This window comes from Scleropages formosus, chromosome 20 (genome assembly GCF_900964775.1).
Source record: "Scleropages formosus chromosome 20, fSclFor1.1, whole genome shotgun sequence".
Classification (NCBI taxonomy): Eukaryota; Metazoa; Chordata; class Actinopteri; order Osteoglossiformes; family Osteoglossidae; genus Scleropages; species Scleropages formosus.
This window is the reverse complement of record NC_041825.1, coordinates 2,552,058-2,608,161: the sequence shown is the minus strand read 5'-3', so window position 1 is coordinate 2,608,161 and position 56,104 is coordinate 2,552,058. Positions and strand designations below refer to the sequence as shown.

The 56,104-nt window shown below is 44.1% G+C and overlaps 2 protein-coding genes across 2 annotated transcripts; both read right to left on the bottom strand.

The window, feature by feature from the left end:
• Positions 1 to 16,980: 16,980 nt before the first annotated feature.
• On the bottom strand, positions 16,981 to 49,082 carry LOC108931920 (uromodulin-like; the record flags this gene model as incomplete). The annotated part of the gene is made up of 8 exons (XM_029246735.1): positions 16,981 to 17,247; positions 17,427 to 17,529; positions 40,907 to 41,072; positions 42,158 to 42,406; positions 43,121 to 43,281; positions 43,496 to 43,680; positions 44,164 to 44,283; positions 48,725 to 49,082. Coding segments are annotated over 8 exons (1,446 nt in total), but the record flags the coding sequence as incomplete, so codon positions are not given.
• A 36-nt stretch (positions 49,083 to 49,118) lies between these two features.
• Positions 49,119 to 55,748, bottom strand: LOC114909215 (mucin-2-like; the record flags this gene model as incomplete). Its single annotated transcript, XM_029246945.1, has 3 exons — positions 53,083 to 55,748; positions 52,415 to 52,509; positions 49,119 to 52,198 (listed from the first exon to the last, which is right to left on the bottom strand). Coding segments are annotated over exons 1-3 (5,841 nt in total), but the record flags the coding sequence as incomplete, so codon positions are not given.
• Positions 55,749 to 56,104: the final 356 nt, after the last annotated feature.

Genomic DNA, 56,104 nt, shown 5'->3' with positions numbered 1-56,104 from the left:
AGGGTGGGAATCCTTCTGTGGTCCTACAGAATGATGTGAGGATGGTGGCCTGACTTGGACAAAGGAGCCTCAAACAGGAAGGATTCCCTGATGTGGGACAGCTCCTTATGGGAGACACCCCCACTCCGCATCCATGCATGTCTTCTATTCATCTTTTCCCACAGCGAATGAGTGTGATATGAAACAGAAGTTGCGGGGACGGGGGCGGGGATAAACGAGAAGAAAGCTGCACCGTTCAGTCATAACATAAAAATAACAGTTTCGGCTCTCCCTTTTAGTTCCTGGGTTTCATTTGTCATCTTTTCGAGTGTCAGATTTCTGTTTTTTCTAATCGAACAGTGGGACTGCGCAAAAGTTATTCATTACAGTTGTAATACATCCAAACTAAGCAGAGATGACAAAGTCCTTATGTAAACCTGTGTTTCCTGTGAAAAACACTGTGTTGACAAGACAGGAACAAAAGGAAAAAAGGGCCAGATGCTTCTTTAAGGACATGCAGCAGACATGGTAAATACTTTAATCCACTGTACAGCACAAGAAACTGTGGCCCCATTATACACATGCACCTGACCTTATAAATGTTAAAGACACACAAAAGAATGAACAGTACCTTGTAAAAACACACACACACACACACTTTCTGAACCACTTGTCCCATACAAGGTGGCGGGGAACCAGAGCCTAACCCGGCAACTCAGGGCATAAGGCTGGAGGGGGAGGGAGACACACCCAGGACGGGACGGCAGTCCGTCACAAGGCACCCCAAGCGGGATTCAAACCCCAGACCTACCGGAGAGCAGGACCCGGTCCAACCCACTGTGCCACCGCACCCCCCCCACTTGTAAAAAAAAAAAAAAAAACAGTATTCCTTAATTCTCTTTTAAATGTAACCAAATAAAAATATTAATAAAAAAATTAGGTAAAAATAAATGTCACACCCTTGGGAACAAGTGGCTCACCAACACCTGCGACTAATCAATGAGACCTGGGATAAAAGGACGACAAGGATTCTTGCAATCGCCCCTGTGGGCTTGCAGTATCAGCATCTTTGTTCTGCTCTTTGCATCCTGCCTAGTGTTCCTGCTTTTCAACCCTCGCCTGTACTCTACGACCACCGAGTTTTGCATTGCCTGTGTATCGACGTCTGTGCCTTGTATGACCTTTGCTTGTCCCTGACCCTGATCGTGTCCTGCCCTTCGAACTTCGAGAAAAGGAATAAAACCAACCCGCAACCGGGTCCACTCTCACCTGTCTCCAGTCAGTTTGCGTGAAAATAAAATAAAATAAAACCTAATAAAATAAAACTGAGAATAATTGAAGTTGGTTGAAAAATGAGTTCATCTTTCACTTTCCCTCGCTTTCTTTGGGAGGTCTCAGCAACATTGGCCTCAGATGTTTTGGCAACAATTTTCTGCAATTAAAGTAGGGATGTGTGCACAGGATCCGTAACAATAAACAGAGGCTTTAATATGCCTCTCGTGTTCAGCCAGATTAAACAATAATGAAAGGTAACTTAACCTCAAACTTTCGAAAATGATTATTTTCAGAGGTTTCTTATTTAAGTCTTGAGTGAAAATTTAATAGTTCATTTCTCTGTCAAGATTATGCAGAGCTGTTTGTAAACCCGCTGGAATTATTTGGATTTCTGCATTACTGGCTACTAAAATGAGATATAATTTTCATCAAAGGCATAATATCAGATAAAGATCATTTGATTAAGCAATCCCTAGATATGAAAATTTGCATTGTCCTGTCTTTATAGAACATGAATTTTTGTATATAGGATAGTGGCCTAGAAATGCCAGCATAGGTGGTCATTGGTATTCCGAGGTTTACGTGGGGGGTGGGGGGGTTGGTGGGCATTTGGGAGAGGGACATGTCCACCAACATGTCTTAGTTATGTCTGATACAGGACATAAAGGAGTAATAAAACTGTTATTACTGAAGCTTTCAACACTATATTTTTATTATATAAGTATAAACAGATTTTTAAAAAGCCAGATTTGGAACCACAAAATTGCCAATATTTATATTTGGTCAGAAGTTTAATGTTTTGTCTTACTAACATGTGAATTGGACATTCAGAGAAATTGTTCCATTCTTCCAAAATCTCATTATCACTAATTTATATGAGGCAGACGGACTCATGAACAGGCAGAACACGCTCTGGCCACACAAGGAGTGTGTTAGACTTGGGGGAAAAAAACACCAGCCTGTGAGAACAAGGCTAGCATAATCTGTAATAACCTTTCTTCTAACATTTTTCATAATTAATAATAATAATACACTGGAAAAATACACTGGACTGCAGAACACTCTTCCTTAAGAGCAGGAAAGTGTAAGTGCGGCCTCCTTGTAAGTTTTTTCCTCCTAGTCCATCAGAGAGCCATGTCACCATGTCTGTGTTATTCTCTCATGGATGTGAAATGGACACCGTGGCCTGGGGCCCGGAGGAAGTGTGTCTTAGCCATATGGCCAAAGAAGGAGGGAACCAGAAGAGCTGTCAGCTCACCTTGTGGTGGTCCATAAAGTACTGCGGCAGGGCAGCACGGCCAGCGCACAGATAAATAAACCTTGGACGCGGAGTTCTGTGCCTTGATCTCTGGACAGGAGGACGACGAGGCGCTACACAATGAGCTGATTTACTGTGCAGCAGGAGAGGAACGAATGACCCCTGAGTAGGCAGCCTCATTCTTGCTCTTCCCCGCTCACCTGTCTCCTACTTATTAACGGCCCTCTCTGTTTAGGTTTATTTGTCCTCCTCACAGCCTTTAGGGGCTCTTATGCCCGGGAATATTTACAAAGTCTGCAAGTGTGAATAAGAGACGGATGCCAAGGTTGACCGAAGGGGAACGAGATGGTGTTGGCGGATGGTTACAGCACCGCTGGAGAATGTCTAGGTACGCTATGGGATTCGGTGCAGAAACGTGTTATTTACCCTTTTGCTACGACAAACATTGACCAGTACCGGTGTTCCCACCACCTAATGTAACCAAACGCTCTACTGCAAAGAAAATTTAGCAAAACACCAACATAAACCAGTAAAATATAAGTAAGAAAAAACGATCCTGAATAAACAGCATGAGAGAAACATCTGTTTAAAGAGAATCAGATGTTTAACTTGACACAATGCATGTGTGCAGTATTAATATGCATTGGGACAATATTAGTCCATGCATTGTTTCCTGCACCCAGTGGGTGGGGGTTAAGAGTCAGGGGTCAAGCAAGGGGGCCATGAACCTCCCGATCACTCATCAGTGGGGACCTGCTGTTGGGATTTGGTTCAGCTTGAAAATATCTCCACGTCTTGGAAAGTCAACAAGCTGTCAGTGTCTTTTCGAACCCCCTCCACCCGAGCCCCACCCTGGGCAACTCTACCGCAACCAGCAACAACAACACACCTCTCGCTGTCATGGAAGTCGTTCACAAGGCATGTCGAAAGGGCCGAGGTGGTCGAGAACAGCTTAATTTGAGTTAAGCGGATTAAAGACTATCAGTTAAAAAAAAACACATTAGTAAGGAAAATATGGATTGTAAAACACATTGCTATTGAACTTATCTCTAGGAAAAACAATGCTTGAAGTTTATAGCAGATAATAATGTGGTGTGCAGCGCTGTGGGTTTGGATGGGGCGAAGAAGGACGCAGAGGCAGCGTTCATCTCAAATGTTTTATTAAAACGCCGGCACAAGGGAAATAATGCTCTCGGTCCGAGGACCCTGTATCCTCCAGGACCCGCGCGTCTAGCCAGCCTTCCCAGCCTGCTTAGCGTCCCCAGGCTCTCTCCTCTTTCTCCCGGCAGACGCAAAAATTGTAAGGTGACGACTATAACCCATATGTCACCCACCACTTTAAAATCATATTTACCACATTCTTTCATGCAAATCATGTCAAGACCTTACACACACACACACACACACAGACAAACACGCGCATACACAAACTGTCTACAACCGCTTGTCCCAAGCCCTTATACACACGTAGCATAAGGCCTTCTTTGAATCTGTTCACTATTTGCCTCCTCTACACACACTCACAGACATACACAGTCAATTCTAATAAGGCTATTACTGCTATTCTAAAGTGGTGTTCAGTTATTTGCTGATGCTTGGTGCTATGGCTTTGTTATTACTGTAGCAAGAACATTTTTGAAAGTGTTTACTCAAGACCAGTTGCAGACCTCTGCAAGAAAATTAAAGCATTTTTATGACATTGGCGAGAAAACGGGTCTGCATTTAATACCAGGCACCACTAAATATTGTCTGAAATGCAGAATGCCAACCTTCCCTAACCCAATAAACTCTACTCTAGTCAACGGAAAAGAGCGTGAATTAACACTGTGTCTCTGGTTTGGTCGATTATATTTCAGATTATAATGGATTTAGACGGGTCTCTCGCCTCTTCAGTAGCATTTAGAGCAAGACACAAGATTACAAGATTATTACTGACCAATCATGTGGGATGTATGATGATCATCTCACCAAAAAAAAAAAAAAAAAAAACAACATGAATTGCAGTATTGTGACTCTGCAGCATTTAATTACCTGTTTCTTAAGCTTTTATGCAAAGCAACCAAGATGTTGACCTTCTTATTGTGATTTATACAGACAAGTTCTACTGGAGCAATTGAGGGTATGTGCCTTTCTCAGTGGTACTACAGTAGAAGGTGGGATTTGAACCATGGTCCATTGAGGGGGAAAAGCAGAAGCTCTGATCACTACACCACAAGCTGCCCCTTCATTGTCCTGTAATACTAGACACTTCAGGAAAACTGTCCCTTAAAGAAGTCCATGTGAAGCTACAATGGGACAGGGTGAGGTGAAGAAAAGAAAAATGCACTGGACAGAAAGACATGGAATTGGAAGCACGAGAGGGAATGTGAGCATCTGGAATGTGTATGTCAGTAAGTCCCACTTCCAAAACATGTGGAAACCCTCAGCTGACACCAGGGAGTAAAGGACTGGTGTTATCTTATCTCAGCTAAAATTGAAAGGTGACACCATCACTTAACAAGAATCTTTTACCGGCATCCTGTTAGCTCGCAATAGAAATAACTCACCTTGGCCGTCTAGGTCAGTGTCACAAACACAAGGAGATGTGAAGTGTGAACTCAAGTGCAGAGTTTATTTACAAATGCAAGCTGCTATCAGTACTGATTGAAGACACGGTGCTGTGGTGAGTTGTGAACATGGAGAACACACAGAGGCTTGATGAGGAACAGGCTGGAGACTTGAACAGTGAGATGGTGAAAGGAACAGGCTACAAGGAGGATGGAGACCAAGAAAGGTGAAGAACATAAAGATTGGGGAAAACACTGAAACACTGGAGCACACAGAAAGGCAGGTACTGGTAGCATCGTGGTAAGAGTTGCTACTTTTGGCCTCCAAGGTCACGTGTTTGAACCCTACCTCCCGTTACAATACCCCTGAGCAACATACTTACCCTAAATTGCTCCTGTAAGAATTACCAACCTGCATAAATGGGCAAATAACTTCAAGCAACTTAACATTACAAGTTCCTTTGGAGAAAGACCTCACCTGAATGAATAAATGTAACTTTGCCAGGATGGCAAGGCCATACTTTCAGGCACAGTCAAGAAAAGGCTAATTAAGACTCCTCAACGCCATCTCACTACACTACTCCTCTTATACCTGCTGGATTAAGGATTATTATATTGCAAATAGATGCATGGGTTTTGAGCAGAGGGATGCTTCCTGTGATCAGAGATAGTATCAGTCCCTTGGGCATGACAGGTCATTGGCATTTGTTCAGAATTGAAAATCTGAGAGTAAATTTGAGCCACTTGGAGCTAAATTGAAACGGTTAGTTGTTGTACAATCTAACAGCAAAGCTACCTTTTCTGCAGGGCTGAGGAGATGGCACACAAAACCTTCGGCTCCCACTCCAACAACCCAGTAATTGCTTCCGACTTCGACTCCATGACTCCGTCTCCGACGCCACAGCACTGCCCAAAAGTTGCACATTATTTTGGGGGTTGGCTTATTCAGCCTAAACCTATTTTACACCTCTAATTTTTGGGGGTCGACTTATACACTAGCATATACGATACATTTAGTTGGAGTCGGTACGTTTTTACCAACTCTGACTCCAGTAACCCAATAATTGCTTATGACTATGACTCCATGACGCCGACTCCACAGCACTGCCTAAAAGTTGCACATTATTTTGGGGGTTGACTTATCTGGTGAATATAGGCCTAAACCTACATTACACCTCTAATTTTCGGTTGTCGACTTATACGCGGGATCGACTTTCAGTATACACTGTCATATACAATATATCGAGTTGGAGTCGGTACATTTTTGTCGACTCCGACTCTGACTTCAGTAACCCAATAATTGCTTCCAACTTTAACTCCATTACTCTGACTCAACAGCACTGCTTCTCTGTGCCCCTTATTACAGTAGAGCGGAGAGGCACCAGCTAGTTCTGGGACCTCAGAAGAGCTGGGCTGTACTTTTGGATCCAGGGTTCAAATCCAGCTAGGTCTGTGTAGAGTTCACACCTTCTCCCCATGTTTGTGTGGGTTTTTTGTCAAAATCTAAATACATACACAGATGGAGGCAATTGTAAAACCCTCCCATACCTGGAGATTTTGGTGTAGGCCCTGGGCACTTTCACTGTGAAATGTGAATATAGAGGGATAAATGGCAATTGAATTGAATCAGCTGACATGAAGAACTTTGTACTATTCTAACCCTCAGCCATGTGAGTGATGGAAAAGCCAAAGAAAGTTTCGTAGGAAATGCCTAAAAATTATGTGCTTGAACTGTATTCAAACCTTTTAGCTGCATCAAATGTCTGACTTACATTTTTTTCCTTACTTTTCCTGCTTCTTAAATTTTACCTCATTTTAGTTCCTTTCTTAGGTGCCTACAGTGCTTAACAGAAAATCCAGCTCTGTCCGTACCTTGGAAACTATGCTAGGGGTCATGAGTCGACTTCAAACTGACAACACTTATCTTAATCCCACAGTTTAGTGGGTAATGCAGGGATTGGAGCTGATGCTGTGTAAGATGAACATTCCTCGTTTGAAACCCACTCCAGCTACAGTACAATGAAACAAGGTACAGACCCTGAATTTTTACAGTAATTTAATAACTTTAATAATGCATTGTATTAATCGGCTGATAATAGTAAATTGCTGTAGAAACCTAACACTGTAACTATGGAACCATCCAAAATAATGAATAATAACAGTATTATGTGTCATTATCTTTTGCGGTGTGCTATGGGACAGGTGGTTTCGTACATGAACATATGATGTATAATAATGCTGCACACTGGGACAGACCACTGACACCATGGGAAAAACAGGCTCCGCAGAACATTTTCGTTTCAGCTAAACCTTCATATCCAAAGTAATTTTTTTGGATAGAAAACACGATCTTGTCCCTGCTGTATGACACTTGTAATTTTAGGTAATGAGGCCACAAATATCACACATTTCATTCACGGGTAAATGGGTTCTTTCCCAGTTTGAACAAAAGTATAAAGGTAATAAAAATACTTCTTTATTTTAGTGATTAAATAAAATTGTTAAATGACACCATTTGCCAGAAAAAATCTGAGATAGGATAATACAATAATGAACATTCCATAGCTATAAGACTGATTTAAAAAAAAAAAAAAAACTTATTCTCTTTTATTATTATTTATATTGATTTAGAAAAGGAGAAAAAAACTCTGTTGTAACACTAGAAAAATTATTTCTGCAGACAGAAGTCTGGAAGACATTACCTGAATCAAACAAACTCGCTGCCGGGGCATGATTAGTGTATTAACAAGACAAATTGGGCCTTGAGTTACACCGACAGGAAGACCTGTCTTCTTAAATGTTTTTAATCTTACTTGATTTTCATCTCCCAGGGCCACCGAGTTGCAGTGATTTCATCTTGTTCTTGTTTTTCTACTCCTTGTGTTTGCAAATACTTTTCTAGCTCATGAGAACAACAGAGTATACAGCACGTTGATGGTCCATTTGAAAGTGTTTAGGTCAATGGGAAAACACCTTTTCATAATACATTTCAGAAACAGATTGGTAATTTAGTTTTTACTGGCCTGATATACTACATACTTTGCAGCTTTGCCCATCTTGAAGAGAAATAACAGCTTAAACTCTTATTTCATTTTACAGTTTAAGAGCACATCTGCAGCTATGTCTGTTTCTCCTAAGGTAATGCACAAATTGTAATTTCTACGAGATATACGTGGCTTGGAGAAAAGCGTCTGCTAAATGAATAAATGTAAGAATATTGCCCATGAAAGTAAGTTTAGACAAAGGTTATATGAACCTATCTCTCTATTTATGGAATTCCACTACTCTATGGAACTGAACACTGAAGTCAGAAGCTGGCAGTCTGTGGTGGTTCACATGGGAAATATCCGAACATTGACTGGACAGTCTTCCTGGGAGCTTCCTCTGCAGTCCCCATCTGTCACGCTTCGGCTGTCCGCTGTTTCTCATGTGGCTCTCGGTCTTGCTCTCCCACTGTGCCACTTGACTGACGCCCGTCTGTCGGAAAAGGAAATGGTATCTTCATCTGTGGTGAGCGTTTCCTCAGATTTATGAAAAATGCACTAGTAAATATGCACAGCTAAACACTTGCATATGTAATTCCAGTTGAACTGGAAGAAGAATGAATAAGACAGTTTGAGCCGTGGAGCACCAACTGATCGTGTCCATCCAGCCGTGTGATCAAATGACTTATTATCAATAGAGTCAAACTGCATTTTCCCCGAGTTTGTTTCTGATCCTATATTTTATAGAAAAGAGAAGTATCCTACATTAAAAAGCAAAGCAACATGATTTTCAGAGGCAGAATCGGTAGTTCCAGACCCCAGGTTTTTAGTCTCAAAGTCAAGGTGTAGGACTGTGCAATACCCTTGAGGGAGATGATAGTCTACATCCATATGGGTTTTATATGCAACGAAAAACCGGCCAGCTGTGGAAATCGTACATGGTAAGTTCCTTTAATTAAACATATAATCTTTTAATAAACCATCCACAGACACAGGTACCATCACCATTAATATCATCTGTATCTGTGCAGCAGTGTTTCCCAGGAGTCAAAGTCCAAGCACTCCAATTAAGTCCCTGCTTGACTTCCCGTCATAAAGTAAAACACATGTTGCCAACTGTCCTGTGGGACGAGATGATGGATGTCTCTTTGGATAACAGCTGGCAGGGACACAAGTGGGATGCAGAAATGTGTTGAGCTTAGAGCAAGCCCCATATGGAGAGCGCTGATATTAACACAAAGTGTCAGATCTCAGCAATTAAGCTGTGGGGGTGTTGCTGTTTGTCTTTTTTTGTCCATTGTGAAGCTCCTTGCAAAGGGCTAACATCTAGCACTCTATGAACTTTGCAAGATACAAACCTTATAAAGCTCCATCAGGAGCCTTTTAAAACAGGGTTTTGAGAAGGGTTGGTCTGTGGAATGAAAAAGTGTGGCTCTTATGACAGAGAGACCCCCAAGCATGAATACAACATGTATGAAGAACTGAACCAGGGACCAAATATGGATTCATATCAAGATGGAAGGATGTTTTCAAAAACAAGATTTCATGTACTATATTTTGTATGATATTAATATTTGTGTCCATGGACTGGCTGTAAATTAACATTATGTCTCCAGAACAGTGTTTCTTGCTTTGATGGTGACTCCTGGGGAAGGTGGCAATCCGTTACATCCTCTGTGAGCAACATTTTGACTGCCCATCCGAAGCTATTGCATGGTCCCACATAGAGGATTCCAGCACACATGTATTCACTTCATCAATCAATTAATCAGTTATTAAATTTACACAGGTTTTTAAAAGTGCAAAACTGCTTTCCAGAGCTTTGTAGAATGTCAACAAGTCAGTAATCTTATTGAGTTTGAAGTGCCCAGTGTTTCCTTCCTTCAGCTTTACCTCTTCCCTCTGTATTCGCTGAACCTCCTTGTCCAAGTCCTCTAGTCATCATACAGTATATTCAAGCTCCTGTGCCTCCTTGTTGTTGAACTATTCAAGTCTTTATGGCACTGAATAGTCACTTCTAACAAAAGGCATCTTTACACTTGTAAATAAAACTCCACGCTTAAGTCCACCAGCAGACTCTGTTTGATCGCGACACTTTGACACAAGCTAAAACAATGTCTGCTACAAGTTAGTAAGGAAATGTAAGGATCCATAATACTAAAAACAGGCTGCTGCTGCTGCGTATCTGATGGCTTGTAAGTTAAATTTTAATCAACAGAATCTTTGAAATTATATTTTGCAGCACTCAGTGACTTTAACAATGAGTGATTTTATTTGAAGTTGAAATGGTGGGTTTTACAGTTTCATGCAAACTGTGAAAAATACAATTCAATGTCGTGGAAAATTTGCAGGAAATGTACAAGAAAAACTCCCTGGAAAAAAATGTAGACATGGAGGAAAAAAATCAATCACTTCTGAAAAATTAAAGATGACAAATCATTCTGGGAGTATGTGTTACAAGTAGCAAAACAAGACATGGAGCCAGTTGTGCACATGAAAAGGTAACTCAGCATCTGACACAGCTGGTGGGCTGCCATTGTTATCGCGTTCACTCGTCTCTGTATTGTACCTGTGTCTGTGGTTGGCATGTACGTATGTGTGATTTTCTGAGTTTTGCAGCACACTGAATTTTTCACACCACATAAGAGTAATATGGCAAAAAAGATAACAACACTGTCATGGACACTGACTTGTACAGCATTCTCTCAATTTATGAAAATAATCCATTCCTGAAAATTGTGCACATACCAAAATTTTGATAATGAAAGCTATTTCCCATTATTTTTCATGGGAAAAATAATAATGCGTTCCCAGGCCACCTGAAAACCCCAAAACAATTTCCCTAAATATCAGTAAAACACTGTAAAACACCTATAGCACGATCAACCATCTTCACACTCCTCCAAAGTAACATACACCCCAGAAAACTCAGAGAAGTGTATTACACCAACAGATGGAAAGATTTGGATGCTGCCATTTCACTTCATGATTATCAAGCACTTTAATGAAGTAATTAAAGGGTATGTTTCTAGGTAGTACATTGCAGAAATTAATTGTGTTTTCCTTATTTCCAGCAGACAGCAAAAAACATTCAAGAAGGAAATTTATATTAAAAAAAAGCCTGACAACAATTTAAAAGACACAGACAAGGCAATTTACTGTAATGAACTGTTACTGTGCTCAGGAAGTAAAGAGAAGAGCAAATTATTGTGGGTTGTTGATTTTGTGAGTGAAGGAAGGTTAAACCAATATTAAAACAGCACAGGAAACCAACAGAAAACAGCTGATGGAACAATTCTGCCAACTACAGTATTTAAGTTGTAATGCACCTATGTTTCACTTGGCCAATGTGTGACATTCAAATTTTTTGGATGTCTTTTAGATAAATTTTGTGGCAGATTTTTTTTTTGTTCTGAAATCAAAGAATGAGCATCAAAAGCCAAGAAATTTGGATAATGAGAGCTCCTTAACCGCAAGATGCCTGTCTTGTATGCAAAGAAATTAATGATCACATACAACTGTCGTCGGCTTGAAGCTTTAAAAAGTTGGTAACTGGCATCTTGACACAAGCACTTACTCAAAGACACAGAAAAATATTACATTAAAAATGACTTTTTACATATTTACAGTCAGAAATTTACATTACCACAAATGCAATATACATTGGCATATGTTGCATCATTTACATTTATTCATTTAGCTGATTTACCCTTCCTGGAATGAGACCTTGTCATTACGGAAGGGCTTGCATGATCTAGGGCTCTCCAGAGCTATATTATCTAGAGCAGTATGCTCCTGGTAGGGTCTCCCATGGCGAGCAGGTCTGGAGTGAAGATCCAGACTGACACGATCCGAAAACCCCTATGGTGATTGTGAACAAGACAACTTTTACCCTGCCCAGAATAGGGTCACCTGGACCTACCCCTAGAACTAGGCCTGGGGGTAGTGTTCCTACGCAAGTGCCTGGTGCCCAGGCAGTCCAGGTTACCCAGCTGGACTCAGCCCGAGAAGGCAACACGGGAGGGGGCAATGTGGGCTCACCACCCGAGACCAGTTGGGTGCAATGCCTGTCAGGCAGCAGGAGGGGGCAGGGTGGTGTGTGGCGTCACGGACCCTCGCAGCAGAGACTGGCTCTTAGCATGTGGTAACCTTACTTGGGGGAAAGGAGCCAGAACCGGTGCGAGAGGTTGAGCGATACCAGCTACATGTAGTTGGGCTGACCTCCACTCACAGTGTTGGCTCTGGAACCAAAACTTATCTATGTTCTAATTCTTGCTCATTAACTTCTGTCCTTGAGTTTAGCAGATAGTTTCATATAAGCTGTTTCAGGGAAATGATCTAATGTTAGAATCACAGTCTGAAAAAGTAAACAACTTACTCTTGGCTTAGATTTGGCTCTGACTTCAGCCCCACATGATAAACTGTTCTTGCAGGGATTTTTTAATGAAAATTGGACCTTTGAAGCATCATGGGTTGCCAGTGTCACATGACTTGTGTCACATGATACACCGGAAACATAGATGTTTTCTGGCTTCTGTCATGGAGAGCACCTTTCTGCATATTGCTGTACACCTGCAGAGTGGCAAAAGCAAAGTGAACAGTGACCCCACTAAGTGTCATGTGCCACAATGAACATCACTGCATTTCACTATGTTCTTACACCCTTTAACACCCTTTAATTCCATAACCATTTCATAGTTACACACTTCTATGCCCTGAGTCAACAATAAAGTCAGTTTTGCTTCTACAGTGACTTGGCTTCAGTGGAAATTCAGAAACATTGAGGTTGTCATACCATGGGCACACCTTATAAAGACTGGATCAGTCTTAGAATAAGTAAATTCTGATATATGATCACCGAGAACTGACGTTGACTCAGTTACACTAAACAACATAATTCTCAATTAGACATCCTTATCTATTGGAATCATGACCGAAAGAATGAGATCGCGGATACAAGCGGCAGAAATGAGTTTCCTCCGCAGAGTGGCTGGGCGCACCCTTAGGGATAGGGTGAGGAGCTCAGTCACCCGGGAGGAGCTCGGAGTAGAGCCGCTGCTCCTCCGCATCGAGAGGAGCCAGTTGAGGTGGCTCGGGCATCTGTTCCGGATGCCTCCTGGACGCCTCCCTGGGGAGGTGCTCCGGGCTTGTCCCACTGGGAGGAGGCCTCGGGGCAGACCCAGGACACGTTGGAGAGACTATGTCTCCCGGCTGGCCTGGGAACGCCTTGGGGTTCCCCCAGAGGAACTGGAGGAGGTGTGCGGGGAGAGGGAGGTCTGGAGTACTCTGCTCGGACTGCTGCCCCCCGCGACCCGGCCCCGGATAAAAGCGGAGGAAGATGGATGGATGGATGGATATCTATTGGAAGACTTCAGGGAAGAACAACCAACGAACCAATGTCAACAACTGCTTGTCCCACGCGGGATCGCGGTAACCTGGAACCTACTCGGCAACACAGGGCACAAGGCCAAAGGGGGAGGGCATACACCCAGGATGGGACACCAGTCTGTCGCAAGGCACCCCAAGCAGGGCTCAAACCCCAGACCCACCACACAGCAGGCACCAGGCAAATCCACCGCAAGGGAAGAACAGAATTGGTTTAAAAAAAAAAAAAACTAAATTTTGAGATTATTTTGACAGTGTCCTGAAGTTGCTCATTTGGACATGTGGTAAATTGCTAACTTCCTTTCTCATTACAATCTAATTCAAAAACTTCTCCCAACACTACTCAGGTAAAGGTTTCCAAGAGAAGGTTGGAATGGACTTTAGAGAAACAAGCACAAGTAATTACTAACGTATGTGAATCCCAATGGACATGGAGACCTCAGTTCTGGAAACACATCAGCAGTGATCCACAGACTAGAGGTCCTTACACGTGGAGGAAGTGGAGAATTTAAATGTTAAGAATGGCGATTTATTAGGGATTAATGAAGCATGTCTTTCCCAGGAAGTAGCACTATAAAGTTGCCTCCAGCCCCTTCAGCTTCTTGCTACTTACTCCCCCCCACAGTTATCTCTGAATCCTGTGACCATCCTGATAGATTACACTCAACATCCAACATGACCCCATTAACCGCTCCCGTACCAGCCTCAAGACAACTGATACATCTGTACAAACAGCAATAACAGAGCCCACCCATCACAGTAACTGTGTTATAATTAAACAATTCAAATTCATCCTAATTTACATGTAATTTTATTTAATATGCCCTTTCAAGTGCTGGTACCCTTAATTAGTTGAGAATTGATCCAAGTTTCAAGTTTCAAGTTTATTGTCATAGATACAAGTACCATGTACATGTATCATGACAATCTTCCTGAATGCTTCTCCACAGACAATGGGCAAGGACAATAGAAATACTGCACAAACAAAACAACGACAAACAAAACAGTCTCAATGACAGTAAATAAGAATAGCAGCAATGACAGCAATAACAATAAATAATGGTGAGAACATGATTTCCCTTGAATTAAACCACGAGGAGTTATTTTTGGAAGTTGGAAAACTGAAGCGTGTTCTTCAAACCACAACAGTTGTGTTGACTTTACAGTGTTTTCACTTTACAGTGGTCACTCTTCTATCAGCATCCCATTCACGCATGAAGATGGACATTTGCAGTTGAAGCTGGGACACACTGTGAGAAGAAAGGTATAAACTACAGAATTTCTTTGGTTCATCCAGCACTTCTATAGATCTGTAGCTCAGCAAAAGCACATTTCTTTGGTAGAACGGTTACTGTAATTATAACTGCTACAGAGTCCAGACCAGGCCTCTTGAGATCCTAACCCAGACCAGTTCTGAATTCATTCTGAAAAGAACAAGATGAAGACAAGATAGAAATTTGGTGAGATGTGAATCTGAAGACCCAGATCAAAATAAAAATTGTGCACCTATCTAGCAGATGCCACACGTTGAGTTTTGGAGCAACGTCCCTGCTATGCAAAGATATTTAGTATGCAGAAGTGTTCACTGCCTCTCTAATGCTTGTTGCAAATTTAAAAATTTAATCAGGATAATTGTGGTGTATCTTTATTAATCGTTGCAAACTACATAAAATACTTGCTTTACAGGGTGCAGCATATAACTGAAGCCTATCATAAGCTACTATAAATATAAAAATAGTTTTGTATAGGCAGTCATATGTCATTTCTTCCACTAAAACAATTAAGTCTGTACACCAAAGATTACAGGACCTCTTTTACTTTTCTGTTTTACACACGTTCATAACGAAACAGTGACAAAGTCATGATAAAATTCTGCTTACTTCTTGTTTAAAAATGATAAAACTGAAATCATGTAAACAAGGTATGAGCACATTCAAAAGCATAGTTAAGGGTTTCATAACACAATTTATCTGAATGTCCAGAAGCATTGTGTTCTTGTAGAAAAATGTGGAATAAATTCTTTGCATATAGGCCATTACATCTAATTTAAAAGGGAGGACTCTTCCCAGACTATTTTACTTTTCATATGTAGTAACTCACCAATATGATAATTGTCAATTATAAAAGATTTTTTATTCTCAGTGGAATTAAAGTTTATCATCATTTCTTTACTTCAACATCTATTTTTTAAAAATTAATACCAGTATTTTTGTCTTTTTAATAGAAAATTGCAGTTTAGTCCAAAGAGTCTTTATCATGGGACATAACCAAAATAATCACTGCATGATTTAAAAGCATGTGTGATGAAGTTGTTAAACTTACTGTAAATATTTTGAGTTTGTGTATAAGTAGTCTCTAGTCTTTATGTCTGGATGTACTATGGATGTATTTAAGAATATGTCTATATTTTTACAACTGAATAATTCCTGGTATTCAGACAGAAAAGAATAGTAAGGAAAAATTGTAACGCAGCCATGAAAAAGATTCTAGTTATTATTCTAACAATACAGTTCTGCAGCATTAGCACCTCTGTGTGGTTGAGTTCTGCACATGCAAACCTTCAGCACTGAGGCTTTTTTTTTCTTTTGAAGAACAGAAAATTAGAAATATCTGATGTCACATCTAGGAAACATACAAAAGAAAACAGTGTTGCGGCGCTTTATGTGCAGATTCACGCATAGACAGCCGCATGGGCTCATAGTCCCTGGACCTTCATATTGTGGCTATAAACACTGCAAACGAATGCAACCAGAAATTCGGGAAATATTCCTAGGTTTATACATTGGCAATTTAGATTTGTGTGTCTGTAACACACAATCCGTAAAATAATCTGCATGATTTACTGATGAACATTGAATGGATAAAGGATTTCATTTTGAAATATATGTCCAACCTGACTTGGCAAATGCCATAATGTGACAACATCAGCTGGTATGTTGCAAACCCAAAGGAAAAATAAAGGAATATTTTATGAGTTTGAGAGTTCCTCAACCACTGCCTTACAGGTGTGTTATGTTCCAGTTTACAAATATCTACAAATGTTTCCTTACACATTCTCAGCCATGTGGATTATATCTAATCATTGTACATATGTGTCTAAATTTGCTAGTAAAGAGTTTCTGAGGTTTATTCAATATGCGGCTCTAGGGAGAGGTAAAACTCACTAAAGTTGGCTCTACCTCCAGTTCATTCTTGTTTGATTTTAGCAGATTAGGTATCTTTACTCTTGTTTAATTACTCATTGAAGTAAGTCTAAGACTGATATAAAAGCGCACTTTTTGCAGATATAATGTATTAAACTTTGAGAGCTCATTTTTGTGCATGTATTTATTGTCAATATTTCAAAATCTGGTTCCCATCTGATTTCTGATTTAAAAATTGTACTGAAAGCAATAAATCATTTTTTCTGGTTAATGGTTTTCCTTGGATTGTGATTACACTTATTTCCATTCTATTTTAAGTATGAGGAGCAAAATACTAACAAGAAATTCAGAAAATTTCAGAAAATCTGAATTTAAAAAATATCACACAACACACCTACCAAAGTACCACTGATTTACGATTGCCCGGTAAAATTAAAGCAGAGTAACAAAAATCTGTATGTTAACAATTCCAGAGTGGAGAAATGCCCTTCTGTAAAGAAGTGAGATGAGGATCTATGTAGGTTTTCCTTCAAAGTAAAGAGTGTGAGATGGAATGGTTGCTCCTGAGATGGTCTAATGCAGTACAACTGCAGCCACAACTGAGAGCATCAGGGGCAGCAGAGAACTGAGAGAAGCTGGAGCACCGGCTACAGAGATCCGCTCCAGGGCTCTCATGTCTGAAAGACAAAATGAAAGTGAAAGGCAAATCACTTCAAAGCCATGGCAACAACAACAACAACAAAAAATTACTTCCCTTGCTATTCTAGGGTAAATATATCTAAATAATTTTGACTGATCAAGCAAGAACAGACTAGATACCAAGCTGTAGAACATACTGGGAATAAAGGCAATTTACCTGTCTGTGTCTGTTGTAAGACAAAAGGGCCAATAGACATGGAAGAAGTGTCCCGGAATTTAACAGCCCTCCGAACTCTTTGCTGATTCCCAGGATAGCAGGACTGTAAATAACATATGAAAAATAAACCTTCTGTGATTTTCGTTTGGTCCACAAGTTATGGCTATGCTCATATTCCTTCATTGAAGTTAATGATTTTTGAATAACTCCGTCATACATACTTTAGAAAAATTATTTCAAATGATTTTTAACTTTTATGTTGTAGAATAGGGGTCACGGTGGTGCACTGGATTGGACCGGGTCCTGCTCTCCGGTGGGTCTGAGGTTCGAGTCCCGTTTGGAGTGCCTTGCGACGGACTGGCGTCCCGTCCTGGGTGTGTCCCCTACCCCTCCGGCCTTACGCCCTGTGTTACCGGGTAGGCTCCGGTTCCCGGTGACCCCGTATGGGACAAGCGGTTCAGAAAATGTGTGTGTTGTAGAATTTTCAAAAATAATTTTCAGTCTGAATTGCATTCTTGGTGAAAGGTCTAACAACAGACCTGTAAACTGGAATCTCAGTCAAGACTGTAGTTTCTCATCCACTGCACACCCACAAGGATCCTTCTGGCCAAATCTGACACCTACTATAATTCGAAAAGGACATGTTGATTTGGACTCACCGTAGAGCAGTTGTTCCTGCTGAGCACACACAAGTGAATCTGGCAATGCAGGAAGACGGTGGTGGTGGTGTTTGATGTGAATGTGAACATCTTGAATGAGAAACGGCTACTGGTGGACACGCCATTCTGCAGAATCTCCACAGTCCCGTCAGCAGGATTGGGGCACCTGTCAGTCAGAAAAACATTAGGGATTGTCTTCAAATTTGACAGCTTTTGGCCTCATTAATGAATCACAGCGACTATCTCTGCATGCAACATATTCATGGTAAACTGAACGGCCACTGAAGGCATATGGAAGGTTACTGAAGTTGTGATTAACATCTTAACTGCTTCTTACTTAAGACAATGCATCCCAAACTTGCGCAATTTGTGAGAGACGTGACAAAATTTTCTTTTAAACCTCAGACAACACCAAGGTTTATGTGGGTAGGACTGCGCAGATGGATGTGCTATTGAGTCAAGTCCAACTCATCACAAACATTCACTCCGTTTCTGAGACAAGGGAGGAACAGAAGCCGTACAACAGTGCCTTATACTGTCCATGTTGGCAGGTGCAAACACAGGGAGAAATACGCATACTCCACACAGCCTGAGCTGGACTTGAACCAATATCCATCGAGCAGCTGAGGAAATTTAGCTTCAAGCACAACGCTCATGTCTAACCCCTTGTGTGTGCTGGGATCTACCTGCACCTTTTTACATGATGTACATGACTTGAGGAGAGCTGTTTGCTGGATTCCACCCTCAGCCATATCGGCATTTTGTGATTGTAGGCGTTACTCTAAGAGTCAGAGAGTCCCTAATATTTCACACTCCCAGTGAGACAAAAGCCACTGAATTCTCCCTATCCTGTTTCTCAACAAACATTCAGTGATACTAAGAAGAAGATTTATAAGGAAATGTAAATAGAGGGGGGTGCGGTGGTGCAGTGGGTTGGACCAGGTCCTGCTCTCCAGTGGGTCTGCGGTTCGAGTCCCGCTTGGGGTGCCTTGCGACGGACTGGCATCCCGTCCTGGGTGTGTCCCCTCCCCCTCCGGCCTTACGCCCTGTGTTACCGGGTTAGGCTCCAGTTCCCCGTGACCCCGTATGGGACAAGCGGTTCTGAAAATGTGTGTGTGTGTGTGTGTGTGTGTGTGTGTGTGTGTGTGTGTGTGTGTGTGTGTGTGTAAATAGAGGGCCCATGCAATGACTTCATTGTGTAAATCCCTTACAAATCGACAATGTCATTTCCCTCAATAGCAAATGTAATAGCAGCAGTGATTTCAGGAAACAATATTCATTGTACATTTGGTAAACAACAAGAGTGGAAAGAATATTTCAATAATGAAAACTGTCCACTGGTCAGTCGATTGTTGCGGTAGTCTAGAGCCAAGGCCCAAGACAAATCACTGGATCCAAGGCTAAGGGTGGTGGGATGGGACACCACTTGATCATGGATTATTAATGAAAACATCAGCTTCTTTAAACAGAACATGAACATCAGCTAATATAGGACTGGTCAAGAGGTCTAGAACACTTACTCCTGCACAATAAGGTCCCAGCGTACACTGCATAGAGGGTCATTAATGGGTGTGGCCCAGCAGGAGTCAATCACTGTGGCGATTTGTCTGCCGTCCAGTCCCTCAACCTCTACAGCCACGTACACCTGCTGGTTGATAGGCACCTCCATTGTAGAACCTGTGAAGGGCTGCTGGAACTGTGCATCAAGATAAGGAATCATCCTCATTTGGTAGCGGTTAATGCCTGCTGGTAGATTCTTCCCCAGAATGCTGTCGAGGTCATTAAAAAATAAAAAGTAAATGATCTGTAGCCAACATGTCTAATTTCAATGCACATTTCAATATGTGTTTTTATTTGAATGTATATATAAATTTGTAATAATTTTAAAAAGTATATTTTAATCTGGCAGCACTTTCAAACTTAAATCTGTTACTATTTGCATTATGAAAACACTGGCATGAAGGTTTAAATCTGCATTCAGCTTTGAACGTTTGTATTATAAATATGAATTTTAATCTGTATTTGATCTTGAATTTGCATTTTGACTTGAGCTGAGGGGAAGGGGGTAATTTTTGTCCAATTCTATACCTCCCAATGCCCCTCCCTGCCTTATCAAAGTAATGACAAGCAGCTGCCGAGAATGAAAAGGTGATGACAAAAGGATTTTAAGCAGCTGGTCTGAGGACAAAGGGAAAGACTTTTTTTTGGGTGCAGATGGGGAGCCTGAAAAGTGCCATGGAGCTGCCTAGGGTTTGTGTGATTCTGCCCATTTGTTCTATTGCTTTTCTTTGCCTGTTTTGGGCTCCATTAAAAGGACCTTGTCCTCAGTTTTGTTGGTTTCCTGCTCCAAATAAAGCTGATTTTGTGTGTGACCCTGAATATGTGTTTGATTCTACATGTTCTTTTTCTGAATTCACACTAGTTTGTGTTGGTTTGCTTGAACCAGACATTTGTTACAATAAATGTATGACTGTCTTCACTGATCATGGACAAACTTCCTCTGTGCTAAACTCACCTCTCCAGTGGACGGATGCCATTGGACATAGACAGGGACTGAGACAGTAAATATACACAGTTGAAAGGGACACTGAGAATTTTCTCCCGTCTAATGGTAGCTTGCTGTGGGTAGGTCTCTCCATGGATGGTGTTCTGATAGATGAGGTGAGTGCCATTGCTCTGTAGAGGAGAAAATATGGAACAAAAGGAAAGTGTAACATTTTTGTTTGGACTAGTATTGGACAAATCTGTTCGTTATGACAGTTATGGATACTAAAAAGCTTCAGACATGAAATTACAACGACCTGTAAAATTTAATGTAGTACAGCAATGAGTAAGGAAGTTTTCAGTTTTTCTGGAATGCACATTCTTGTTATTCCTTCTCATGACATACCGTGAGCGTTGTCCCACAGATGTGATCATCACTGTCAAAGTGAAACTCCACCCGGCCATTGCGCACTGTTCCAGTGCAGTTGGGGTCATTTAGGTGTAATGAACTGGATGGGAAGCCACTTTGAAACAACTGACAGCGAGACAAGGAAATGGTGGCTGAACTGCCGTTACAAATTTCCTTGGAATCTGTGAATGACACCAGTAACCATGATGTCAAAGGCCAGTGGCAGAGAATATCAGACCAAGAACCATTGATCATTCTGAAATCACCATCATGGACACTTACATTTATTTGTTTAACTGACACTTTTCTGTAAAGCAGCTTACAGTGTTCATCTATACATAATCATTTACCCATTTACAGAGCTGGGTAATTTCACTGGAGCAACTGAGGGTAAGGACCTTGCTCAAGGGTCTGACAGCTGGAGGTGGGATTCAAACCTATGACCTTTAGCTCTAAAGGCAGCAGCTCTAAGCACTACACTACCAGGTGCTCCATGACATGAAGAATTTAATCTTGATGTATGACTGATATGCCCTTAAAACAATGACCAAAATCAAAGTTGGCAATATGCAATTATGAAGTTAATTTCATGATACTTACAATGATATTGTGAGAATGATATAGACCCACATATATAGATACATAATTCATTGGCATTTTGAGAACCATCATTTTCATACCAAAATATTCAGCACTAGTGTTGTCATGTTCCTCACTGCAGAGGCAGCCATAGACACCATTCCTCTCTCCACACCACTCACTAGCTGTGCACTCCAGCTCATCACAAGGGTCTGTCAGTGCTGGAGAAGAAAGAAGAAGAGCCAAATAAGGTGGCAGTACAGTAGCTCAGTCAAAGAAACATGGAAACTCTGCAAAGATTAACATCACAAGAAATGTCTTTGCAGGTCTCCCTATTGCCACTCCTACCATAGAAGGACAAGAGGGCAAGAAAATGAATGGATGAAAGGTCTTTGCATGATTCTAGACTGAATGTCGGCAGGGAGGGTAGTGCAAAAAAAAAATAATGCAAAAGTAGAAATTATGTTTCTTTAAAAAAACAGTTACTCAAGTAAAGTTATGTTTCTTTTAAAAAGTTACTCAGCTAAAAGCCTTTTTTCAAGATTTTACTCTGAGTAAAAAAGTAAAGTGTCAGATCAAAAAAATATTCACTCATTTTATCTTAATGAGTGATGGTAAAGACAATGCAAGAAGAATATCCTCTTGTGACATATGGTGCCACAAAAGGATGCTAAAAATTCCATGGATGGAACAAGTTAGAAATGCGGACGTAGTTAAAAGAATAGATTTACAAAGAATCAACCTCCTCATGAGACTAGCAGAGGGAAAAAACAAAGTCCTGCATCTGCATAATAGGATAAAGGTGATTTAGTTTTGCTCCAGGTCTTGCAAGACAAGCTGAAAGGAAAAAGGACAGGGGATAATTGTAAAGTACAAGTTTTGGACAGCATCTCACAGCATACGGACTATAGGGATCAAGCAAAACTTTTTCAATGTTTCAAAGAGACAGACAGACTAGGAAGAAGATGATTTACAGCCTCTGTATGAAATGAATGAATGAATGAATGTAAAACAGGATTGTGCTATTTTTAGAAGTGTAGATAACATAGTAAATGTAACACATGCTCCCTGCATCTGATGGTAGCACATAGCTATAACAGAGGTTCACCTACAAGCTCATACACCTTATAATATCTGACCAAGTAAAGGTCAAACACCGATGACGCAGAAAAACATTCACTGACCTCCCCAATTGACTGTACGTGTGGTCGTTGTTTGGGGCGCAGTAGTGGTCTCCCAAGTGGTTGTAGTTGTGGTGGCCATTTCGGGCTCAACACTGGTCTCCAAGGTGATTGTAGGCGTGGTGGTTGTTTCAGGCTCAGTAGTGGTCTCCGGAGTGATTGTAGGTGTGGTGGTCATTTCGGGCTCAGTAGTGGTCTCCAAAGTGGTTGTAGGTGTTGTGGTTGTTTCAGGCTCAATACTGGTCTCCAAAGTGGTTGTAGGAGTGGTAGGAGTGGTGGTCATTTCGGGCTCAGTAGTGGTCTCCAAAGTGATTGTAGTTGTGGTGGCCATTTCGGGCTCAATACTGGTCTCCAAGGTGATTGTAGGTGTGGTGGGTGTTTTGGGCTGAGTAGTGGTCTCTGGAGTGGTTGTAGGTGTGGTGGTCATTTCGGGCTCAGTAGTGGTCTCCGAAGTGGTTGAAGGTGTTGTGGTTGTTTCAGGCTCAATACTGGTCTCCGGAGTGGTAGGAGTGGTGGTCATTTCGGGCTCAATAGTGGTTGTAGGAGTGGTTGTAGGTGTGGTGGTCGTTTCGGGCTCAGTAGTGGTCTCCAAAGTGGTTGCAGGTGTGGTGGTTATTTCGGGCTCAGTAGTGGTCTCCAAAGTGATTGTAGTTGTGGTGGCCATTTCGGGCTCAGTACTGGTCTCCAAGGTGATTGTAGGTGTGGTGGGTGTTTTGGGCTGAGTAGTGGTCTCCAAAGTGGTTGCAGGTGTTGTGGTTGTTTCAGGCTCAATACTGGTCTCCGGAGTGGTAGGAGTGGTGGTCATTTCGGGCTCAATAGTGGTTGTAGGAGTGGTTGTAGGTGTGGTGGTCGTTTCGGGCTCAGTAGTGGTCTCCAAAGTGGTTGCAGGTGTGGTGGTTATTTCGGGCTCAGTAGTGGTCTCCAAGGTGATTGTAGGTGTGGTGGGTGTTTCGGGCTGAGTAGTAGGTGTTGTGGTTGTTTCAGGCTCAATACTGGTCTCCAAAGTGGTTGCAGGTGTGGTGGTTATTTCAGGCTCAATACTGGTCTCCAAAGTGGTTGCATGTGTGGTGGTTGTTTTGAACTCAATACTGGTCTCCAAAGTAGTTGCATGTGTGGTGGTTGTTTTGGACTCAATACTGGTCTCCAAAGTGGTTGTAGGTGTTGTGGTCATTTTGGGTTCAGTAGTGATTGTAGATGCGGTTGTCATTTGGGGCTCAGTAGTGATCTCCGAAGTGGTTGAAGGTATGGTGGTTGTTTGGGTGTTAGTAGTGGTCTCCAAAGGGGTTGTATGTCTGGTGATTGTTTCGGGTTCAGTAGTAGTTTCTGGAGTAGTTTTAGGTGTCGTTGTCGTTTGGGTCTCAGTAGTGGTCTCTGAAGTGGTTGTAGATCTGGTGGTAGTACAGGACGCAGTAGTGGTCCCCACAGTGGTTCTACATCTGGTGGTCGTGGGTGGCGTAGTAGTGGTCCTTGCAGTGGTTGTAGATCTGGTGGTCGTACAGGGTGCAGTAGTGGTTCTCGCAGTAGTTGTAGATCTAGTGGTTGTGCGGGGTGCAGTAGTTGTCCTCGCAGTGGTGATATATCTGAAGGTCGTCCAGGGCACAGTAGTGGTCATCACAGTGGTTGTAGGTGTGTTGGTCACTGCAGTGCATATTGAATTTTTCATTTGTAACTTGCTTTTGCATGTTTTCATTTACATTTATTCATTTAGCAGATGCTTTTGTCCAAAGCGATGTACACCTCAGCAGAAGTACAATTTATGTATTACATTGAGAGAAGGAGACATAGCTGCAGACATGAAAGTCTCAAGCAAACCTAGTTTCTACCCTACCACTTACTACACCGAGGTTCATCGTTCAAGTAGGTGCATAAGACACAGGCAAATCCCAATACCCAAACCAATTTTTTTTTTATTTTAATTTTTTTTTTTAATTAAATATAAGATACACAAATAAGCAGTACAATACCAGAGAAATGGCTGAATAAAGGTTGTATCTGGGGATACTTTTGGAGTGTGTGAACGGTTACGCCATAGATGATCTGATGAGATCTTGGCCAAAGTGGATCTGGAAAAGGTGGGTTTTCAGACCCTTCTTGAAAACAGACAGAGTTTCTGCAGTTCTGAGTGACAGGGAAGGGTCATTCCACCACAACGGACCCAGAACCGAGAACCTCTGAGCTTTGCCTTTCGTGCGTAGGACCACCAAGCGAGCAGAAGTAGATGAGCGAAGGGGCCTGGCTGGGGTGTACCGGTTGAGCAAGTCCTGTAATTAGTCGGGAACAGTTCTATTGATGCATTTGTATGCAGTAACTAGGGTTTTGAATTTGATTCGGGCAGCTATAGGAAGCCAGTGCAGAGAAATGAGTAGAGAAGATACATGGGAGCGCTTTGGCAAATCAAACACAACTCATGCAGCAGCATACTGTAGAAGCTGCAGAGGTTTGATGGCATGAGTCTGAAGGCCACACAGAAGAGAGTTACAGTAGTCCAGATGGGGAAATCACCATGGCCTGGACAAGTAGTTGGGCAGAGTCAGTAGTGAGGTAGGGGCGAATCCTACGAATATTATGCAAGATGTATCTGCAGGACCAGGTTGTGGCTTCAATATGTTGAGAGAATGACAGACTCGCATCAGTTGTAACTCCAAGACTCTTAGCAAAGGAGCTAGGCGAAATGAGTGAGTTGTCCAGTTTTATTGAGATTGTGACAGGAGGACTGTGGCGTCCGGACGGGAGTCCGACACGGACGCGCGTTGCTATTACGTCCAAACACAGACGAAATATAAAATGACTTCACGTGCAGTGTGATGTTAAAAGTGTACTGTGCGTATTGTAAGACACTCGGTGGAAGTGAAACAGGAAACACGAGACCAGGAAACACACACGGTGTTTGAACTACGGTGAACAGTGAAACACTAATCTGTGAGTATGACCGCAACCCCGAGACGTGACGAAATACCGGACAGGAACGATGGACCAGGACTGAAGAACAAGAGGCAGGAACTGACGGGACGGGCACTCGGGACTGGAACATGCACACCTAGGAAACAGATTGTGGGAACAAGAGACTACGAATCGCCAAGAGAGCACAATAGAACCGCTGATTAAGAATCCGCAAGTAGTTCTGCTCCGCTGGCTCCTTTTATACCTCCATGTCCTACGAGACTGTGAGGTGATAGGTAAGCGTTAACTAGCGGCACTGAGTGGCGCCGCCTCTGACCAGGAGGGGCAGTGACCCCGTGGGACGTGACAAGGACAGGCCAGCTGGGAGGTAAAGAATCTCTGTTTTGGAGAGGTTGAGTTGGAGGTGGTGATCATACATCCATGAAGAGATGTGCGATAGGCAGGCAGCAATGTGTACGGAGATATCTGACGTACCAGGTGGAAAGGGGTGGAAGAGCTGGGTATCATCAGTATAGCAGTGGTATTTGAAACCATAGGAGGCTATGACTGGACCGAGGGAGGAGGTGTAGATGGAGAAACAAGGGGGACCCAAACTAAGCCCTGCGGAACACTGGTTGAGAGAAGGAGAGGAGAAGAACAAGAGGTAGGACTCAAACCATCTGAGTGCCGCACCTTTGATCCCAAGCTGGTTAAGAGAGGAGAGTAGAATCCGGTGATTTACAGTGTCGAATGCTGCAGACAGATCAAAGAGGATGAGGACCGAGGAGGGGGAGGCAGCTCTAGCAGCTTGGAGAGCGTCAGATACCACCAGAAGGGCAGTCTCAGTGGAGTGACCAACTTTGAAACCAGACTGATAACCATCAAGGAGATGGTTCCAGGTGAAGAAATCGAACAGTTGATCACAGGCTGCCAGCTCAAGGGTTTTGGACAGGAAGGAGAGGAGAGAGACCGGTCTGTAATTTTCAACCAGACTGGGATCCAAGGAGGATTTCTTTAACAGAGGTGAACTTAGAGCAATTTTGAAGACAGCTGGGAAACAGCCAGAGGAGAGTGAGGAGTTGTTGATAGAAGAGACGAAGGAGGAGAGTTGCGGGGAAATGTTCTGAGGGAGTGATGAAGGGATCGGATTAAGTGAGCAGGTGGTGGCTCTGCGCAATATCAAGAGGTCAACGACTTCAGATTCGGAGAGCGGCTTGAATTTGGAGAGGATAGCTTTGCAGGGAGGTCCAGCGTGAACCAGGCAGGTTGATGGTGAGAATTTATCAGTGATCACCCTTGACTTTGTCTCTGAAAAACAAAGCAAAGTCTTCAGCAGTGAGAGAAGAGGGAGGAGGAGGTGTCAGGGGACACAGAAGGGATGAGAAGGTTGTCAAGAGACTGTGTGGTTTTTTTGGATGCAGACTGTATTTTATTGTGAAAGGAGGAGGTTTTCGCTGAAGAGACAGCAGACTGAAAAGCAGCTAAGAGTGACTGGTAAGCATCCAGGTCCGATGGAGTTTTGGATTTACGTCATCTTCGCTCTGCCGCCCGCAGTTTGGTCCTGTTAGCACGTAACGTATCAGTCAGCCATTGGGTAACAATGGGGCGTGCTGGTCTAGGAGACAGAGGGCTGAGAGAGTCAAGGGTGGAAGACGGGGCAGAAAAGAAGGTGTTAGTGGCATCACCTGTAGATAGATCTGAGAATTATGGAGCAGAAGGGAGAGCGGTCAGAGTAGCAGAGGCAAAGCAGGAAGGTGAGAGAGATTTTAAGTTGCAGCGAAAGGTGACAACGGCTGCATGAAGAGATGAAGAGTTAGCGGTGAGGGAGGGTTGAAAGGAAATGAAGAAGTGGCGTGACAGAGAGAACGGGACAGCCACAGTTGCAGGAAAATACAAGGTCAAGACAGTTGCCCGCTTTGTGAGTAGTAGGGGATTGGGACAGGGAGAGATCAAAGGACTGTAGGAGCAACAGAAGGCCGCTTGCATGAATGTCATCAACATGCAGGTTGAAGTCACCCAGGAGAATCAGCGGAGAGTTGTCCCCAGGCAGAGAGCTCAACAAGATGTCAAGGTTAGCCAAGAAGCAGCCAAGAGGGCGAGAAGAGCAATAAAGGACAACCACAACAAGAGTGATTAGGGCAGTGATAGAGACAGCATGCCATTCAAAGGAAGACAGATCATGCAGGTGAAGAGAGAGAAGAGAATATTCCCATCAGGGAGAGATGAGCAGGCCGGTGCCTCCACCTCTGCCAGAGGAATGAGAGGTGTGAGAGAAGGATTCGTTAGCAGAGGGTGCTGCAGGTGTGGCTGAGTTGTCTGGGGTGATCCAGGTTTCAATTAGGGCCAGGAGGTCCAGTGAGAGATGGGAGGTGTAGGCTGGTATGAAGTCAGCTTTTCTCAGCAGATTGGCAGTTCCAGAGTCCCATAGAGAAAGTAAATCAAGATGGAAGGTTTGACATGTGAGGATAAACCAGATTGCTGTAGCAGCGAGAGCTCCCAGGTCTCCGGCGGTGGCAAAATCGCACGGCTCCGCTTAACGTAGAAGACTTTGATGGTCGACATGTTGGACGCATGTTCTGAGGACAACTGTAACGGTGGCCTCCCTTGGTGGACTCCCATAGGTACATTCCCTTGTCTTTTCACCCCGAGTCTTTACACCAAGAGGCTGCTGCAACCGCTGCCACTATGGGTCACCAGCTACTATTTAAACTGGACTACTGCCTATCAGCTGACTTCCTAATCGAAACCGAAACTACACCAAAACAAACAACCAACCAGACGCGATTAATCGAACTCACTGAGTCACGCCACTGCCACTACAGGACACAGAAAAATGATCCGTTGAACAGTTGTCTTAACAAACCACTTCCCCAGAACTCAGTCACATGCATGTTATGGAATAGCTGATGTACAACTCTGTGTGAGGGACAGATGGAGTCTGTTCCACTGATGTATGGATGAGTGACCCAGTGTAAGCAGTGTATCTAGCAGTGTAAGTCACCTTGGTGCATAAGGTGTGTGGGCTGAGAACGCTACATGGAGTTCATTGGAAGTTGCTTTGCAGAAAAGCGTCTGCGAAATAAATGTAAATGTAACTGTCTATTAACATTAAGACTAAAAAACAAGAATCAATATACAGTAACCTAAACTGTCTTTTTAAAGCCATATCAGGTCGACGGAACAGGCTGCTGTGTACAGTGTATATAAAACACTCCTGTTTCTATGTGTTTATACAGGCAATTTACACAAAGTTTCATCTACATTTAGTTGAGCATAAATTAACATTTTTCTTTGAAATTTGTGCTTTTTTTCCTTAACCTAATATCTTAATATTCTTTACAGAGTTTATTAACAAAGGAAGAAGGTTCTAAAGGGAATGACAGCAGCCAATAAGCATTAAATGACAGTAGTGAGTGGAGTGCGGTGGCGGAGTGGGTTTGACCAGGTCCTGCTCACCGGTGGGTCTGGGGTTTGAGTCCCGCTTGGGGTACTTTGTAACGGACTGGCGTCTCATCCCGGGTGTGTCCCCTCCCCCTCTAGCCTTATGCCCTGTGTATTGCTGGGTTAGGCTCTGGTTTGCCACGCTCCCCCCTTGGGACAAGCAGTTTCAGCTGATGCGTGTGTGAAAGTATTGACATTTTTCCATGATTACCTGGTGCACTCTGTGGGTGTGTATGACTGTGTTAAACTCAACACCAGTCTCTCACCACTTATGTGGCCATCTCAAAATAAATGTAATAAGTTTAACCAGTTTTAAAAACGAATAAAACATAAGCATGTTTCTGAAAAATATATTGACATTCGTTATGAATCCAAAAAAAAGACACATTGTCTGCTAATATTGTCTGATAAGCTCACCTTAATTAGAAAAGAATATATAAACTGTGCTCTTGGCTTTATTTTCTTTAAAAAGTCTAGCACCAACTTTGACTTTTGTGCCCTATATTACTATTTCTTCCCACCCACGGTTCACATATTGCGTGATTTTCGGATGGCTTATTTTTGTTCTGAAGTATTAAATGTCGATTTATAGGATCCACTGTATTAATCCATACACACAACTGGATTTTTTTCTGGGCCCTGTCCAGGTGTGGTTCCTTATTATTATCATCACTACCATTCATGCCATTAATTAATGATGACCCTGATTGGCATTGACAAACAGGCAGACAGACAAATTTCTGAATTTTTTTTAGTTATAAATCGGAAAGACAACCCACTGCAGGAGGCAGGAGCTGTCTGAGAGCTGTCAAAGTTTAGTCCCTACCATAATTTAAAAATTGTATTACAGGCAGTTGATAATAATTAAAGGTCCGGTAGAAGGGCCATAAAGGCAGCTGGCCTGAACATCAGTGAGGATGTGTGTTTTGGAGAGACTGTAAAGACCTCAGTTTAGTGAAGTGTTTTGGTGTCGATTTGTCCTTTGAAAGGAGCCTGAGCTCAGGGCTTGTTTCCGTTAGTTTTGACCTTCTATGTTCTGAAATATAACTCTTTGTTGGCACAACCCTGCTGTCCTGGGTCCCAACCACACCCTGTGGCTGCTTCCACCCCATTGTAAAGGTGTTTGAATGTAAAAAAAAATACAAGGAAAAAAGATCATTGCTCTTCTGACAGAAATATGCAGCTGTGATCATTTCAGATGTTTAATATTACTGGCCCAGTTTTTACTGAAATTGTGTTAGGCATGGTGTACACTGCATTATTCTTACATTTTAACAATTCATAAAAAGACAGGATGGAGAAATAAGAAAAACATGCAATTAAAAGAAAAACATTTAATCTAAAATATTTCAAAATTAAGATCTTAAATCATGTAATTCACATTTAAAACATTTACCTGACAACCTGCATTTTAGGAGTATTTGACCTGATAGCCCCTTTCACTTTCTTTTTGTTGTTTGCTTTTGTGCAGATTATGGACATCAGTTCAGTGGTCTTGAGAGCAAATTAATGTAGTGGAATTCCAAAGGTAGGTTTGCTATAAATGCAGTTACCAAGAGTATAACAGAGCAGAAACACCCTTTAATCCATACCTTTAAGACCCCTCGTGATGGTTCACAGCCTACTTCTCTCCTTCGCGGGATTATTTCATAAATTACATATGGAAAAGTTTAATATAAATGTGCGAATCAACTATTTTGTAATAAGTAATCATGGTTAAATTACACTTTCTCTACAATATTCAACATCAGCTTTTCAACCCAAAATGTAATTTTATACTGTACATGTATTATCACAGTATGTTATTATTTATTAGACCCATGGTGGGTAAATGATTTAAATAAAATGGCTTACCTTTCTGGGCCTTGATTTCCATACCTAGTAAAACATGAAAATGAAAGAAAGGATATGATATATTTTATTAACTATTGTCCCTTTGTGCTTATAAGTATGTCAGATATCTGCTACTTAATTCAAACAGAAGTAAATTTCATAGATGTCGATGGACTTACAGAGGAGGAGCAGCTGCAGCACACACAGATTTACCAGGAAACCCATAGTGCCTCACAGGGGGGTCTAGTGTGGTTAAAGAAAACAACAGGTATCTTCAAATTAGTTAATTAATTAACATTTCTTCTTAAAAAAAGATTCTATTGAAGATTCTGCACTTAAACAATATTGCTACTTTTTAACCCTCCGAATAACAGAAATTATGCTCCTGCACAAACTCAGGCTGTTCAGTTAAAGACTTCTTGTGTCAACATTATTTCTTTAGTCTGAGCTTTTTCTGTAATTTTGTTTGCCTGACACTGTGAAAATGAAAAACAAATCTCATCAACTCATTCCATCTCTGCAACATGAAGCCCAAATTTTTGATTCCTATAAACCTGTTATACTACATGGTAATTAGTGTACATCATTTAACTGAACCTGTGACATACATATTAAATTTGTCACCATCAGTGCTTGACGCTTCTGTGAGGGAAATACAGTCCTACTATAAATCTTGCATTTACATTAAAAGGAAAAGTTGAATTATTCTGTACTGCAAACCATGTTTCTAAAAACTAATCATTTGCAGGTTAAATGAGATATTTTCTTTCTTTATGTAAGTTTACATGTAACGTGATATCATTACTTCTTTATGTAGTTTGTATTTTCTATCTGAAAAGGTAAGGTGCTATGGCCAGTTACGCTTATCCACATCTTTATTATACTCCATGCTGTACTAATACTCAAAATCATTAGATCTAATATGGACCTGGACAACATTAAATTTAAGCTCGTGCTATGAAAACTTTGGTTTCACATCTTAGCCTTTGTAGAGATGTTATGTTGCCATGACAATGCAAATTAAATGTTAGTAGTAAAGTATAATTTTAAATTTTTACAAATAAATGGACAGAATCATGATTTAAAATTTTGTTACAAATTAATTACACAATTCCAATTAAGCCAGAGATTTTTGTTTTTTACACTTGATGCTGACAGTCCCAGAAACACACACATAGGCTGAAACTGCTTTTCCCGGGCAGGGTCGCAGCGAACCAGAGCTCAGCCCAGCATTGCAGGGTGCAAGGCTAGACGGGGAGGGGGTCACACCAAGGACGGAGCACCAGTGCATCGTGGGACACCCCATGCGGGACTGAAACCCCAGACCCACCAGAGAGCACGACCCGGCCAAGCCCGCTGTATCACCCTTCCCCCCAGCCCCAAAAACATTTCAGTTAAACCATTACCATAGTCAATCAGTAAATATATAAGTAAAATCATCAGCACCTCATTTCAGAAGAAATCCATATATGATATGTTAAAAAATGAATACTTTTCATACCTGCAAGGACTGTGTGATTATGAAAAATAGGGGCTGGTAGTGCCATTTATAGTCTTCTATATGGGTGGGTTCTGGTGTGAAAAAAAACTATTTCCTAAAACAATTTATGTCTATTTATGTGAAGAGAAAGTAAAAGTCAATCCTTAGAAATCAGTCTGGAAAAAAATTACCTTAATTATCTACATTTAGTACAGTAGTTTATCACAATCGGACACTGAAAATATTTGTAATGAAAAACAATAATATATATAAAATTTATCACAATATGCAGTAAAACTAATTTGATCAATTTTACTTACATCTGGGGGGAAAAAAAACTGACTGACAACCTAAATAAGATATTTATCTTATATTTTTAGTTTTTGAATCATAGATCGGTGTATCTTGTAATTATCTTGTAAAATAGTTCTCTCCAGTTGGGGAAACATAAAAAAAAAAATTCCTTGCCGAACTGGTAAGACCTGATTGTAAGGATTCTTCCAGCTCTGTCAACACCACTTTATTTAGTCCTTAGATCAAGTTGCGGCAGTCAATTTTCTGAAAATTCCTCGCATTCTACGAAAAGTTTCCGAGTACTTGTAGAGGAACCAGTTTCCTACATGCCGGAAACCTTACATTTCTATTGTTATGTTCCTGTAAGGACGATTCGCTCTGGTGATGAAAGCTATCAGCACACCTGCACCTATGTGGTGCCCAACTCCACATTTGTCTCTGAATACACCTATGTACAATTACAGTCATCAAGGGTTACAGGGCACAAATTATAAAGCCAGCTTGGATCTTTAATTTTGGTTGTGGCGCCGATGTGGTGGAACCTCCCAACCTCACTCAGAGCTGCTGAATCTCTGTCCATGTTTAAAAAAGGGTGTTAAAACTTACCTTTTCCAGACTCACTTCTCCCATGATCTCATGTTCATGTAATGTGTAAATGTTCATGCACTATAACATTGAGATCATAATGTTTACATTACATTGAACAAGTAGCTGCATGAAGTTTTATCCGTTGTTCAAAAAAAATTATAATTATTAGAAATGTGATGAGGAATTGTCGATATTCTGATAGCTTTATGCAACTGCTGGTGTGATGAATATTGGATCATATGGTGTAAAGTAACAAACCTACTGTACTTAAGAATGACACGTTCAATGAACACATTGAATTTTCTGTGAGATATACGTCGCATTGAAGAAAAGTATCTGTTAAATGAATACATGTATAAATGTAAATGTAAACACCATGAAGCATCAATAGAATACATTGTTTCATGCAAGGATGATGAAAAGTAACCTGTCTGTGACAGTCGCTGTCAAATAATGTTGGTTATACTCAAACAAATGGTTGCATGTGAGCAATCCTTCTCAAACACATGACCCAGTGTTCAACTTTCAGAAAGCAAAAAGAAAGCAATACTGATGTACATAAAAAATCATAAACACCCCATTAAGCAAACAAAAAATTAAGATGATTTCATGAAATGGTTTAATCTTATGTGAGGAAAGGATATATTTGTATTAAAGGCTGTTTTCAGTTTGTTCTGACTTAAATTGTGAATTTATATACATTCTGTACATATGTACATGCTTTTTCTCACTTTTTTCTTTTTCCCAACTGGTCTGCATTGAATTTGCACCCTACTGTGCCCCACCTTATAATACCTGTGGGGATAAGCAGTTTACCAAAAAATGGAAATGTGCATATACTGTACAGTATATTTCAGTATATTTCATATGTAGATCACACACACTGCCTGAAACCGCTCGTCCCGAGGCGAGCCGGAGCCTAACCTGGCAACAGAGGGCGCAAGGCTGAAGGGAGAGGGGACACACCCAGGACAGGGCGCCAATCCATTGGAAGGCACCCCAAGCAGGACTTGAACCCCAGACCTGCCAGAGAGAAGGCACAGACCAAACCCGCTGCAGTACCGCACCCCCTATATGTGGATTTCCAACATCAAGTAGAAAAGGGACAGAGATAAGTAATAAATGCATGTACAGTGCTGATGTTTAATTCTCCCTTTGACTGTAAAAGTGTGGTGTGTTAACATGAAATGTTAACACAGGAAGTGTAGGAATGGAAGAAGTGATCATTTACAAATAGCTTAACATGTAACTTAAGTTGTGGTAGTTCTTTCATTTCCAGGTAATGAGCTCCCAACAGTAGAGTTTTTTCTTTTTTTTTTTTTTTTTTAAATGTGCAGACATGTTTATTTCAGTTTAGGAGCAATGAGAATTTTGAAGCTCCTGAGTGCCATCAAAGCAAAAATTCAGTCGAAGGTAAAGACGTCCTGTCAGTGTCCCTCTTATTTTGTAAATAACACACACAGCATTTACCTTTACACGTCTCCCATACAAAACATTCTTTTCACAACAGAGTTTTCTGTTGACGTGCAACATCGTCTGATCAACAGCGATCTCATAATACCTCAGGTTTAGATTATTTTTATGACTAATACATTTGGAATGTTGTGCTAAACTGCTCTCTTCTGTAAATGTATTTGCTGTGCCTGCAGGTTAAACGTGTCTTGTAGTCAGTCAGCTGGGCACAAAAACTAAAAAGGAACACAAAAATATATAATTACAGCATAATTTGTTCTTCATTATTTTCAGGAGGTTAACGGGAGGTTAAAGAGCTGGCTGTCTGGTGCAGTCACAACAACCTGGAGCTGAACACGCTCAAAACTGTTGAGATGACTGTGGACTCTATAAGTGCCTTGTTCTGCTCAGCTACAAAATTAAACCTCAGAAGATTACAGCGGATAGTTCGGACTGCTGGAAGAATCATTGGCACATCCATCCCCCCCCAGTTCTCCAAGAACTGTACTCGTCCAGGGTCAGTAAAAGGGCTAGCAAAATCATTCTGGACCCCTCACATCCAGGCCACTTCCTCTTTGAACCTTTGCCGTCTGGCCGGCACTACAGGGCACTGAGCACCAGGACAGCCAGGCAAAGGAAAAGTTTCTTTCAGGGAGTAAACTGGTGCAATAAACAACGCTATTTATATTTATTTTTCACATCATCTCTCATTTACTTTCCCTTGCAATTGTATATAACATACCTGTACAAACATATAATGTCTAGTGTCTATTTTGTATATTGTGTACTTTATACTCTATGCATTTTTTTTATCTTTTATTAGTCCACTCTACTTTTATTATAAGTGTCTTGTCACTGACATTCTGTCTGTGCTGTGGAAGTTTCTGTCACCAAGACAAATTCCTTGTATGTGTAAACATACTTGGCAATAAAGCTCATTCATTCATTCATCCATCATTATTAGGGTGTATTTACAGTTCATTAAAATGCAGCATATCATACCAAGAAAGAAAGAAAGTCAGTCTTATTAAGAGTGACTGTGGGAGACAGAGGGTGAGAAACAAAAAGAAAGGGAAAGAGGAAGAATGAGAGACAAAGAAGCGGACAGACAGACAGACAGACAAAGAGAGAGACATAGGAGGGGGTGTAAGTGTGTGTGTCAATAATGAAGGAAAGAGACTAACTATACTTAAGAGTCACATCTGCAACTATGTCTCTCTTTCTTCTAATGTAATGCACAAATTACTTCCTATGAGATGTATGTTGCTTTGGAGAAAATGTCTGCTAAATGAATACATGCAAATGTAAGCGAGGCAGTGTAGTATGGATATTATAGAGAGAGAAAGAAAGGGGAAAAGGGGAAGGGTGGTGGGAGGGCGCAAGAGAGAGAGAAAGAGAATAAGAAAGGTGGAAGAGAGAGATTTTGGGGGGGGTGGACACACACACACACACACACAGTTTAATCACTGATCCAGGACCAGTGTACCTCTCGAAGTCTTCACGAGATGAAACAAACCATCATGGCATTAAGAGGAAGTAGAGAAATTAAATGTATAGAATGGAGTGTCACATACTGAGCTGTGACAGGAATATTGGTGGTAAGGAATCAGTAAGATGCCAGCAAAATACCATCAATGAAGTGCTGAACCTTGTTGCTCTTGTTGCTTGTTCACATGCATTTCACTTGCTTGTGATGCTTGTTCACTGCTACATTGCTTGTTTTGGTCCAGTATTCCACTTAACATTTTCTGTCTCAACTAGATTGGGTGCCGGGAAAGGCCTACTCAGTACTGGTATCTGTTTGTTTGTCATTAACTATTAACATTTTTTCTTTTTATTAAAGTTTGACAAGTATATGCAATTGGTTGTTAAATACACTTACTGTTTTCAAAAATCATTTCTGTAAAACCTTTTGCTTATCATTCAGCTATCTGCCATTCTGTGGTGTTTTGTACCTTGTATTGCAAATCAGGTGAAGTGAACCATTAGGAGTATTTCTAGGTGGGAGTCCTTGGGCACAACCAACTTGACAGGGGTGTTTTACTGTGCAATGGGATAAATGTTTTTATAAGTTGTAACATAAGGATATTTATAGTAGAAGAATGTTTTGTATGGCTTGTATGTCTCTGTATTTATGTTGGATGCAATTTTTGGGGAAATGCACTTTGGAATAAGTTGAGGCTGTTATGGTGTCGCCAGAAGGGCAGAGTTACTGCTATATAAGCTTGTATTAGGTTACTAGTGGATGGTGGCCAATTGATGCAAACTTATGCAGACAGGCACTCACACAGCAAATGGGAGAGTTGTGTATGGCTGTTGGTGCAAGGGGTTAAGCCCATGGTTCATAGGCCTCATGTTCTTTTGTAATTTAATGTTTGTTCTTGTATTTGGTTCAGGTTAATGTGTTTTGAAGAACATCTTTTAAGTAAAGAAAAATAAACCTTTTTGGTCCAACTACTTCAATTCTCCACTGCTGCCTTCATCCGTCGTCCATATCGTCACATGGAGATTTATTAGGGGTTAATGAAACATGTCTTTCCCAGGAAGTAGCACTATAAAGTTGCCTCCAGCCACTTCAGCTTATTGCTGCCTCCTCCCCTCCCCAGTTATCACTGAATCTCATGACCATCCTGATAGATTACACTCAACATCTAACATGAGCCAATTAACAGCTCCTGTACCAGTTTCAAGACAACTGATACATCTGTACAAACAGCAATAACAGAACCCACCCATCATTGTTAACATGTGTTTTAATTCAACAATTAAAACTCATCCTAATGTTATTTAATAAGTCCATTAAAGTGCCAGAATACACTTGATTAGTCCATAATTAATACATTAGTGGAAAACATGGTTTCCCTTAAATTAAACTTGTTTTTGGATGTTGGAAAACTGAAGCGTGTTCTTCAAGCCAGTTGTTTTGATGTCACAGTATCTCTACTTTACAGAATTTTTGCGTTCATCCAGCATGTCTATAGATCTGTAGCTCAGCAAAGGCGCCTTTCTTTGGTAGAAGCACAGTTACTGTAATTACACCTGCAATAGAGCCCAGACCAGGTCTCTTGAGATCCAAACCCAGACCAATAGTAAACCACACATGACTCATTCTGATAAGAACAACATGAAGTCAAGACAGAAATCTGGTGAGATGTGACTCTGAAGATCCAGATCAAAATAAAAATTGTGCATCTATCAAGCGGATACCACACGTACCTGCTACAAAAAGATATTTATTATGCAGAAGTGTTCACTGCTTTTTAATGCTTGTTGCACATTGACAAATTTAATCAGAATTATTCTGGTCTAGCTTTGTTAATCATTGCAAACTACATAAAATACGTGCTTTACGGGGTGCAGCATATAACTTATATCATAAGTGACTATAAAAATGAAACGAGTGTTGTATAGGCAGTCGTGTGTCATTCCTTTTACTAAAACAATTAAATTTGTACAACACAGAGTACATTACCTCTTTTACTTTACAGTTTTACATAAGTTCATAATGAAACAGTGGCAAAATCATGATGATAAAATTCTGCTCACTTCTTATATTTAAAAATGACAAAACTGACATGATGTTAACAAGGTATGAGCAAATGTAAAAGCATAGTTAAGGGTTTCATATCACAATTTATCTGAATGTCCAGAAGCATTGTGTTCTTGTAGAAAAATATATAATAAATCCGTTGGCTTTTACATTTAATTTAAAAGGTAGGACTCTTCCCAGACTATTCTACTTTGCCTATGTTATTATTTACCAATATAATTGCCAATTGTAAAAGATTTTTTATTTTCAGTGGAATTAAAGATAATCATCATTGCTCCATCTCAACATCTATTTCTTTAAAATTAATGCCAATATTTGCCTGTTTTTAGTACAACATTGCAGTTCGATCCAAAGATTTTTTACTATGGGGCGTAACCACAATAAACATTGCATGGTTTAAGAGCTTGTATGAAAAAGTTTTTAAACTTTCTGCAAATATTTTGTTTGTGTATGATATGTCTGGATGCACTATGAATATATTCAGCACTATATATTCTCATGACAAAATAATCTCTGGTAATCAGGCAGTAAAGAATAGCAAGAGTTGTAAAGCAGCTATGGAAAGGATTTGAATTATTTGTCTCACAATATAGTTATGCAGCATTAGCACCTCTGTGTGGCTAAACAATAATTAATTATTTCTGATTAATGGTTTTCACTGGATTGTGACTCCACTTCTTATGTATTCTATTTAAAGTACGAGGAGCAAAATACTAAAAGTTATTCAAAAACTGGTTCTACCTGTAATGACAGCTCTGAATTTAAAGAATATCACACATTGCAGCTGCCAAAGTACCACTCATTTATAGATTTCCCTGTAAAATTAAAGCAGAATAACAAAAATCTGTATGTTAACAATCCCTGAGTGGAAAAATACCCATCTGAAAGGAAGTGACATAAGGATCTACAGAGGTTTTCGTTCAACGCAAGGAGTGTGAGATGGAATGGTTGCTCCTGAGATGCTCTAATGCAGTACAACTGCAGCCACAACTGAGAGTATCAGGGGCAGCAGAGAACTGACAGAAGCTGGAGCACCGGCCACAGAGATCCGCTCCAGGACTTGCGTGTCTGAAAGACAAAATTCAAGTGAACGGCAAATCACTTCAAAGCCATGGCCACAAAAAAAAAGAAACTTACTTCCCTTGTTGTTCTAAGCTAAATATCTCCAGATAATTTTAATTGGTCAAGCAAGAACAGACTAGATACCAAGCTGCAGCACATACTGGGAATAAAGGCAATTTACCTGTTTGTGTCTGTTGTAAGACAAAAGGGCCAATGGACATGGAAGAAGTGTCCTGGAATTCAACAGACCTCTGAACTCGTTGCTGATTCCCAGGATAGCAGGACTGTAAATGACATACGAAAAATAAACCTTCTGTGATTTTCGTTTGGTCCACAAGTTATGGGTATGCTCATATTCCTTCATTGAAGTTAATGATTTTTGAATAACTCTGTCATACATACCTTCTACACTTGAGAAAAAAAAATTTCAAATTATTTTTAACTTTTACGATGTAGATTTTTTAAAAGTAATTTTCAGCCTGAATTGCATTCTTGGTGAAAGGTCTAACAACAGGACCTGTAAACTGGAATCTGGGTGAAGTGCGTGACTGGAAGTTGGTAGCGGACGTGGGAAAACAGCTGCAGATGCCACAGTGCATTGTGATCATGGCGTTGAGACCCGATATTGTGCTGTACTTCGAGGGCGCACGGATAGTGTACTTCATTGAATTAACGATACATTTCGAAGACGCATTGGAAGATGCCTTTGAGAGGAAGAAATTAATGTACACTGAGTTGGCTGGTGAGGTGAGGGAGCGAGGCTGGCAGTGCGTTATTAGACCGGTGGAGATCGGTACAAGAGGGCTTGTTGCAAAATCAACCAAGTTGCTACTGTTGGAGTTTGGTTTTAGGGGTCAGTCGTTAAGAGCAGCGATTAAAAGCTTGTCAGAGGTAGCAGAAAGATCCAGTCAGTGGTTGCGGATGAGGAGGCATCAGGGTGTCTGGGGGAAGCACGCTTGAGTGGGGAGTACTTGCCTATGTGAAGATCAAATGGTTTGAGTTTTGTTGTCACCTCCATATACTGATGTGGTGTATTGGTTGGTTTGTTGGTGGTCGATGTATGGCTGGGGTGGGAGGTTTTTTGGTGCGTGGAGTCGTTGGGATGGCACTGCGGGCGTAGAGGGGGGTGGGTCTGGGATGCTAGATCTCGCCGTTGAGACTTCTGGAGGTGTCGTGGGCTCAATTCAATGAAACATCAACGAAGGAAGGTGCCCACTTGACAACCCCAGCGAAGTGCTTGCGGTGGCTCCCGGCGAGGAGGATGGTGCTTGCCCTTGATGTGGGCTGATTTTTAGTGTTTTTTATGTGAAGGAAACTGTTTGGTGGGGGTGACGGGTGTGTGGGGTTTTGGGAGGGATGGAGTACTGTGGCATGGTTGGTTTGTGTCCAGCCCCCCTTGATTTTGGCATGAGGGGTTGAACATCTTTCCCTGTGTATTATTGTATGCATTCTTGGTGAAAGGTCTAACGACAGGACCTGTAAACTGGGATCTCAGTCAAGGCTGCAGTTTCTCATCCACTGCCCACCTACTGCGAGCCAAATCTGACACCTGCTATAATTCTAAAAGGACGTGTCGATTTGGCCTCACCGTAGAGCAGTTGTTCCCGCTGAGCACACACAAGTGAATCTGGCAATGCAGGAAGACGGTGGTGGTGGTGTTTGATGTGAATGTCAGCATCTTGAATGAGAAACGGCTACTGGTGGACACACCATTCTGCAGAATCTCTACAGTCCCGTCAGCAGGATTGGGGCACCTGTCAGTCAGAAAAACATTAGGGATTGTCTTCAAATTTGACAGCTTTTGGCCTCATTAATGAATCACAGTGACTATCTCTGCATGCAACATATTCATGGTAAACTGAACGGCTACTGAAGGCATATGGAAGGTTACTGAAGTTGTGATTAACATCTTAACTGCTTCTTACTTAAGACAATGCGCCCGGAACTTCTTCATTTTGTGTGTGACGTGACAAATTTGTATTGTATTCCTTAGACCAAACCATTGTTTATGTGGATACGAATGGGCAGATGTTCCATTGAGTCAAGTCCAACTCATAGCAAATATTTACTGTGTTTCTAAGATGAGGGAGGAACAGAGACCATACACCAGTGCCTTATTCTGTCCTTGTTGGTGGGTCCAAACAGAGAGAGAAATACGCATACTCCACACAGCCTGAGCTGGACTTGAACCCATATCCATTGAGCAGCTGAGGAAATTTAGCTTCAAGCACCATGCTCATGTCTAACCTCTTGTGTGTGCTGTGATCTACCTGCACCTTTTTACATGATGTACATGACTTGACGAGAGCTGTTTGCTGGATTCCACCCTCAGCCATATCAGCATTTTGTGATTGTAGGCGTTACTCTAAGAGTCAGAGAGTCCCTCATATTTCACACTCCCAGTCAGACAAAAGCCACTCAACTCTCCCTATCCTGTTTCTCAACAAGACATCCAGTGATCCTAAGAAGAAGATTTTTAAGAAAACGTAAATAGAGGGCTCATGCAATGATTTCATTGTGTAAATCCCTAACAAATCAAGTGTCATTTCCCTCAATAGCAAATGTAATAGCAGCAGTGATTTCAGGAAACAATATTCATTGTACATTCAGTAAACAAGAAGAGTGGAAAGAATATTTCAATAATGAAAACTGTCCACTGGTCAGTCGATTGTTGCGGTAGTCTAGAGCTAAGGCCCAAGACAAATCACTGGATCCAAGGCTAAGGGTGGTGGGATGGGACACCACTTGATCATAGATTATTAATGAAAACATCAGCTTCTTCAAACAGAACATGCACATCAGATAATATAGAATTGGTCAAGAGGTCTAGAACACTTACTCCTGCACAATAAGGTCCCAGCGTACACTGCTTAGAGGGTCATTAATGGGTGTGGCCCAGCAGGAGTCAATCACTGTGGCGATTTGCCTGTCGTCCAGTCCCTCAACCTCTACAGCCACGTACACCTGCTGGTTAATAGGCACCTCCATTGTAGAACCTGTGAAGGGCTGCTGGAACTGTGCATCAAGATAAGGAATCATCCTCATTTGGTAGCGGTTAATGCCTGCTGGTAGATTCTTCCCCAGAATGCTGTTGAGGTCATTAAAAAATAAAAAGTAAATGATCTATAGCCAACATGTCTAATTTCAATACACATTTCAATATGTGTTTATATTTGAATATATATATAAATTTGTAATAATTTTAAAAAGTATATTTTAATCTGGCAGCACTTTCAAACATAAATCTGTTACAATTTTCATTATGAAAACACTGGCATTGAGCTTTAAAGCTGCATTCAGCCTTGAATGTTTGTATTGGAAATTTGAATTTTCATTTGTATTTGACCCTAAGCTTGCATTGTGACTTGAGTTGGTATTAAAGGGCTGGCATTTGCCCTGTTCGATTGCTCCCAATGCCCCTCCCTGCCTTATCAAAGTAATGACAAGCAGCTGCCGAGAATGGAAAGGTGATGACTAAAGGATTTTAAGCAGCTGGTCTGAGGACTGAGGCAGAGACTTTATGGGGGGTGTTGATGAGGTGCCTGAAAAGTGCCCTGGATCTGCTGCTCTTCTTTGCCTGTTTTTGGTTTCCTTTAGAAGGTCCTTGTCCTCAGTTTTGCTGGTTTCCTGCTCCAAATAAAGCTGATTTTCTGTGTGACCCTGGATATGTGCTTAATTCTACATGTTCTTTTCTCTAAATTCACAATACTTTGTGTTGATTTGCTTGAACCAGACAGTTGTTACAATATGTGTATGACTGTCTTCATTGATCATGGACAAACTTCCCCTGGGCTAAACTCACCTCTGCAGTGGATATATGTCCTCGGACATAGACGAGGACTGAGACAGTAAATATACACAGTAGAAAGTGACACTGAGAATTTTCTCCCGTCTAATGGTAGCTTGCTGTGGGTAGGTCTCTCCATGGATGGTGTTCTGATAGATGAGGTGAGTGCCATTGCTCTGTAGAGGAGAAAATATGGAACAAAAGGAAAGTGTAACATTTTTGTTTGGACTAGTATTGGACAAATCTGTTCATTATGACAGTTATGGATAGTAAAAAGCTTCGCACATGAAACTACAGCCACCTGTAAAATTTAATGTAGTACAGCAATGAGTAAGGAAGTTTTCAGATTTTCTGGAATGCACATTCTTGTTATTCCTTCTCATGACATACCGTGAGCGTTGTCCCACAGATGTGATCATCACTGTCGAAGTGAAACTCCACCCTGCCATCGCGCACTGTTCCAGTGCAATTGGGGTCATTTAGGTGTAATGAATTGGATGGGAAGCCACTTTGAAACAACTGACAGCGAGACAAGGAAATGGTGGCTGAACTGCCGTTACAAATTTCCTTGGAATCTGTGAATGACACCAGTAACTGTGAGGTCAAAGGCCAGTGGCAGAGAATATAGGACCAAGAACCACTGATCATTCTGAAATCATCATGGACATTTACATTTGTTTAACTGACACTTTTCTGTAAAGCAGCTTACAGTGTTCATCTATACATAACCATTTACAGAGCTGGGTAATTTCACTGGAGCAACTGAGGGTAAGGACCTTGCTCAAGGGTCTGACAGCTGGAGGTGGGATTCAAACCTGTGACCTTGAGATTTAAAGCCAGCAGCTCTAACCACTACACTACCAGGTGCCCCATGACATGAAGAATTTAATCTTGATGTATGACTGATATGCCCTTAAAACAATGACCAAAATCAAAGTCAGCAGTATGCAATTATGAAGTTAATTTCATGATACTTACAATGATATTGTGAGAATGACATAGACCCACATATATAGAAACATAATTCATTGGCATTTTGAGAACCATTATTTTCATACCAAAATATTCAGCACTAGTGTTGTCATGTTCCTCACTGCAGAGGCAGCCATAGACACCATTCCTTTCTCCACACCACTCACTAGCTGTGCATTCCAACTCATCACAAGGGTCTGTCAGCGCTGGAGAAGAAAGAAGAAGAGCCAAATAAGGTGGCAGTACAGTAGCTCAGTCAAAGAAACATGGAAACTCTGCAAAGATTAACGTCACAAGAAAGGTCTTTGCAGGCCTCTCTATTTCCACCCCGACCACAGAAGAACAAGCGGGCAATAAAAGGGATGGATGAAAGGTCTTTGCATGATTGTAGACTGAAGGTCGGCATGGAGGGTAGTGGAAGATAAAAATGATAATAATACAAAGTAGAAGTTAAAGTTAATTTAAAAAAAACGGTTACTCAAGTACCCCTCTGCGAACCGCCACCTTAACGTGGTAGAGGGGTTTGAGTGCCTGAATGACCTCAGGATCTATGTTGCCTGGGGCTATATGCCCCTGGTAGGGTCTCCCATGGCTAACAGGTCCTTGGTGACAGACGAGACAAAGCGCGGATCAAAACCCCTTTATGACTATAAAATCAAAGCTCTCGTTCACCCCGCCCGGTATGAGGTCACCAGGGCCCAACCCTGGAGCCAAGGCTGGGGGAGGGGCTCGCATGCTAGCGCCTGGTAGCCAGGTCTATGCTCACGGGGCCTGGCCGGGCTCAGCCCGAAGCCAAGACGTGGAGCCACTCTTCGGTGGGCTCACCACCTGCTGGAGAGGCCGTAAGGGGCCGGTGCGTTGTGATTTGGGCGGTTGTCGGGGCCGAGTGCCCAGCCGACCCAAACCTTGGGCGCCAACTCTGGCTTTTGGGACTTGGAATGTCACTTCACTGGCGGGGAAGGAGCCTGAGCTAGTGCGGGAGGTTGAGAGATACCGTCTAGATATAGTCGGACTCACTTCCACTCACAGCTTGGGTTCTGGAACCACTCTTCTCGACCAGGGGTGGACTCTCCACTATTCTGGCATTGCCCAGGGTGAGAGGCGGTGGGCGGGTGTGAGCTTATTAATAGCCCCCCAGTTCAGCCGCCATGTGTTGGAGTCTACCCCGGTGAACGAGAGGGTCGTCTCCTTGCACCTTCGGGTCAGGGAACGGTCTCTCACTGTCGTTTGTGCTTATGTGCCTAGTGGCAGTGTAGAGTACCCGGCCTTCTTGGAGTCCCTGGAGGGCGTGCTGGAAAGCACTCCCACTGGGGACTTTGTCGTTCTACTGGGGGACTTTAACGCCCACGTGGGCAGCGACAGTGACACCTGGAGGGGCGTGATTGGGAGGAACGGCCTCCCTGATCTGAACCCGAGCGGTGAGTTGTTTTTGGATTTCTGTGCTAGTCACGGTTTATCCATAACGAACACCATGTTCATGCACTTGGCACCAGGACACCCTAGGTCGGAGGTCGATGATCGACTTTGTAGTCGTTTCTTCTGACCTTCGGCCATATGTCTTGGACATTCGGGTGAAGAGAGGGGCTGAGCTGTCAACTGGTCACCACCTGGTGGTGAGTTGGATTCGATGGTGGGGAAAAAGCTAGACAGACCTGGCAGGCCCAAACGCATAGTGAGGGTCCGTTGGGAACGTTTGGCGGAGGCCCCTGTCAGAGAGGTCTTCAACTTCCACCTCCGACAGAGCTTCAACCAGGTGCCGAGGGAGGCTGGGGACATTGAGTCTGAATGGACTATGTTCCACATCTCCATTGTCGGGGCGGCGGTTCGGAGCTGCGGCCATAAAGTCTCCGGCGCCTGTTGCGGCGGCAATCCCCAAACACGGTGGTGGACACTGGAGGTAAGGGATGCCGACAAGCTGAAGAAGGAGTTCTATCGGGCCTGGCTGGCTCATGGGACTCCTGAAGCAGCTGACGGGTACCGGCGGGCCAGACGGAACGCGGCTCTGGCAGTCGCCGCGGCAAAAACTCGGGCCTGGGAGGAGTTCGGTGAGGCCATGGAGGAAGACTTTCGGTCGGCCTCAAAGAGATTCTGGTAAACTGTCCGGCGACTCAGAAGGGGGAAGCGGTGTTCCGCCAACACTGTTTACAGTGGAAGTGGTGTGCTGCTGACCTCAACTGAGGATGTCCTCAGGCGGTGGAAGGAGTACTTTGAGGATCTCCTCAATCCCTCCGACACGCCTTCCGTAGAGGAAGCTGAGGCCGGAGACTCGGAGGGGGACTCGTCCATTACCGTGGCTGAAGTTGCTGAGGTAGTCAAAAAGCTCCTTTGCGGCAAGGCTCCGGGGGTGGATGAGATCCGCCCCGAGTTTCTCAAGTCTTTGGATGTTGTGGGGCTGTCTTGGCTGACACGCCTCTGCAACATTGTGTGGAGCTCGGGAACAGTGCCTCTGGACTGGCAGACTGGGGTGGTGGTCCCTCTTTTTAAGAAGGGGGACCGGAGATTGTGTTCTAACTATAGGGGGATCACACTCCTTAGCCTCCCTGGGAAAGTCTATGCCGGAGTATTGGAGAGAAGAATCCGACCGATAGTCGAACCTCGGATCCAGGAGGAGCAATGCGGTTTTCTCCCTGGCCGTGGAACACTGGACCAGCTCTATACCCTCACTAGGGTGTTGGAGGGTTCATGGGAGTTTGCCTAACCAGTCCATATGTGTTTTGTGGACCTGGAGAAGGCATTCGACCGTGTCCCTCGTGGCATCCTGTGGGAGGTACTTTGGGATTATGGGGTTCAGGGCTCGCTGCTACGGGCTGTTCGTTCCCTGTATGACCAGAGCAGGAGCTTGGTTCGCATTGCCGGCAGTAAGTCAGACCTGTTCCCGGTGCATGTTGGACTTTGCCAGGGCTGCCCTTTGTCACCGATTCTGTTCATTATCTTCATGGACAGAATTTCTAGGCGCAGCCAGGGAACGGAGGGTGTCTGTTTTGGTGGCTGCAGGATCTCGTCTCTGCTTTTTGCGGACGATGTGGCCCTGTTGGGTTCATCGAATCAAGACTTAAGGCGCGCACTGGAGAGGTTTGCAGCCGAGTGAGAAGCAGCGGGGATGAGAATCAGCACCTCCAAATCCGAGGCCATGGTTCTCAGTCGGAGAAAGGTGGATTGCCCGCTCCGGGTTAGGGGGGAGTTGCTCCCTCAAGTGGAGGAGTTTAAGTATCTCGGGGTCTTGTTCACGAGTGAGGGAAAAATGGAGCGGCAGGTTGACAGACGGATCGGTGCGGCGTCCGCAGTAATGCGGTCATTGTACCGGTCTGTTGTGGTGAAGAGGGAGCTGAGTCGTAAGGCGAAGCTCTCAATTTACCGGTCGATCTACGTTCCTACCCTCACCTATGGTCATGAACTTTGGATCATGACCGAAAGAATGAGATCGCGGATACAAGCGGCAGAAATGAGCTTTCTCCGCAGAGTGGTTGGGCGCACCCTTAGGGATAGGGTGAGGAGCTCAGTCACCCGGGAGGAGCTCGGAGTAGAGCCGCTGCTCCTCTGCATCGAGAGGAGCCAGTTGAGGTGGCTCGGGCATCTGTTCCGGATGCCTCCTGGACGCCTCCCTGGGGAGGTGTTCCGAGCTTGTCCCACTGGGAGGAGGCCTCAGGGCAGACCCAGGACACGTTGGAGAGACTACGTCTCCCGGCTGGCCTGGGAACGCCTTGGGGTTCCCCCAGAGGAACTGGAGGAGGTGTGCGGGGAGAGGGAAGTCTGGGGGGTTCTGCTCGGACTACTGCCCCCGCGACCCGGTCCCGGATAAGCGGAGGAAGATGGATGGATGGACAGTTACTCAAGTAAAGTTATGTTTTTTAAAAAAGTTATTCAGTTAAAATCAAGAATTTACTCTGAGTAGAAAAGTAAAGTGTCAGATCAAAAAAAAAATATTCACTCATTTTACTGTAATGAGTGATGGTAAAGACAATGCAAAAAGACTATCGTCTCGTGACATGTGGTGCTGAAAAAGCATGCTAAAAATTCCATGGATGGAACAAGTTAGAATAGATTTACTGAAAATCAACCTTCTCATGAGACTAGCAGAGAGAAATAACAAAGTCCTGTGTCTACATAACGAGGGTAAAGGATTGTGATGTAGTTTTGCTCTAGGTCTTCCAAGACAAGTTGAAAGGAAAATGGACAGGGGATAAATGGAAAGTACAATATTTGGACAACATCTCACAGCAGACAGACTACAGAGAATAAGCAAAACTTTTTCAATTTTTCAAAGAGACGGCGAGACTAGGAAGAAGACAATTTTCAGCCTCCGTATGGAATGAATGGAAAAAACAGGGTTGTGCTGTTTCACAAGTGTCGGTAACAGAGTAAATGTAACACATTGCTCCCCGCATCTGATGATGGGATATTGTTAAAATGGAGATTTTACCAGTTTTTCCAGCACTTTTTTGTGTGGCTCACTGGTTTCATGATCTGGGAGTTCATTGTACATTGCCGATCATTCAGAGTTTGATGTTTTGAATCGTTAGAATTGATAACAGTGATAAATTTGTTTATCTAGCAGTTTGTTACGGAGACCCAGTGGCACTCTGGGGGCCGGGTGGGTCTGTGGGATTGACAAGGTCGTAATCTCCATTAACATGAGCATTCACTCACCTGTGGTTGAAGGTGTTGTGGTGGTTGTGGGCTCGGTTGCAGTCTCCGAAGTGGCTGTAGTTGTAGTGGTGGTTGGCGGCTCGGTTGTGGTCTCCGAAGTGGTTGTAGGTGTGGTGGTGGTTGGCGGCTCGGTTGTTGTCTCCAAAGTGATTGTAGGTGTGGTGGTGGTTGGTGGCTCGGTCGTGGTCTCCAAAGTGGTTGTAGGTGTTGTGGTGGTTGTGGGCTCGGTAGAGGTCTCCAAAGTGGTTGAAGGTGTGGTGGTGGTTGTGGACTCGGTAGTGGTCTCCGATGTGGTTGTAAGTGTGGTGGTGGTTGTGGGCTCGGTAGTGGTCTCTGAAGTGGTTGTAGGTGTGGTAGTGGTTGTGGGCTCGGTAGTGGTCTCCGAAGTGGTTGTAGGTGTGGTGGTGGCTGGTGGCTCACTTGTTGTCTCTGAAGTGGTTGTAGGTGGGGTAGAGGTTGGGGGCTCGGTAGTGGTCTCTGAAGTGGTTGTAAGTGTTGTGGTGGTTGGGGGCTCGGTAGTGGTTTCCAAAGTGGTTGTAGGTGTGATGGTAGTGGGTGGCTCGGTAGTGGTCTCCGAAGTTGTTGTAAGTGTTGTGGTGGTTGGCGGCTCGGTTGTTGTCTCCGAAGTGGTTGTAAGTGTGGTGGTGGTTGGGGGCTCGGTTGTGGTTTCCAAAGTGGTTGTAAGTATGGTGCTGGTTGGGGGCTCGGTTGTGGTCTCCGAAGTGGATGTAGGTGTGGTGGTGGTTGTTGGCTCGGTAGTGCTCTCCGAAGTGGTTGTAGGTGTGGTGGTGGGTGGTGGCTCACTTGTGGTCTCTGAAGTGGTTGTAGGTGGGGTGGTGGTTGGGGGCTCGGTAGTGGTCTCCGAAGTGGTTGTAGGTGTGGTGGTGGTTGGGGGCTCGGTAGTGGTCTCCGAAGTGGTTGTAAGTATGGTGCTGGTTGGGGGCTCGGTTGTGGTCTCCGAAGTGGATGTAGGTGTGGTGGTGGTTGTTGGCTCGGTAGTGCTCTCCGAAGTGGTTGTAGGTGTGGTGGTGGCTAGTGGCTCACTTGTGGTCTCTGAAGTGGTTGTAGGTGTGGTGGTGGTTGTGGGCTCGGTTGTGCTCTCCAAAGTGGATGTAGGTGTGGTGGTCGTTGGCGGCTCGCTTGTGGTCTCCGAAGTGGATGTAGGTGTGGTGGTAGTTGGCGGCTCGCTTGTGGTTTCCGAAGTGGTCGTAGGTGTGGTAGTGGTTGGGGGCTCGGTAGTGGTTTCCGAAGTGGTTGAAGGTGTGATGGTGGTTGGTGGCTCGGTAGTGGTCTCCGAAGTGGTTGTAAGTGGGGTGGTGGTTGTGGGCTCGGTAGTGGTTTCCGACATGGTTGTAGGTGTGGTAGTGGTTGTGGGCTCGGTTGTGGTCTCTGAAGTGGTTGTAGGTGTGATGGTGGTTGGCGGCTCGGTTGTTGTCTCCGAAGTGGTTGTAAGTGTGGTGGTGGTTGGGGGCTCGGTAGTGGTTTCCGAAGTGGTTGTAAGTGTGGTGGTGGTTGGGGGCTCGGTAGTGGCTTCCGAAGTGGTTGAAGGTGTGATGGTGGTTGGTGGCTCGGTAGTGGTCTCCGAAGTGGTTGTCAGTGTTGTGGTGGTTGTTGGCTCGGTTGTGGTCTCCGAAGTGGATGTAGGTGTGGTGGTGGTTGTTGGCTCGGTAGTGCTCTCCGAAGTGGTTGTAGGTGTGGTGGTGGCTAGTGGCTCACTTGTGGTCTCTGAAGTGGTTGTAGGTGTGGTGGTGGTTGTGGGCTCGGTTGTGCTCTCCGAAGTGGATGTAGGTGTGGTGGTAGTGGGTGGCTCGGTAGTGGTCTCCGAAGTTGTTGTAAGTGTTGTGGTGGTTGGCGGCTCGGTTGTTGTCTCCGAAGTGGTTGTAAGTGTGGTGGTGGTGGTTGTGGGCTCGGTAGTGGTTTCCAAAGTGGTTGTAGGTGTGATGGTGGTTGGTGGCTCTGTAGTGGTCTCCGAAGTTGTTGTAAGTGTTGTGGTGGTTGTTGGCTCGGTAGTGCTCTCCGAAGTGGTTGTAGGTGTGGTGGTGGCTGGTGGCTCACTTGTGGTCTCTGAAGTGGTTGTAGGTGGGGTGGTGGTTGTAGGCTCGGTAGTGGTTTCCGAAGTGGTCGTAGGTGTGGTAGTGGTTGGGGGCTCGGTAGTGGTTTCCAAAGTGGTTGAAGGTGTGATGGTGGTTGGCGGCTCGGTAGTGGTCTCCGAAGTGGTTGTAAGTGTTGTGGTGGTTGTGGGCTCGGTAGTGGTTTCCAAAGTGGTTGTAGGTGTGATGGTGGTTGGTGGCTCTGTAGTGGTCTCCGAAGTTGTTGTAAGTGTTGTGGTGGTTGGCGGCTCGGTTGTGGTCTCCGACATGGTTGTAGGTGTGGTAGTGGTTGTGGGCTCGGTTGTGGTCTCCGAAGTGGTTGTAGGTGTGATGGTGGTTGGCGGCTCGGTTGTTGTCTCCGAAGTGGTTGTAAGTGTGGTGGTGGTTGGGGGCTCGGTAGTGGTCTCCGAAGTGGTTGTAGGTGGGGTGGTGGTTGTGGGCTCAGTAGTGGTTTCCGAAGTGGTTGTAAGTGTGGTGGTGGTTGGGGGCTCGGTAGTGGCTTCCGAAGTGGTTGAAGGTGTGATGGTGGTTGGTGGCTCGGTAGTGGTCTCCGAAGTGGTTGTCAGTGTTGTGGTGGTTGTTGGCTCGGAAGTGCTCTCCGAAGTGGTTGTAGGTGTGGTGGTGGCTAGTGGCTCACTTGTGGTCTCTGAAGTGGTTGTAGGTGTGGTGGTGGTTGTGGGCTCGGTTGTGCTCTCCGAAGTGGATGTAGGTGTGGTGGTAGTTGGCGGCTCGCTTGTGGTCTCCGAAGTGGTTGTAGGTGGGGTGGTGGTGGTTGTGGGCTCGGTAGTGGTTTCCAAAGTGGTTGTAGGTGTGATGGTGGTTGGTGGCTCTGTAGTGGTCTCCGAAGTTGTTGTAAGTGTTGTGGTGGTTGTTGGCTCGGTAGTGCTCTCCGAAGTGGTTGTAGGTGTGGTGGTGGCTGGTGGCTCACTTGTGGTCTCTGAAGTGGTTGTAGGTGGGGTGGTGGTTGTAGGCTCGGTAGTGGTTTCCGAAGTGGTCGTAGGTGTGGTAGTGGTTGGGGGCTCGGTAGTGGTTTCCAAAGTGGTTGAAGGTGTGATGGTGGTTGGCGGCTCGGTAGTGGTCTCCGAAGTGGTTGTAAGTGTTGTGGTGGTTGTGGGCTCGGTAGTGGTTTCCAAAGTGGTTGTAGGTGTGATGGTGGTTGGTGGCTCTGTAGTGGTCTCCGAAGTTGTTGTAAGTGTTGTGGTGGTTGGCGGCTCGGTTGTGGTCTCCGACATGGTTGTAGGTGTGGTAGTGGTTGTGGGCTCGGTTGTGGTCTCCGAAGTGGTTGTAGGTGTGATGGTGGTTGGCGGCTCGGTTGTTGTCTCCGAAGTGGTTGTAAGTGTGGTGGTGGTTGGGGGCTCGGTAGTGGTCTCTGAAGTGGTTGTAGGTGGGGTGGTGGTTGTGGGCTCAGTAGTGGTTTCCGAAGTGGTTGTAAGTGTGGTGGTGGTTGGGGGCTCGGTAGTGGCTTCCGAAGTGGTTGAAGGTGTGATGGTGGTTGGTGGCTCGGTAGTGGTCTCCGAAGTGGTTGTCAGTGTTGTGGTGGTTGTTGGCTCGGAAGTGCTCTCCGAAGTGGTTGTAGGTGTGGTGGTGGCTAGTGGCTCACTTGTGGTCTCTGAAGTGGTCGTAGGTGTGGTGGTGGTTGTGGGCTCGGTTGTGCTCTCCGAAGTGGATGTAGGTGTGGTGGTAGTTGGCGGCTCGCTTGTGGTCTCCGAAGTGGTTGTAGGTGGGGTGGTGGTTGTGGGCTCGGTAGTGGTTTCCAAAGTGGTTGTAGGTGTGATGGTGGTTGGTGGCTCTGTAGTGGTCTCCGAAGTTGTTGTAAGTGTTGTGGTGGTTGGCGGCTCGGTTGTGGTCTCCGACATGGTTGTAGGTGTGGTAGTGGTTGTGGGCTCGGTTGTGGTCTCCGAAGTGGTTGTAGGTGTGATGGTGGTTGGCGGCTCGGTTGTTGTCTCCGAAGTGGTTGTAAGTGTGGTGGTGGTTGGGGGCTCGGTAGTGGTCTCCGAAGTGGTTGTAGGTGGGGTGGTGGTTGTGGGCTCAGTAGTGGTTTCCGAAGTGGTTGTAAGTGTGGTGGTGGTTGGGGGCTCGGTAGTGGTCTCCGAAGTGGTTGTAGGTGTGATGGTGGTTGGCGGCTCGGTTGTTGTCTCCGAAGTGGTTGTAAGTGTGGTGGTGGCTGGGGGCTCGGTAGTGGTCTCCGAAGTGGTTGTAGGTGGGGTGGTGGTTGTGGGCTCAGTAGTGGTTTCCGAAGTGGTTGTAAGTGTGGTGGTGGTTGGGGGCTTGGTAGTGGCTTCCGAAGTGGTTGAAGGTGTGATGGTGGTTGGTGGCTCGGTAGTGGTCTCCGAAGTGGTTGTCAGTGTTGTGGTGGTTGTTGGCTCGGTAGTGCTCTCCGAAGTGGTTGTAGGTGTGGTGGTGGCTAGTGGCTCACTTGTGGTCTCTGAAGTGGTCGTAGGTGTGGTGGTGGTTGTGGGCTCGGTTGTGCTCTCCGAAGTGGATGTAGGTGTGGTGGTAGTTGGCGGCTCGCTTGTGGTCTCCGAAGTGGTTGTAGGTGGGGTGGTGGTTGTGGGCTCGGTAGTGGTTTCCAAAGTGGTTGTAGGTGTGATGGTGGTTGGTGGCTCTGTAGTGGTCTCCGAAGTTGTTGTAAGTGTTGTGGTGGTTGGCGGCTCGGTTGTGGTCTCCGACATGGTTGTAGGTGTGGTGGTCATTTCGGGCTCAATAGTGGTCTCCAAAGTGGATGTAATGGTCGTTGGGGGCTCAGTAGTGGTCTCTGAAGTGGTTGTAGGTGTGGTGGTAGTTGGCGGCTCGCTTGTGGTCTCCGAAGTGGTTGTCGGTGGGGTGGTGGTTGTAGGCTCGGTAGTGGTTTCCGAAGTGGTCGTAGGTGTGGTAGTGGTTGGGGGCTTGGTAGTGGTTTCCAAAGTGGTTGAAGGTGTGATGGTGGTTGGTGGCTCGATAGTGGTCTCCGACGTTGTTGTAAGTGTTGTGGTGGTTGGCGGCTCGGTAGTGGTCTCCGACATGGTTGTAGGTGTGGTAGTGGTTGTGGGCTCGGTTGTGGTCTCCGAAGTGGTTGTAGGTGTGATGGTGGTTGGCGGCTCGGTTGTTGTCTCCGAAGTGGTTGTAAGTGTGGTGGTTGTGGGCTCAGTAGTGGTTTCCGAAGTGGTCGTAGGTGTGGTGGTGGTTGTGGGCTCGGTAGTGCTCTCCGAAGTGGATGTAGGTGTGGTGGTAGTTGGCGGCTCGCTTGTGGTCTCCGAAGTGGTTGTAAGTATGGTGCTGGTTGGGGGCTCGGTAGTGGTTTCCGAAGTGGTTGAAGGTGTGATGGTGGTTGGTGGCTCGGTAGTGGTCTCCGAAGTGGTTGTCAGTGTTGTGGTGGTTGTGGGCTCGGTAGTGGTTTCCAAAGTGGTCGTAGGTGTGATGGTGGTTGTGGGCTCGGTTGTGGTCTCCGAAGTGGTTGTAGGTGTGATGGTGGTTGGCGGCTCGGTTGTTGTCTCCGAAGTGGTTGTAAGTGTGGTGGTGGTTATGGGCTCAGTAGTGGTTTCCGAAGTGGTCGTAGGTGGGGTGGTGGTTGGGGGCTCGGTTGTGGTCTCCGAAGTGGTTGTAGGTGGGGTGGTGGTTGTTGGCTCGGTAGTGCTCTCCGAAGTGGATGTAGGTGTGGTGGTAGTTGGCGGCTCGCTTGTGGTCTCCGAAGTGGTTGTAGGTGGGGTGGTGGTTGTAGGCTCGGTAGTGGTTTCCGAAGTGGTCGTAGGTGTGGCAGTGGTTGGGGGCTCGGTAGTGCTTTCCAAAGTGGTCGTAAGTGTGGTGCTGGTTGGGGGCTCGGTTGTGGTCTCCGAAGTGGTTGTAGGTGTGGTGGTGGTTGTTGGCTCGGTAGTGCTCTCCGAAGTGGATGTAGGTGTGGTGGTAGTTGGCGGCTCGCTTGTGGTTTCCAAAGTGGTCGTAGGTGTGATGGTGGTTGTGGGCTCGGTTGTGGTTTCCGAAGTGGTCGTAGGTGGGGTGGTGGTTGGGGGCTCGGTTGTGGTCTCCGAAGTGGTTGTAGGTGTGATGGTGGTTGGTGGCTCTGTAGTGGTCTCCGAAGTTGTTGTAAGTGTTGTGGTGGTTGGCGGCTCGGTTGTGGTCTCCGACATGGTTGTAGGTGTGGTGGTCATTTCGGGCTCAATAGTGGTCTCCAAAGTGGATGTAATGGTCGTTGGGGGCTCAGTAGTGGTCTCTGAAGTGGTTGTAGGTGTGGTGGTGGTTGTGGGCTCGGTTGTGGTCTCCGAAGTGGTTGTAGGTGTGGTGGTGGCTGTTGGCTCGGTTGTGCTCTCCGAAGTGGTTGTAGGTGTGGTAGTGGTTGGGGGCTTGGTAGTGTTTTCCAAAGTGGTTGAAGGTGTGATGGTGGTTGGTGGCTCGGTAGTGGTTTCCAAAGTGGTTGAAGGTGTGATGGTGGTTGGTGGCTCGGTAGTGGTCTCCGAAGTGGTTGTAAGTGTTGTGGTGGTTGTGGGCTCGGTAGTGGTTTCCAAAGTGGTTGTAGGTGTGATGGTGGTTGGTGGCTCTGTAGTGGTCTCCGACGTTGTTGTAAGTGTTGTGGTGGTTGGCGGCTCGGTTGTGGTCTCCGACATGGTTGTAGGTGTGGTAGTGGTTGTGGGCTCGGTTGTTGTCTCCGAAGTGGTCGTAGGTGTGATGGTGGTTGGGGGCTCGGTAGTGGTCTCTGAAGTGGTTGTAGGTGGGGTGGTGGTTGTGGGCTCAGTAGTGGTTTCCGAAGTGGTCGTAGGTGTGGTGGTGGTTGTGGGCTCGGTAGTGCTCTCCGAAGTGGATGTAGGTGTGGTGGTAGTTGGCGGCTCGCTTGTGGTCTCCGAAGTGGTTGTAAGTATGGTGCTGGTTGGGGGCTCGGTAGTGGTTTCCGAAGTGGTCGTAAGTGTGGTGCTGGTTGGGGGCTCGGTTGTGGTCTCCGAAGTGGTTGTAGGTGTGGTGGTCATTTCGGGCTCATAAGTGGTCTCCAAAGTGGATGTAATGGTCGTTGGGGGCTCGGTAGTGGTCTCCGAAGTGGTCGTAGGTGTGATGGTGGTTGGTGGCTCGGTAGTGGTCTCCGAAGTGGTTGTAAGTGTTGTGGTGGTTGTGGGCTCGGTTGTGGTCTCCGACATGGTTGTAGGTGTGGTAGTGGTTGTGGGCTCGGTTGTGGTCTCCGAAGTGGTTGTAAGTGTTGTGGTGGTTGGCGGCTCGGTAGTGGTTTCCAAAGTGGTTGTAGGTGTGATGGTGGTTGGTGGCTCTGTAGTGGTTTCCAAAGTGGTTGAAGGTGTGATGGTGGTTGGTGGCTCGATAGTGGTCTCCGAAG